Source organism: Cricetulus griseus, chromosome 8 (assembly GCF_003668045.3).
Source record: "Cricetulus griseus strain 17A/GY chromosome 8, alternate assembly CriGri-PICRH-1.0, whole genome shotgun sequence".
Taxonomy (NCBI): Eukaryota; Metazoa; Chordata; class Mammalia; order Rodentia; family Cricetidae; genus Cricetulus; species Cricetulus griseus.
Genome location: NC_048601.1, coordinates 27,118,651 through 27,190,739, shown reverse-complemented (window position 1 = coordinate 27,190,739; position 72,089 = coordinate 27,118,651). Strand labels below are relative to the sequence as shown.

The window sequence follows — 72,089 nt, the reverse complement described above, 5'->3', positions numbered from 1 at the left end:
GCGTGAAAATTTCTGTGGGACATTTCATTCAGTTTCTCCAAGTGAATTAACAAGACAAATTGTGGAGAGAGGACTGTGTGTGTAACAAATATGTGCACACCCTTTCACTGCCTATTATTAACCAGCTGTGAAAAGAACGAAGGAAATCTGATCGCTGACAAGCTATTAGGTGATATGAAGGAATGACTTCACATCTCCAGTGTGATAATTACAAAATGGCTATTTTTTTAAGGAGTCCATTTGTTTTAGAGATACACAGTTAAGCATTTATGGATAAGATAATACAATACCTGATTTTCTTTTACATTATTCATCGGGGGCATTACAGCAGAGATGAAGGTGATGTTCTGTAGGTAAAGCAAGAGAAAAATTGCATAAGTATAAATGCTTATACTCAGTTTTCCCAACCTAAATATTTCTTCTCAACAGATATTAATAAAATAAAAAATAAATTAGCTCTTAATTCTACCAGAAACTATGAATCACATGTGATTTTTTATAACTTAACCTTATACTTAAGACCATAAAATATATCCTAAAGTTGTCGTTTAACCCAACTGCAATAGCTTGGAAAGCCAGAAGCCCCTCCTCCACATTTGTGTCTCTTGCTGGGAAAATAACTCAGTGGTAGACACAATCATGGGCCTCCCTTGCCCCTCGCCCTTGGCCTGGGCCAGGAGCTGCAGTTTGCCCAGGCTTCTCTTGTGAGGATACAAATGTAATCACCAGCTGGGTTCCCAGCAATGTTTTCTGTTCCATTTCCTGCAATCTTACAGACTGTACTGTCTGCTCACGGTGGAGAGCTGATAGAGACACCATCCTGATAAGCCAACTCCTTCTCTCCTTAGAGAAAAGTCATCCACGGCCTTTTCTGGTACATCCCTGCCTTGATAGGCAGGTGGTTATGGTCTCTGGCCTTCTCAGCACACGGGACAATGCAGCTTTCATTAACATCTAACAAATGTGTTGATGCCCAGCGCCCACTGAGCGAGCTCAGCCACTTTGAGGTCAATGCAACCAAAGATGATGAGCTGCTGAGAGTAGAGACAAATGTGTCCAAGACACTTCATCTTTCCAGCACTGTGGGCCTGTGAAAGGCAATGAACTGGCTGCCTGTGACCAAGATACTCTGGACCCCGCATTCAAGGTGACCTGTCGTGTGAGGGACATAAGATGATGTAACCAGGTGGGCATGAATTTCGGAATCAGATAGATGTTGCCTGGAACCCAAACCAGCTTCTTACTGGATATTTTAATGTGGGAAATAACTTTCACTTTCCTGGTCCCAAGTTCTTCCTCTGTGCACTGGGTTGAAAAAAAAAAAAAAAAAAAAAACCACCACCAAGCCCACATGTAGAGCCCAAGGGAGGCTCCTTGTGAATTTCAAGAGGGTTACTTTGGCAGCAGAAGTGAACTTTTTGGAACATCATGTCCATGTAAATAGTCCATCCATCTCATCCTGTTCCAGAGGTCTTTGCATATATTTTGGGGTTTCTGGCTTGGCTCTCCAGCCCTGGGAACTTTTGACCCCAGCTCTTTCCAAGTTCAAGACTCTTACATGCATCCAGCACCCTGGTCACTTCTCTCAGTAAGACATCGTGGGAGGGACAACTCCAGAGGGGACAATTGCAGCTGTCACACTGGTGCAGAAGGAGGGAGGACAGCTTGGTGGCTCTACAATCTTTACTGATCTGAAAATGATGAATGACTTCCTGCTAATTAACAATCTCGTGTCGTCATCCGCAGTCTGCTGTCCAGCTCGTTTGTCTCTGTAGGATCATTAAATACTGGAGAGCCCGCTCAGTGCATGGGTTCCTTTCTGGCTGCTTCTTAGGGCTGGAGGCCTGGAAGGAATGTTAGTGGGGAGAGCCAGTGTGCTTCTCCGGCATTCCGGGGACATCTGGGGCACAGGAGTGGGGAGCAGTGACATTGCATGAGCGGTCAGAGAAAGATAAATGTACAAGGGGGAGTCTTGGGAGATGTTCCAGAAAAGAACATGCTGCTCTTGCAGAGGGTGAGTCCAGTCCCAGCCCCTACATGGTGGCTCACAGGAGGTCCAGCGTCCTCTGGTCTATGCAGGCAGCTGCATACATGTGGTGCCTATACATACACTCAGTAGGCATGCATATACATAAAATAAAATAATAAAATAAGTAAGTATTTTTTAAAAGAAATTACAAGGCCCTTACCATTTTCTTTTCCATTAAATCCTCAGTCACTGTAGGGGGTGGAGTGGCAGGGTTAATGCCATTTGGAGCTGAGCAAACTGATCTTCAGAAAGGGCAAATAATGTAGTCAGGGCCACATAACTAGTGGATGCTTCCTTTCATATTTCAGCACAACCGGTTTGAGTACAGAGCCACTGCGTGTGACAGCTCTGCTACACGCCTCAATACAACAGCACCTGTACACTTTAAGCAGGAAAAGTGTGGGTGCAATAAGTTCAAAAATCGGGATTTCATGGAAGGAGGGATAGAACCTGATAAGAGGACAGAAAGCTTCTCATATTGCATGGAAATTTCAAAGCTGTTCATTTGTGTTGGGCTTCAGTGTGTGTGTGTATGTGTGTGCTTGTGTGTGTGCATATGGACATGTGTACCCACCATGTGATAACGTGCACATGTGTACAAGTGTGTGAGCATGTGTGTGTGCATGTGTGTGTATCCGTACACGTATGTGTGTGTAAGGGCGTGTGAAACCTAAAAGATGCATTCACAGGCCAATAACGTTCACCAAAATAAGATAAAGTCAAATCCACTTGTCAAAACTACTGCACAGAGTTATACCTGATACTATTAAGACTTTGAAATAAACACTTAAAAACTGTGTGTTGCTGAAAAGTGTTGAGCGCACTCCAGCTCACAAGGAGATATTAGTCTGGCATCTCTCCACAGCCATCATTTTGTATCGGTGCTCTTGGGGTTGGTTGCCTACTTATTCTGTATGTGGGAATGCTAAGTCTATCTACAGCCTGGTGGCAACTGACCCCTCTCATCCCCCTGCAAGTCTGAGGCAAAAAGTAAGATAAACTGAGGCATCTTGGTGTCAGTTTTCAGAGTCCCCCTTCCAAACCTCCAGAGGCAATAGGAGATCCTCAGTCACTGTCCTAAGCCTGAAGTCACCTCAGATTCCAGAAACAGCAGAGGCTCTGGAGAGACCATCACTCCACCCTGAGACTGACACCATGAGACACAGAAGCAATCATCTAACAGGAACCAGCTTGCTGCCCTCAAGCAAGAAGGACTTCTCTGAAGCAGCTTGTAGACTCATGGCTGACACAATGATCAACTAGACCACACTCTGACTAGCACTGCTAAGTACACATACCTCTCGTGCCCTGCCCCAACTGCTCCATATTTAAACTTAAAGGTTGGATCAATCCTGGATAACGGGCTTGGGAATTATTAGACCCCTTAATCTTCATTTTCCGTATTGTTGGCCCATTCTTTGTATTTGTTTTACTGAGGATAGGTGACCCAGTCTGATCCTAACAGGCCCCTAAATGCCAATAACAACCTGAAATAAAAAGAAACAAAGTTCCTGTCAGTGGGATACAATGCCACAAGTCTAGTCTAGCATACATTAAAATTATAGACCAGTTCTGAGGACTCACGGGGGTCCTCTGACCCGAGGTCTGTTATGAGATTTTCCTGTAGGCTAAATACAGGACGCTTAGAAAAGGCTGCAATTCCAGCCTTACTCCTGGGCACTGCCCTTGGCAGGCCTGAGCTTTCAGTCTGCCTCCTCAAACCTGTGACTGCTCCTGGGGGACATCACTCTTATCTCCCTGGTGTCAGCAGCCAAGAGGCCTAAGGTGACCATGAAGTAAGGAGGAAGCTGTGTCCCTGGGTGCCTTTGCTAATAACCAGAAAGTCACTGTCTTATTTAGTGTTACTATGGCTGTGATGAAACACCATGACCAAAGCAACTTGGGGAGGAAAGGGTTTATTGAGCTCATGCTTCCACATCATCAAAGGATGTCAGGACAGGAACTCAAACAGGGCAGGAACCTGAAGGCAGTGGCTGGTGCAGAGACCGTGGAGGGATACTGCTTACTGGCTTGCTCTTCATGACTTTCATTCTGCTTTCTTATAGAACCCAGGACCACCAGCCCAGGGATGGCATCACTCCCAATGGGCTGGGCCCTCCCCAATCAATCACTAATTAAGAAAATGCCCTACAGGGTTACCTTCAGCCAGATCTTATTGAGGCATTTTCTCAATTGAGGTTCCTTGCTCTCAGATGACTACAGTCTGTATCAAGTTGACATAAAATTAGCAGTATAGCCACCTTCAAGATATTACATTTCCAACAGTAAATGAGCCAGCACCACCCATAGGCATATAACAGTTCACTGCTATGCTCGCCCATCTTGGTTGCTAGAAGAGTGTGTCCTTGTAGTCAGATATATCATCCCACATCCTGGAACTCACTCAGGCGCCAGTGCAAACAAGTGTGGCATTGGTGGATTGAGGGTTGTTGTTAGCCTCTCTGGGTCCTCTGGTCTAGAAGGTTCCATTGCCAACTGTCCTGGGCTGGGCCCCACAGATCAACCACCCTCAGGCTTTCTACCAACCCATCAGCCAGTGGAGGGTCACCTGTGTCTCTCAATCATTCCTTTGTCATCTGGATGTGGCCAACTCAGAGGACAGGGGGGGCTGTGTGGATACTTACTTAACTTGGTGCTTTCTGGACTATGAAAGCTGTCTGTCACCTAGATGCTCTTGTTGCTCCTTCTTGTAGCATGGAGGCCCCAGTAACTTGTCTTCTTCCTTGCCTCTCACTCTCCTCACTGGGCCTCTGAGGCCAGTGGGCTTTCATGGAACTAGAACTCCCAGACTCTCTGTAGAAGGACTCCCCTCTCCAACATAGTGTAGGTAACAGCCCAGACCAGAGAGAGAAATCATGTATGTGACTCCCAGCAGTGAGGAAGCCTGGGGAAGAGGTATACAGGATGACTGTCCTCAGCCAAGCTCACAGCCTCCACTCGGTTCCTCTGTCACCTGCATCTCCCCTGGTGGCTGGGGGCAAATGAAGGATGAGATGCAGCCTCAGGAGCTGAGATTTCTCTGTTTAGTAATTCTTGCTGTGGCCTCTCATTCAACCAGAAGTGAACCTGGTCAAGCTCACTCTCTGTGAAGTAGATTCTCCCTGGGAGCACTCCAGTGAGTCCTCCCAGGAGAGTACACCAGCATTCCCGCCAAGTCACTAATCTAACACATAAAAGATCGCTCTTTGATTCTTCACATGAAGTTGAAGCACAACTTCATGCTCTCTGCTATTTCCATCATGTATAACCAATGAGGCAAAAGAAGCCAGACATGATGAAGCATTGCATCTGCCAAAGCCTGGGCCCCTGGGTAGTTTCTCAAGTGACACTGGGGCTTGCTCTCAAGATTGCAAAAGTTCCAGAAGATGTTCACCGATTACAAAATCCACAAATCTGTGTGTGTGTGTGTGTGTGTGTGTGTGTGTCTGTCTGTCTGTCTGTCTGTCTGTCTGTCTGTGTGTGTATGTGTGTGTCTGTCTGTCTGTGTGTGTATGTGTGTGTCTGTCTGTCTGTGTGTGTGTGTATCTGTGTGTGTGTCTGTGTCTGTGTGTCTGTGTGTGTGCCTGTGTGTCTGTGTCTGTGTGTCTGTGTGTGTGTCTGTGTCTGTGTGTCTGTGTGTGTGTATGTGTCTGTGTCTGTGTGTGTTTTAATAATTCAGAGTAGATTGATCGAAAATCTGAGGTAACAATTTCATAGCAGCTTCATTGCTAAGCCCCAGGGATGACAACTTCCCAGAAGTCCTTATCAGTCCCAAGTCACTGTTATCTGCTCAAAATTATTGTTATCTGCACAAAATTACTGTTATCTGCCCAAAATTATTGTTATCTGGCCCCAAATTAAGGGAAGTTTAGATTGCAATAAGTTGGAGCAATTCACAAAGGGAAGAAAAAAAAAAAGCCCTGAGCCCTGGCATAGAAGCCAGGAGTTGACACTTGTCCATTTCTTCTGTTAGTGAAACTTACAAGGGCCACAGGCCAGGCCAGTCTTACCTAACCCCCATTCACAAGATCGATGGAGAAAACATCGGTCACAGGATGAGGAAAAGGTTACAGCCACCCCTTGCTTCTACTGAAGCACATGCAAAGGTCCATACAATCCAGTGACAAATGTCCCTGCAAGTGACACCTTCCCTGACAAATGTCTTTGACTAGCCACCTCACCCTGACTGTACATCGCCACACATAATTTTAGAACTACTTATATGACCTGCTTACTATCTGCCACACTGACTAGCTATGAGCCCACTGAGGGTAAGAATATTCTATGTGGTGCCCTCGCCTTCCTGCTCATAGTCTCAGTTGGTTCCTAGAAGGTGTTTATCACTGAAAAGCGGGTGACCTTGTTCCTAAAGATTCTGGATTCCTTTCTCTGTCCTCGACAATGACCTGGAAGGGAAAATTCGTTCACATTGCTTTGACTTACTTCCAAGTAATCTTGAGTAATTTCAGTCAGACAAATACAACTGCTCAAGTTCAAACCTAAGTTCATCATTACCAACAATCAAAATGACCAACATTCCAGAATCCAGGTCTTCTGGGGGAAAAAAAAAACAGAACTCATTTGGTTCCAAATAATAGTTGGTGTGGTAGAGCACACACGTACCTGAAGGAAGAGCATCCTAGGAATGCCAAGGGCCTAGGGTGGGAGCTCTCCTGGTATATTGAAGACCAAGGGCACCAATTGTCAGGGTAGTGCACGTGGGAGAGGAGGGTTACCCTGAGCTACCCTGGAGGGATTTGAACAAGGAACTGTCATGATCAGGCACATTCTAAAGTCCAACTGTAGTTACCAGAGAAGGAAGAAGGGAGTTAGAGAAGAAAGGGGAGACCAGCATCACTGATATTGGCCTGCTGCTGGTCTACGTCTATAGACGTCATTCTCTCGACTGAATCTGGAGAGAGTTTATGAACTGTCTGGGGAACTGAGAAGGGAGCAATTCTCTGTTTGACTCAAAAAGCAATTCCTGTATGGGACATAGCAGTGCTGTGTCTTACCCTAGGATTCTAAGCCCAGAGAGAACAAGGCATGTCTCCCTGGAATGGGCCTAGCATAGTTTTTCTGCCTCTGGCTGAAGGATCAGTCAATCATTGGAATCCACTTAGAGTCTCTAAGAATTAACTACAGCTCAGACATGGCTGCCTGAAGCTCTGCCAGCTGACTGACATGTATGGAGAAGTGACAATCACGCAGGCCCAGCTGCTGTCCCTCCAAACCCATCTTGGGCTCAGACTGCTACCAGGCTCTGCACAAACTTCTCAGTTCAGCTCCAGGGGCCTCATATTTGTGAAAATTCCTCCCCAATTCCCAAGACCAGTTTAGTGGCCATGCTAGGGACATCATAGCCAGAGTCCAGGAAAAGCTGGAAACAGCACTAACAGAGCTCCTTGCTGACTGGGACCTGGAAGTCGCCTGCTTCCTGGGGGGATCAGCATCATCCTCTATGAAATAGAACCAGTTCCTTTGCTGACCTCAGTGAGGTGTTGGGAATGCCTAGCAGTTACAACAGAGAACACACACACTTTGTGAGGACCTCTTGTTACCTGTACAAAGTATTCCCCAGAGATAATGTTATGGGAGGAAGGTAGGGCTATATCTTGAACTTTTACCAAGAACCATTTTTTAACAAAAGCTAACATTTTTCAATGCAGCATTATCCCATTCCTGCTCTCTGTGACCTCTGCCAACTTAGTAAGTGTTGCCCGAACATCACCATGATTTAAATACTTGGTAGAATTCATTTCCATTCTACGGGACTCAGAAACCACGACTACCTGTGATATAAATGAGCATGTCCTTTTGGTCACACACAGGATGGGTTAATGAGAACCCACCATCCTCAGGACCTTTTAATGCCCCTCAGTGGGAGGTAAGCATACAAGGCAGGTGTCTGGCCTGCCTTGCCCTATACTAGCACTTGCAAGTGTTCGGTAAATGTTTGATGACACTGATGAATGTCAACCTCTCAAGGTGGTCTCGATAACCAGCATGACAGATTGAAGGACCCTGTTGGCTATCTGTGACAATTATTGGTATCCACATAACATGTAGAAGAAGCAAAAGTCGAGTGCTTGGTGGAAAGGTCAAGGCATTAAACAGAGTTGCTGCAAATGTCCAGGGAAAACAACCCTGCTCACAGCATGACCAGCTGGCTCCCTGCTCTGGGGGACAGGACTAATTGGCATCTGGAGGGCATCAGGAAAGAGTCTTGGGCCAATTGAGGTCACAGTGGCCACATAACACCCCTCCTCCATTTCTCTGTTAATTGGGTTGACAAAATTATTTGTTTTACTTTTTAAACCCTCTGTGGACTCTGGCCTAGTTCAGGCCCACCTCGCTCTAGCTGACATTCCACCTTTGGGAAAGGGGTGCTGCCTCCAAGCCCCCACTCAAATCCCACCAACACCCCTGCCCACACAGCAGCCACCTGGCAGCACTCGGGTCACCTTCCTAAACAAAGATTGGCAGGGATTGCAATGTGACCTGCTGTTTTCTCAACTTTGTGGGTTGTTTCTTTCTTTTCTTTTTTTCTTCAGGTTTCCCAAGAGAGCTTTTTCACCACCTCACTAGATCCTTGGCTACAAGGGATTTACAGACTTAAAATGTATGATTTGGCTCACACATTTATAATCTCAGATATAATTTACTTCATAAACTGTACAGTAAAAACCTTGTAATCAAGGACCAGCTCAAAACAGTGAATCCCACTGCAAGCTAGGAACTGTAGTTAATAATAATTTATCAAGAAATAAATATGCAGCCGGGCAGTGGTGGTGCACCACCTTTAATCCTAGCACTCGGGAGGCAGAGGCAGGCGGATGTTCTAGACCAGCCTGGTCTATAGGAGCTAGTTCCAGGACAGCCTCCAAAGCCACAGAGAAACCCTGTCTCGAAAAAAAAAAAAATATGCAACACTGCCCGACATAACCACAGTGGGTGACAAAGGGTCACTGCAGTGGTTTCAATGAGCCATGTCCCATGTAGGCTCAGGCTCAGGTATTTGAATGCTTGTTCCCCGGTTGATGGTGCTGATTGTGAGGGTTGTGGATACTTGCTGGAAGAAGAGTGTCATTGGGTGCTGTGGAAGTCTATAGCCTCTCCCCATGTCCCATTTGTTCTCCCAGCCTTATGTGTGAAGGAGTCAGCTTCCTGCTCCTGCTACCATGTTTTCATCTTCATATAAACTCCTCAGTCTCTGTCTCTGTCTTTTGCTTCCTGTCTCTCTGTGTGTCTATGTATGTCTCTGTGTGTGTGTGTCTGTGTGTGTCTCTCTGTCTCCTCTCTCTCTGTCTCTGTCTGTCTGTCTGTCTATCTATCTATCTCTCTATCTCTGGAACCATAAGCCAAAACAAACTCTATTTTACCAGTTGGTTTGGGTCATAGTATTTTATCACAACAACAGAAAAGAAACTAATAAACTATATGGGAATTCTTCATATTACCTACTCAGTTTTTCCTAAATCAAGGCATATGTCTTTAATCCCTGCATACTACCGGTAGACACAAGGGGATCCCTGTGTGTTTGAGGCCAGTCTGGTCTACAAAGAGGGTTCTAAGCAGCTAAAGCCACATACTGATGCCCTGTCTCAATAAATAAATAAGTACTTCCTCTTTAAAAAAAAAAAAGTCTGCTAATTAAAAATAATTATATGGGCTTCAGATGAAGGGAGATGGTCCAGTAGTTGGGTTAATTTTCAAAGCTGAATGTTGGATCTGTGGTTGTATCCTTATTTTGTCTTCACAATAGATATTTTTATAAAACTAGCTTGATAATTCAACCATGTGCCTTCTCTTTATTTTAAAAAATAATTTAGTGCTGAAGAGATGGCTCAGTCAGCAAAGACTTAGTATACAAGCCTGAAGACTTAGGTTCAGATCTCCAGCTCCCATGTAAAACCCAGGTGTGCCAGCACATGTCTGTAATCCCCAGCCCTTGCAGGGATGGGGACAGATGCAGAAAGATGGCTGAAGCCTATTGGCCAGCTACAAATCAATGAGCTCCACATCTAGTGAAACAAATAGTCAAACACACACACTCACACAAAGAAAAAACAAACAAACTAGAGTGCCATGGAGGAAGATACCAAAGTCTGTCTTACACACACACACACACACACACACACACACACACACACACACACACACTAACTACATATGACCACACACAGCAATATTATCATTACGCTCATTGCAGACATTTGAAAGGTGATGATAAAGAATCACCAAAAACTTGCTATCATCAACATTTTCGCTGTATCTACAAACCACAAAACTGAGATCATCCTGAATAAGCAGCTTGGGGCTCTTGTCTTTGTCTAAACTTAGTGTTTCACTATGAACACCCCTCTATGTCTTAAAATAGCTCCCAAAGCATGCATTTCATGGTATAGCTAAAGCATAAAAATGAGAAGCTAAATCCCCCTGAAAGGCCTTTCCCCATCTGGTTAACATTGTCGGAGGTGTGAATCTGCAGTGTCTTCCAGTCCTGTGATGGAGATGCCTGACAACCAGGAAGCCCTTTGGACTCCAGCTGAGGGCGAATTCCTCACACTTCCCATTATAAAGAACCTCGTCGCTGCTTAGTCTTTAAAATGTACACCGGCTCTGGTGGACTTTCCTCTTACAGAAACAGAGGCAGCGTTTGCATATTCAGAGCCTGACTGTGATGGAATTGCTAGGTTCTGCCTGGACCCATGAGGGGACCTGGGGTGTCCAGATTCAATGGCCATGAGGTTAAGGTGAAAATACTGAGTTTCACTGACACCCCTTCCTATTCAATAACACTTCAGAGGGCAATGGAGTCTACATGATGCTGCTGCAGTGAGAAAATTTACTTGTAAACTGCAACAAAGCCAAATTCACTCCCACCCCACCCCCCATGGCTATCCACCATGGGGCTTAAGGAAAAACAAAAACAAAAAACATGTGAGCCTTGGCTGGGGAGTAACTGTCTGAAAACTCTCCATCCCTCCTGACACAGAAAATCCCTGCTGAAAGTGGATTGCAATGGGGCGGAACAGCCAACAAACAGAACACACGCTAGCCAAAAGGCATTGCATCTGACCATCCTCCTGCAACCAATGGGACTTCTAGGTCACTTCTAGCAGGAGCAGATTCTTCCTGCACCACCAGCTCCCCCTGAGACCAGCAGATACAGGCACAGGCCACCATGACCTTTACCAAAGGTACAAGCTTCCACAGAGCTGGACGGGAAGTGGGGCTTATAATTTTTAATTTGAGAAAACATGTTTTCTAAAATTTAAGTCTCTTGACAGTTTATCAGGAGCTTGCTCTTGGAAGGCTTCTCTAATCGGAGGGTCCTGGGAGAAGGGTTAGTGCTGCAGAAGATCCAGTGCTGTGAGGAAAGTGGCTGAGCTCCCAGAGTCGGAAGCATAAAGTCAGCTCAGTGTATGAGAAGCCATCTGTCAATTGATCGACAGAACTGAGAATCATTGGCTCTGTGAGCTGCTGGATGCACTTGCAGAGAGGCAGCCATCCTTGTACATGAGCTCCTTTGACCAGTTTACTCACGTAGTAGCAACAAAAGATGCAAGTCATTGGTGCAGAAGGACTGAAGGATGGCTAACATCAAAGGACACGGGCAGCCAAGAAGGGAAAGAGAGAACACATCTACCTTGGGACCAGGGTCCAGAGAGAACACTGGGACCATGGGACAGACAGTTCATCTACAGGTCGAGAACTATCACCGTGTTCTCGCCCCAGAGACTGTGATGCTCATCCAGAGTCAGACAAGTCCCTCCAGGCTTAGAAGTGGGTCCCTTCGGTGAGCTGCAGCAAGGCCAGGTCTCATCTAAGGGTCTGGGATCTGCATGGCACTGAGGACGATGGGAGTTGCCTCAGTTCTTCTTTAGACTGGGCCTGTGACACTCAAACTGTCGTTACCCTGTGCAATAGGAAACCATTAGTGTCTTAGTTTGTGTGACGGTTAATCTTTAGGGTCAACTTGACTGGATTTAGAATCACCAAGGAAACAGGTGTGTCTAGGAGAGACGTCTCCCAAAGGCTTGACAGGGAAGAAAAGACTCGCCCTGAATATGGGTGGCACCAACCCATGAGCTGGAGTCTTAAGCTAAATAAAATGAAGACTAGCTGATAGTCAATCTCTCCATGTGTGTCTCTGTGTCTGTGTCTGTGTCTGTGTCTGTGTCTGTGTCTGTCTGTCTGTCTGTCTGTCTGTCTGTCTCTCTCTCTCTCTCACTCTCTTCTCTTCTCTTCTCTTCTCTCTTCTCTCCTCTCCTCTCCTTTCTCCTCTCCTCTCCTCTCCATAGATCTGAATAGAAACAGTGATCAGTAGCACACCACAGACTGAACACTTCCTTGACATGGAACTTCCTCCACCAAACAAATCACTCTATTGCTTTTGAATTGAGTTTCACTCAAGTTCTCAGGCCATGAGCAGAAGAAAGCCAGATCCTCGGCCAGACTGTCACTCAAACGGCCTCTAGCCTGCTTCTCAATAGAGTCCCTCTTTCCCTCTGACACCTCATGAAACACTCCTCCATTGTCCACATTCCTCTCTGGATTCAGGTCTTCCAAATTTCCACAATAATGTTCCATCAACCCCTGCTTGGCACATTCGAAGGCTGCTCTCGTCCAAAATTCCAATCTCTTACATACTCCTCCCACAAACCAGTTCCAAAAAGACCTCAAACCATGTGGTCAGGTATATCACAACAGCTCCTCTTCCTCTTGTATCAATCTTACGTATCAGTTACTTTTCTCATCACTGTGAAAAAATAAGTAAATGACATAGCAACTTAGAGGAAGAATTTATTTGTGCTCACAGTCTGAGGCCACAAGCTGTCACTGCAAGGGAGTCATGCAGCAAGAGCTTGAGACAACTGGCCACACTGTGTCTGCAGTCAGGAAGCAGAGAGAAATGAAAGACATACTTGGGTTACTTTCTGCTTTTATTCAGTCGGGAACCCCAGCTCAAGGAATGGTGACCCCATATTAGATTAGCATCACCTCAATTAAACCAATCTAGAAACTCTCTCATAGACATGCCTAGAGGTATGTCTCTAAGGTGAGAGTCTAGACCCTGTCAAGTATGACATAGATACAGGCAAAGAATTAAGGGGAAACAGGATTAAAACTGAGAAGATAGAATTTTTAAATTTATGACAAAGTATTAAACTTTTAAGATAATTAATACAAGCAAAATAAAATAAACAGGTTATGATAAAAGCAAGCATTAATAAAGGCAAATAGATCAAACAGACAATGTCTAGTCACTGCTCTATTGCTGTGAAGAAACACTATGGTCAAGGCAACTTATAGAAGAAAACATTTAATTGGGGGCCTGCTTACAGTTTCCGAAGGTCAGCCCATGACCATAGTGGGAGGGAGTCTATGGCAGCAAGCAGGCAGGCATGGTTCTGAAGCAGTAACTGAGAGTTTATATCTGATCCACAATTATGAGACAGAGATAGGGGGCTAGGACTGACACAGGCTTTTTAAATCTCAAAGGCCACTCTCAGTGACACATCTCCTCCCAAGATCACACCACCTAATCCTTCCCAAACATTCCCATTAACTGGGGACCAAGTATTTAAATATATGAGCCTATGGGAGCCATTCTCATTCAAACCACCACAGATAATAAAATAGAAAAATGTTTTAAAATATTTACAATAGCAGATTAACTAAACAAATTATGGTACAATACTGAGATACCTCTGAATATAATGTTTCAGAAAGACGAGCAATGTCACACAGTGTGGCATAGTAAATGTTAAAAATTAAATATAGTATATTTTCAACTTGAACCAACACATGCGTCAATATCAGTAAGCATACCACTATGTAGTCACAGAGAAATGTAGGGATGTGAGCATGTACACATGTATGTGCTTAGTCTGGAAGGAAGTACACTGAAATGCCTCTAAAGCGTGCAGTAGCAAAAGGTGCTAAAAGCCAGAGAGGCAATAGCTCACTGTCGTTATAAGGTGGGCTGGTTAACATGACGGAGCCTCTCCATCCCAAAGGTACGTCATTGCTCTTCTTTCTTCAGTGCACACTGTGGTTAGATCTTCCATTAGGTCAAGTGAAACTCTCTACAAGTTGGGCCTGGTGACTTTCTCACAGTGATACACTCCAAGGAAGGACGCCATCTGCAACCCCAGGAGACCACGAGGACCACAGCTCTGGGAGGCAACCTTCCCTGTCACCCAAGACAGGACTCCTCTGGCCAGCCCAGCTACTGGATGCAGAAGACTACCAGAGGGATCTTTTAAATGTAACGTACCTGTGAGCTCAAGAACAGAATGATGATGCTCTTCAGGGAAAGGACCCAGGACCTGGAGAAATCTTCGTAATGTGACTTTTTTTAAGCCCCATGTTTTTCTATGATTATACTTTCACAGGCTCTAAATTCTTCTGTAATTTTTTCTCTTTAAATTTTTATTGGTTGGCATACAAAAGGATGGATTTCATTTGGCATTCCCATATGTATGCATCATTATACTTTGCTCATATTCAGCGCCTTCATCTTCCCTTGTCCTCCCGTCCCCACCCACCATTGTTCCCTTTCCTCCACTTAAATAATCCCTACTCCCCTTCTGCTTCCGTATCATATATACAAATATATGTATTTATTTGTATTGCTTATTTTTATTACAGTTTTATTGATAATTTCATATATATATATATAATGAAATACAATCACATGCACTCCATTTCTCCCCTCCAGACCTCCCATGTCTTCCCCAACACATCTTCCTGGCTCCATATCTTTTTTATAACTGAGTCCAATTTATAATAGCAATTGTTTTATCTCCATTACCAAAAGATTGCATATTCTCAAATCTCTCTCAAGCTGTTACTACTGATGGGAAGCCTGCTAAACCTTGATAGGTGTGGTAGTTTGAATCTACTGACCCCCATCATCTCATTGGGAGTGGCACTATTAGGAGGTGTGGCTTTGTCAGAGTGGTTATGGCCTTGTTGGAGGAAGTGTGTCATTGTGGGGGCAGGCTTCGAGGTTTCCTATGCTCAGGACACCATCCAACGAGTCAGTCGACTTCCTGTTGCCTGCAAGATGTAGCACTCTAGCTCCAGCACCAGGTCTGCCTGCACACAGCCGTGCTCCCCATCATGATAAAGGACTGAACCTCTGCAACTGTAAGTGAGCCACCCCAATTAAGTGGTTTCCTTCTAAGACTTAGTGTGGTCATGGTGTCTCTTCACCGCAATAAAAAAATAAAAATAAAAAATAAAAACCTAAGACAGTAGGATATGAGAGTCTTGGGACTTTAGATTGGCATGCCCCTCTTAACAAGGCATCTATTCTCCCAAGCTCTCTTTCAGCAAGTCCCAAGCTCAGCTTCTGAGGACAATTTTAGGGGAAATGTCTGCTTCAGTTCATGGAGTTCAACAACAGTATCCAAGGAGGCTGGGGCCACTTTAGTGCCTGGGTCAGCATCTGATTTGCTCTAACGGATGGGTATTTTATACTTGAGGTGGAAAAAAGGACCACCACAGTAAAATAGTGCAGACAGTCACACAGTAGTCCCCTGTCAGGTCTCAGCCTGTCCATCAACACTGCACAGCTTGGAATTTGCAGTGAAATATGGCATTTGGCACTTGACACTCTTCCTAGGAGCTCAGGATTTGAACCTAGACATTAAACTCAATTTTATTAGGCAATCACTAAGGGAAGGCTTCCCTTTTGCCCCCATCAGACACACTGGACATCATTGTTCCTTTCTCAGGAATAGTAACAGCCTTTACAGTTGCCTAGTTCTCTGCATTTCTACACTAATTATTCCCTTTGAGACAGAGACCAACCTGTGAGATTGTTAAACAAGGACCACACTGGGGGAGCTAAGTGGTTGCCCTCCAGCCATAAGATTTGAGGGGGGTGGTGTCTGAGCTTCTGACCCAGACTGAGCTCATATACAGAAGCAGACCCTTAACCCTAGACCACCCTACCCACAAGGTCTCACAGTATCAACCTGACCCACCAGTATCCATAATGCAGGTGCCTTCTTCCAGAGCTCACAGCTGATTACCTGAGCCTCCATTTCCTCCAAAACAAGATGTTGTCCCTGGCAAACTGAATCTTACCAGCAGAGGTAAGCTAGCCCCTCTTCTCCACCTGTACTTAAGAGACTGTGTGTGTGTGTGTGTGTGTGTGTGTGTGTGTGTGTGTGTGTGTGTGTGTGTGTTGTGTGTTGTGTGTTTGTGTGTGTGTGTGAGAGAGAGAGAGAGAGAGAGAGAGAGAGAGAGAGAGAATACCAGGCTGGACTCAAACTCATAGAGATTCCCGGCCTCTGCCTTCCAAGTGCTGGGATTGAAGGCGTGCACCACCATGCTTTGTCTCATTTTTTTTTCTGCCTTACTATTTTCTACTATAGTTGATTTATTTACAAGTGGAACTATTCATTTGTGATCTCCTTAGGGCAGTGGCTATCTGAAACAGATGAGGCATGCGACTGTGGTCTTTGGAGCCAGGCTACCTAGGACAGAATCCCAGATTTACCCTCTACTAACACTTAGGAGAGGGCCTACTTAAACTTTCGGTGCCCTTGTTTTCACATCTGGAAATGGGGGCATCATGAATATTGCCAAACTTATATGAAGATGAAAAGAGTAACTTTGCATGAATCGCTAACACCATAAGCATTATGAAATGACCTAGACGCGAATGGCGAATGGAACTGACCTCTCAGATATGAACACCCAGGCTGTCTTATGAAAGGAAAGACCTGAACAGCACCTTCAGTCCCTGTCATCTCTAGCTGCAGCCTCTCCTTCAAGGCATCCCTACACACTACTGTGACTGTCGCTTGGCAGGTGCTCAAGAAAGTTCTCTCAAAAGAATGAGCAAGCCAGTGTAAGAGAGTTAGGGACTGGGATGAAATGGAAACGTTACATACTCTAGGTTCAGAACAGTCACAACTCTCTGGACCACGTACCAAAAACTAAGGCCAGGCTGAAGGGTGCAGAGGACCCAAGTTCAGTTCCCAGAACCCAGGCCAGGACATTCACAGCAGGCATCCGCACTCACTGCACTAACATGCAAATACCAACATACAGACACATATGTATGTAATTAACTCAAAGAAGTCTAGAGAAAAGACATAGGGCTCTACGTTCTGAATGAAAATGGTCTCTGTAGGATCATATATTTGCATGCTTAGTCCTCAGTTGATGAACTGTTTGGAAAGGATTAGGAGGAGTGGCCTTGTTGGAGGACGTGTGTCATTGGGAGTGAGCTTTGAGGTTTCAAAAGCCCAAGCTAGGCCAACTATCTCTCTCTCTTCCTGCTGCCCATGGATCAGGATGTAAATCTCTCAGGTACCATTCCAGTACCAAGCCTGTCTGCTTCCCACCGTGATGATAGTGGACTAACCTCTGAAACTGTAAGCAAGCCCCCAATTAAATGTTTTCCTTTATAAGAGTTGCCTTGGCTCCCAGCACTTGGGAGGCAGAGACAGATGGATCCTGAGTTCAAGGCTAACCTGGTCTACAAAGTAAGTTCCAGGACAGCCAGGATTACAGAGAAACCCTGTCTTAGGGGGAAAAAAAAGAGTTGCCTTGGTCTTGGTATCTCTTCACAACAATAGAACTGTAGCCAAAACAGAATTGTGCATTTGAGTGTATATGAGAGTGTGTGCGTGCGTGCGTGCGTGCGTGCGTGCGTGCGTGCGTGCGTGCGTGTGTGTGTGTGTGTGTGTGTGTGTGTGTGTGTGCGCGTGCGCGCGCGCATGTGTGAGTGTGTGTCTGCGCGCATGTGTGAGTGTGTGTATAAGTGCATACGTGAGACGTGTGTGTGTGTGTGTGTGTGTATGTGTGTGTGTGTGTGTGTTTCCTTATCTTTCTGCTCTATTGAGTCACTAAAGAGAAAGTTAATAGATTCAAGTAGTTTATAAAGACAAAGGGAATTTTATTTGACACGCTAAAACTCTTAAATTGTTTTAGATTGATTTATTTTATGTGTTTGAGTGTTTCACATGTATGTCTGTGTATGTGTTTCACATGTATGTCTTCTGGCCCACGGGGGGCCAGAAGATAACACTGAATTCCTAGGAACTGGAGCTGCAGATAGTTGTGAAGTACCACACAGATGCTGGAAATTGAACCCTGATTCTCTGCAAGAGCAGCCAGCGCTCTAGCCCCAAGCTGTAAAAATAAATAAATAATGTTGGATATTTATGATCCAAAGGAGCAGCTATCAAAAGGAGAGCTTTTGGAAAGATCAGAAAGATCAGGACCTGCTATTTGTATATGACATTCCATTTACAGATTTATAAATAACTACTACACAAATCCATACAAGAACACCAGCTGAAATACTTCAGAATCTTTACTGAAGTCTTTTTGTTATGGTGAAAAATTCACCATAGCAAAAACACAATGGAACAGGTAAATTTAGAAACTGATTAAGGGTGAAATAGTATGCAGAAATTATAAAACAGTTCATGCATATATGCTTAAGGTATAAATTAGGATATGTTCCAAAACTAAATCTAACAGGAATTCCATAGCAATGTAGTGCTATTGATGGGATAACCCTTGTTAATTTTAAATTTAAAGCCAGGAGCCTTCAGTGACATGACAGAATACATCAGCTGAATACATTTACATCTCCCAGACTCTTTCAATTAAACAAGTGATCAGGAAGAGTGGAAAGGTAAACACCCTCAACAAATGAGGTGACAGCTAATCCTCCACACCCAAGTGAAGGCAGCGGTGTGCATGGCTGTGTTTGCAGCAAAGGACTCTCAGTAGAAGCCTCAGTGTAGCATGGCTGTGTTTACAGCACAGGATTCTCATTAGAAGTTGAGGTGTGCATGGCTATGTTTGCAACATAGGACTCTCATTAGAAGCTTCACAGGAAGACAGAGTACCCCAAAAGCTGTTAAAGAACAAAAAGAAAAACCAACAAAACTTGTATCTGAAATTGGTCAAGCCTAGTAAAAGGACTCTGTGAAAACACGTAGAGTGACCTGTGCATGGATGGGAATCCTTCCCAGGGTCCTCCCTTGTAGACAGAGCACCTAGAATAGGAAAACCCACAGACAGTGGTGTGTTTCATGAACCCAAACTATAAATACACAAGAACAAAGCACCTGTGCTACGGCCCAGCATGAGACACCAACACCAACACCTAACAAAGCAGTTCCAATTAAGAAGCAACAGCTGGCCAGGCATAGGTGGTGCACGCCTTTAATCCCAGCACTCAGGAGGCAGAGGCAGGCAGATCTCTGTGAGTTCGAGGCCAGCCTGGTCTCCAGAGTGAGTGCCAGGATAGGCTCCAGAAGCTACACAGAGAAACCCTGTCTCGAAAAACAAAAAAAGAAAAAAGAAAAGAAAAAGAAGCAACAGCTGGCTGAAATCAATAAAATGGAAACTAGGAGAACAATACAAAGAATCAATATAACAAAGAGTTGGTTCTTTGAGAAAATCAACAAGATAGACAAACCTTTATCCAAACTTACCAAACAGCAGAGAGTAAACATGCAAATTAATAAAATCAGGAATGAAAAGGGGGACATAACAACAGACACAGAGGAAATCCAGAGAATCATCAGGTCATACTTTGAAAACCTATATTCCTCAAAATTTGAAAATCTAAAGGAAATGGACAATTTTCTGGACAGATTTCACTTGCCGAAATTAAATCAAGAACAGAAAAGCAACTTAAATAGACCTATAACCCCTAATGAAATAGAAGCAGTCATCAGAAGTCTCCCAAAAAAAAGGCCAGGGCCAGATGGCTTCAGTGCAGAATTCTACCAGAAATTCAAGGAACAGCTAATACCAATTCTCCTCAAAGTATTCCACACAATAGAAGCAGAAGGGTCATTGCCAAACTCTTTTTATGAGGTTTCAATAACCTTGATGCCCAGTTCACACAAAGACACAACTAAGAAAGGGAACTACAGACCAATATCCCTCATGAACATTGATGCAAAAATTCTCAATGAAACACTGGCAAATCGAATCCAAGAACACATCAGAGAAATCATCCACCATGATCAAGTAGGCTTCATCCCAGGGATGCAAGGATGGTTCAACATATGAAAACCCATCAATGTAATCCACCATATAAACAGACTGAGGGGGAAAAAATCCCACATGATCATCTCACTAGAAGCCAAAAAAGCCTTTGACAAAATCCAACACCCCTTCATGATAAAGGTCTTGGAGAAATCGGGGATAACAGGAACATACCTCAACATAGTAAAAGCAATACACAGCAAGCTGACAGCCAACATCAAATTAAATGGAGAGAAACACAATGCAATTCCTCTAAAATCAGGAACAAGGCAAGGCTGTCCACTCTCTCCATACCTCTTCAATATTGTACTTGAAGTTCTAGCTAGAGAAATAAGACAACAAAGGGAGATCGAGGGAATACAAATCGGAAAGGAAGAAGTCAAACTCTCATTATTTGCAGATAGTCTACATAAGTGACATGAAAAACTCTACCAGGGAACTCCTACAGCTGATAAACACCTTCAGCAAAGTGGCAGGATACAAGATTAACTCAAAAAACTCTGTAGCCCTACTATGTACCAATGACACACTGGTGGAGAAAGAAATCAAAGAAACATCACCCTTTACAATTGCCACAAACAACATAAAATACCTTGGGGTAACACTAACCAAAAAAGTGAAAGACCTGTACCTTGAGTCCCTAAAGAAAGAAATTAAAGAGATAACAGAAAATGGAAAGATCTCCCATGCTCTTGGATAGGTAGGATCAACATAGTAAAAATGGCAATCTTGCCAAAAGCAATCTACAGATTCAATGTAATCCCCATCAAAATCCCAACACAGTTCTTCACAGACCTTGAAAGAACAATTCTCAACTTTATATGGAGAAACAAAAGACCCAGGATAGCCAAAACAACCCTGTACAATAAAGGAACTTCTGGAGGCATCACTATCCCTGACTTCAAGCTCTATTACAGAGCTATAGTCCTGAAAACAGCTTGGTATTGGCACAAAAATAGACAGGTAGACCAATGGAATACCCTGATATTAACCTACACACCTATGAACACCTGATTTTTGACAAACAATCCAAACTTATATGCTGGAACAAATGGTGCTGGCATAACTGGATGCAGACATGTAGAAGACTGCAGATAGACCCAAGCCTATCGCCATGCACAAAACTTAAGTCAAAATGGATCAAAGACCTCAACATAAATCCAGCCACACTGAACCTATTAGAAGACAAAGTGGGAAATACCCTTGAATTAATCGGTACAGGAGACTGCTTCCTGAACATTACACCAGTAGCACAGACACTGAGATCAACAATTGATAAATGGGACCTCCTGAAACTGAGAAGCTTCTGTAAGGCAAAGGACACAGTCAGCAAGACAAAAACAGCAGCCCACAGTTTGGGAAAAGATCTTCACCAACCCCACATCTGACAGAGGGATGATCTCCAAAATATATAAAGAACTCAAGAAGCTAGTCTCCAAAACACCAAACAATCCAATTAAAAAATGGGGTACAAAACTAAATAGACAATTCCCAATAGAGGAATCTAAAATGGCTGAAAGATACATAAAAAAGTGTTCAACATCCTTAGCCATCAGGGAAAATGCAAATCAAAACTACTCTGAGGTACCATCTTACTCCTGTCAGAATGGCCAAAATCAAAAACACCTATGACAGTTTATGCTGGAGAGGATGTGGAGAAAGGGAAACATTTCTCCACTGCTGGTGAGAGTGCCAACTTGTACAGCCACTTTGGAAATCAATATAGCGACTCCTCAAAAAAAAAAAATGGGAATCATTCTACCACAAGATCCAGCAATTCCACTCTTAGGCATATACCCAAAAGAAGCACATTCATACAACAAGGACATCTGTTCAACGATGTTTTTAGCATCACTATTTTTAATAGCCAGAAACTGGAAGCAGCCTAGATGCCCCTCAACCGAAGAATGGATAGAGAAAATGTGGTACATTTACACAATGGAGTACTACTCAGCGGAAAAAAAACAATGGAATCTTGAAATTTGCAGGAAAAACTAGAAGAAACCATTCTGAGCGAGGCAACCCAATCACAAAAAGACAAACATGGTATGTACTCACTCATATGTGGATTTTAAACATAGAGTAAAGGATTACCAGCCTACAATCCACACTGCCAGAGAAGCTAGTAAACAAGGAGGACCCTAAGAGAGACATACATGGTCCCCTGGAGAAGGGGAAAAAGTCAAGATCTCCTGAGCAAATTGGGAGCATGGGAAGAGATGGGAGGGAGCTAGGAGAAGGAGAAGGGGAGAAGAGGAGGGATGCAGAGGACATAAGGGAGCAGAAAGGTTGAGTCAGGGGAAGAATAGAAGATAACAAGAATGGAGATACCATAATAGAGGGAGACATTTTAGTTTTTCAGAGAAATCAGGCACTAGGGAAATGTCTGGAGATCTACAAGGATGACACCAGCTAACAATCTAAGCAGCAGAGGAGATGCTACCTTAAATGCCCTCCCCTGATGATGAGATTGATGATTGACTTATATGTCACCCGATAGCTCTCATCCAGCAGCTGGTGGAAGTAGAAGCAGACACCCACAACTAATCACTGAACTCAACTGGAATCCAGATGCAGAGAAGGACGAGTGATGAGCAAAGGGGTCCAGACAAGGCTGGTGAAACCCACAGAAACAGCTGACCTGAACATAGGGGAACTCTTGCTCCCCAGACTGATAGCTGGGATACCAGCATGGGACTGATCCAGACCCCAGGAACATGGGTTTCAGTGAGGAAATCTCAGAAATCTACAGGACCTCCTGTAGTAATTCAGTACTTATCCCTAGCATAGGTGTGAACTTTGGGAGCCCATTCCACATAGAGGAATACTCCCTGAGCCAAGACACACAGGGGTGGGCCTAGGCCCTATCCCAAAATATATGATAGACTCTGATGACACCCTATGGAAGGCCTCACCATCCAGGGGGAGCAGAAAGGATATGTGATAGGTAGGGTTTTAGTTGGGGGGGTGGTAGGGGAGGACGGGAGGGAGAAGGGAACTGGGATTGTCATGTAAAACAATCTTGTTTCTAATTCAAATAAAAAAAATCTGCAAAAAGAAGAAGAAGAAGAAGAAGAAGAAGAAGAAGAAGAAGAAGAAGAAGAAGAAGAAGAAGAAGAAGAAGAAGCCAATCCCAGAACAGTAGATGAAAATGGAAAAGGAGGTTTTTGGGTTTATTTTTCTTTTTCTTTTTCTTTTTTTTTTTTTTTTTAGTTATGTTTGTAGTTTTTCTAGACAGAATTTCTCTGTATCCTTGGCTGTCCTGAAACTCACTCTGTAGACCAAGCTGGCCTCAAACACACAGAGATTTGCCTGCCTCTGCCTCCCGAGTGCTGGGATTAAAAGTCTGTGCCACCACAGCCTGGCTACTTATGTTATATATAAGTAAAAACACCAAGTCGTTTAAAAGGAAAAAGAAAGACCAGATATCAGACATGTAGACAGCAGCACTCTGCCGAAGGACAACAGAACAAATGACTTAAGATGCCCAGAGGCAGGAAGGAAGCCAAGGACCTTATACATAGCAAAGTCAACCATTAAATATAAAGGCTGAAGGCAATTTTCATACAGAAATAAATGCAAAGACAGAGCAGCCAAAATAAATGGACCCGATTCACAAGTTACTATAATCAACACAGTGTTTAACTGGCATAAACACCCACAAAGAGCAACATAACTGAAGAGAGGGGCTAGAAAATGACCCGTGAGTGTGTGTAACCCTCTTTCAACCAAGGTACACAGAAGCTGCAATGGATAAAATAGTAGCAAAGAGTCCAGTGCAATGGGTCCCTGCATATAGGTGCTCGCCATGAAACTAACCTCTGGAGCTCAATCCCTGAGGCCCACATAGTGGAGAAAATGTACGCCACCTGTTCAATATTAAAGGAAAGTAAACTAATTTCAACAGATGCTTTTTTGGAGGAAAAGGAAGGTAGAGGCAGGATGAAGAGGAGACTTCTGGCTGCTTCTGGCTATTAGCTGAGAGTGCAAGGATGTCACTTGAGAGTGACAAGCATCTAATATAGTAATGACAACTGTACCGGACTTTTTCTTTTAGGCCACCAACCAGCTCTGCTCCCAAATCACGACATAGAGACTTATTAGTTATGAATGCTCAGCCTAACCTAGCTCATTTCTAGCTAGCTCTTTTAACTGAAATTAACCTGTTTCTCTTTATCTACCTTTTGCCTCAGGGCTTTTTACTTTTCTTTCCTTCTGTATATCTTATTTTCACTGCTTCTGTGTCTTGCTGGCTGACAGCTGCCTGGCTTCTTGCCCCAGGCATGTCTCTCTCTTTCTCCCTCGTTCTTTTCCCCGTCTTCTTTCTTCTCTTCCTTCTCTCCTATTTATTCTCTCCACCAGCCCAGCCTATCCCTCTTCTGCCTAGTTATTGGCTGTTTAGCTTTTTATTAGACCAATCAGGTACATTAGGCAGGCAAGGAGAAACAAATGTAACACGCCTTTACATAATTAAACACACGTCCTTACGTATTAAACAAATACAGCATAAACAAATATAATATACCTTTATACAGTTAAGGTAATATTTCACAGTATAAACAAATGTAATACATCTTTACATAGTTAAAAATAATTTCCACAATAAACAACAACAAAAGAAATCCAGGTCTATTGTATAAAAGACACAACTAAGCAAAAAGATTCAAAATTGGAGAGTATTAAAAAATGATAAAATCAAATGAGGCAAATTTTGATATCAAAGTAGAATTCTCATCAAAAGCAAGGATAAAAATTTTTCTATAATGCTAATAGCTATGATTTATGATAAAATGATATTATTATTTATGCTTCTGAAAATGTAGTTGCCAAGCAGTGATTATAGATGAAAAGAACACAGATAATCTGTTCTCAGAGGGAACGTGGTATTAAATATCTGTATCAAATGTAAATCAAGCGGGAAGCTGAAGCCTCACCTATGCAGTCACCTACACAAGGATTGGATAATGGTAATACCAATAGACTCTTTTTGTTTGTTTTATTGGTGGTGGTGGCAGTGGGCTTGTTTGCTGTTTTAGGGGTGAATTGGTTTTTTGAGACAGGGTCTCTCTATATAACCCTGGCTGTCCAGAAACTCACTATGTAGACCAGGCTGGTCTAAAACTCACAGAGCTCCACTTGCCTCTGCCTCCTGAGTGCTGGGTTATTGTCTTAGTCGTGCTCTATTGCTGTGAAGAGACACCATGGCCATGGCAAACTCTTATAAAGGAAAACATTTAATTGGGGCTGGCTTATGGTTCAGAGGTTTGGTCCAGAGGTTCCTCCTCATGGCGAGGAACATGGCAGCATTCAGGAAGACAAGGTAGCTGAGAGCTCTACACATCTGGATCCAAAGGTAGCAGGAAGATCAAAAGTCTCTGGGCCTTGCCTGGACGTCTGAAACCTCAAAGCCCACCCCCAGTGACTGCTTCCTCTGACAAGGCCACACACATTCTAATCCTTTCAAATAGTGCCACTCCTTATGAGCCTATGGAGGCCACTTCCATTGAAACCACCATAGTCAAAGTGTCCCACCATGCTGAACATTCAAATGTGGAAACAGGAAATCTCACTCATGGGGTCTACCTCCATATGAAGAACTACAGGTCATTAACTACTGTTGAGAGAGGGAGTTAGTCTTCCTCTAAGCCTCCTTGTTTTGGTTATCCAATACCAAGTGGTCAGCCTGAAAACATACACATCCAAGCAACACTAAATGGATTCAACAGGTTGTATTTATATATGTATGCATAGATATGCAACAATAGTAATTAAAGAAAAAGAAGCCGTGAATTTGAGAGGGAGCAGGTGGCATGGGAGGGGTTAGAGAGAGGAAAGAGAGGGGAAGTGATTTAACTATATTTTAATTTAAAAACTGCAAATAAAGGGGCTGAAGAGATGGCTCAGTGGTTAAGAGCTCTGACGGTTCTTCCAGAGGACCCGGGTTCAAATCCCAGCACCCACAACTGTAACTCCACTTCCAGCGGATTCACTGCATACACGAGGTACACAGACAGACAGACAGGCAAAAAAAAACAAAAAAAAAAAAAAAAAAAAACTCATACACATGAAAATAACAAAATATGCCCAGCTATGGTGGTGCACACCTTTATTCCCAGCACTTGGGGGGGGGGGGTGATGGGAAATCTCTGAGTTCTGAGTTCAAGGCCAACCTGATCTACAGGACAGCCAGGGCTACACAGAGAAATTCTATCTCAAAAAACAAAAACAAAAAAATGTAAATTAAAAACTTACATAAAAAACAATAAATGGGAAAGCCACTGAATAGCTAAATCAAAATAAAAGTCAAGTAGTTAGAAAACTAAAAAAGTAAAAAGTAATTTTTAAGAGTAGTTGTTTGGAGGAAAATATCTACAAAATGGGAGAAGTGGTGACAAGAAATGGATAGAACAAACGTGCAAAGGGAAGAAATACAGAGAGAGATCTGCAGCGCGGGACTCCCATGATACAAGTGAGTTCCATGGCCTTAGGGAAAGGCATAAACACGGATGGGGTGTACAAATTAGGTACATGCATATTGAGCAGTAATGACCACTTTCATATCCTTACAGGTGTTTTATATCTGCTCTCTCTGAATTCACCAACAGGCTGTGTTCTGTCTCCCTTTTGATGCTTTTTGCAAGAGCACCTGCAGCTACAGATTCCAAACCTCACCTGTGAAGGCAGTCCTCCCATTGCCAGGGATAGTGGCTCACACCTTCAATCCCAGCACTCCAGAGGCAGAGGCAGTCAGATCTTAAGTTCAAGGCCAGCCTGGTCTATAGAGCAAGTTCCAAAACAGCAAGGGCTACCCAGAGAAACCTTCTCTCAAAAAGAAAGAAAGAAAAAAAGACAGAGAGAGCGTGTGTGTGTGTGTGTGTGTGTGTGTGTGTGTGTGTGTATGTGTGTGTGTGTGTGTGTGTGTGTGTGTGTGTTCCTGAAGAGAGGTCCTTTTTCACAGCCTGAGGGAATTGAGTGTGTGGGCCTAAGACAGGCCACTCTGGAACTAGTTTGGTCACTGAACAGGGGATAAATCAGAAAATAAATAAATGAATCAGTAGAATGAAGGACCTGTGCAATTTTTGCCATATGTGAAAGAAAGAGATTTTTGAGACGGGAGTGGAAGGGGGAAAGAATATGTATTATGCACATCTCTTCAGCTTCCATCATTAGGAAAAGAAGCAGAGAAATAAGAGAAATTGTGCCTAAATCTAAATTCTTATCAAAGAAAGGAGGCAGGCAGGAGGGACCAAGAAAGTGGGGACCTCTCTCAGAACAGAGAGCTGAGAAACAGAATCACCGAAAGAGAATGTTCTAGGCTAAATCCAGGGCCTCATGCACAGCTCTGTGCTCTACCACTGAGCTATACCCTGAGCAAAATATTCAAATGCTTTTAAATACCAGGAAGTAGGGGCTGGAGGAATGGCTCAACAGTTAAAAGCACTGGCTGCTCTTCCAGGGCACTCAGGTTCAATTCTCAGCATTCACATGGCAACTCGCAACCATCAGTGACTCCAGTCCCATGGGATCTGATGCCATGTCCTGGTCTCCCTGGGCACTAGACACATGCATAGTACACAGACATATATATACAGGCACATACACGTATACACAGACGTGTGTGTGTGTGCGTGTGTGTGTGTGTGTGTGTGTGTGTGTGTGTGTGTGTGTGTGTGAAACACTCATACACATAAAATAGAAATAATTCTAAGTACCAGAAAGTATTTTTTTCTCCTGAAATCCCCAATGATGTCCCCAAAACATGGCAGCTTGTTTGATCAAAGCATGTCTTTTCACTGCAGTGTTGTCAGATGGCACGGCAGGATTGCAGTTAGGGTCTCCGGGTCTCAGCACTTGGATGGCAGTCTACTGTCACCACCAGCCAGGATACATGTTGAGGACCCTAAAGGCCCCTTCCACTGGCAAGGCCTTGCAGAGGGAGCAAGAGGCAGAGCATCTGGGGACAACATTCCATTCATTGTCCCACTCAGGTAAAGGTCTCCCCAGTAGATCTGAGTCAGAATGACAGGCTTGGAGCTATTCTGGCTGCATTCTTGACCTAAGACACTTTTCCTGTTGATAGTTTTGACTTGGCTTGTTTGGGTCTCTCCAGCGGGGGACCAGATGAAGATCAAACACACAAACCCCTCCAGCTGAAACAAGAACAGCCTGAAAGAGCCAAGGAAGCCAAAGCCCCTGCTGTTGGAGGGTGGGAAACGGGATGGAGCCTCTTTCTCTGTGGCCTAGGGAAACACTGGTAAAGAAAGCCTGGCCTGCCCTGAGCCATATAAAGCTAAGGTCACTGTAAAGCACCCTCTGAGGCCTGAGTCAGGATGACCAGGGACAGGCCACTGTGAAAGGCGCACCACCATCACACCAGGGTGTATAGGGTCTGTCACTATTTGTAGCCAACCTTCAGGAAGTCCAAGAATAAAGAAAAAGTGACTCAGAAGACAAGGCCTGCCCTGGCCCCTGACAGACTCTGTCTACTGGGACAATATCCTTATTCAAGTAAGGGGAGATGCTGAGGAGGGGCCTGGGTATCTCTAGGTCAAGGACATCTCATTCTCAAAGGGAAGAAAGGGCTCATGGTTGCTCATGCCTTGCCATGGGGCACTGGGGATGTCAAGACAAGAGGACCAGCCTGGGTTACATAACCAGGTCTGTCTCAGAAAAAAAGATGAGGGAGGAAGGAAGGAAGTAGGAAGGGGTGAAAGAATGAAAGAAGGAGGAGGGGAAAGGAAAAGGAGTCAGGAAGAGTGCCCCATTGCCTGCATCACTGAGACTGACTGGATCACTTGTCCAACCCAGGAGTGGAGAAGGCGATACCTGAACCACTCTGGAGGAACCACTCTGATTCCACTGGAGGAATCAAGAGACAGGCAAGAGAGTGCCAACATGGTAACAGATCCTTCTTGTCATTAACGGGGCCCAAGGTACACCTGATCTTTATTTATATTGGGGTCCTGTGCTCCCTCTGTGGGGCTGAGAGAGTGGTTATAATGTCTAAATTATGGCCTTGACATTTCCCAAAGAGCCAGTGGTGATACAGTCAAGGGGACTGAGGGGTCACAGGCCTGCCCATTCTGTATCTGAAGGAGCCAGGCCTTCATGTTCCATGCTGGAACACAGACCTGCAACCAGGCATCAACGCTATCTTTTTCAACAGGATTTGAACCATCCAAGCAGCCACAGAAAGGTGTCCATGGCATCCAGCCTGCGCTTTCCCAGAAGGGTTTTGGCTCCATGGCCCCAAAGTCAAGGCTTCAGGCCAGGGCAAGCAGCCTCTCCAAGGGCTGGAGTGCAATCCTTCTCAGAGGCTAGAGGCATCTAGCCAAGATGTCTTCACTCATGACAGATGAAAAACTGTGAATGAAAGTCTCAACATCTGGAAAATGGTGCCTTTGTTGTACAGTTAATAAGAGAAAGCCATGTGTTAAAACAAGATGGCCCTCTTCCGAACAATCCTGAACGAACTGCTCCAAGCCCTAGATGAGGCAGGAGACAAACACAGCAGGGAAGACAGGCTTCTGAATTCAAGGAAACAGTATTTCCATGCATGGGTCAATAAAAATGCCATGTCACCTGGGATTACTAAAGCCTAGAGTCTTGTGCCAGGTGGCCTCACAGAAACCCAGAAACACCTAGAGTCCTGATACCCAGATCCCATCCAAACCAACTAAACAAGATCAGGGGCAGGAGGCACCTGGGGTGGGTGGGAACAGGCACCTCTTCCTACAGCTACTGATACTCCACTAGGGTTCAAAGCCTTTTCCTCTGAGCTTACCTTGCCATAACAATCTCCCTGCCTGTGACTCCAGACACAGGGTCCTCTCCATGTCTGGGGTCCAGAAGGCTGACTCTGGCCACGGGAGCCCTGTTGTAAATGCATTTATCCTTTAGATCCCTGAAGTACAAGACCATTCTCCTCCTCCAAACTGTGCCATTTGCAAAAAAATGAGCATGCCCTGAAGGATCAAAACCCCAAACCAGCCAGCCCAACACAGTCAACACCCCAAACCAGCCAGCCCAACATGGTAAATACCCACAAACAGCCAGCCCTGCAGGATCAACACCCCCAAATCAGCCAGCCCAGCAGGAAGGCAGAGCCAAACCTGGCAGCAGACATCCTGGATGCTAGGCACAGGCTCCCTTCCTCCAGTGCCTGGACGTGCTCCAGCCTCATTGCTTGGTATACACGTGAGTGATGACCTGCCAGGCAGCTAGATGTCCTGGCCAGGATATTAGCCTGGTCAGTGTCGGACAGAGAACTACTGGGTTAACAGGGACAGAACTTGGGATGTGAGCCCCAACAGAGGAATGGAGCGGTCTCCATCCATCCACTGATGAAGAAAACTACCCCTGGCTGGAAGTCCAGAGCCACTTTTCACAGGATGGACTTCCTCCAGCACATCTCCCAGTGTGTAAACCGAGGGACAATCCTCTTGTAAGCGGATTGTAAGAGACAGAATGGGTGAGTAATAGGCAATGCCATGAAATAAATCCTAAAATAATACAGAACTGCAGGAGGAAATTACGAGCACACTTCAAGAAACAGTGACTCATACTTCAAACTGATGGTTAATCAAAATGGCTTCCCTAGTACTCTTGTCCATCAGAACTTAACAGATTGTACTTTAAATGTGGGCAGTCTGAGAAAGGATATGTGATAGGTAGGGTTTTAGTTGGGGGGAGGTAGTAGGGGAGGACGGGAGGGAAAAAGAGAACTGAGATTGTCATGTAAAACAATCTTGTTTCTAATTCAAATTTTAAAAATCTGAGAAAAAAAAGTGGGCAGTCTGTTATATCTCTGATATATCTTTTTGTTTTGTTTTGTTTTTCGAGACAGGGTTTCTCTGTGTAACTTTGGAGCCTATCCTGGCACTTGCTCTTTAGACCAGGCTGGCCTTGAACTCACAGATCCCCCTGTCTCTGCCTCCTGAGTGCTGGGATTAAATGAGTATGCCACCAACACCCAGACAAAAACATAAACTTTTTTTTAAGATTTATTTATCTATTATGTATACAGTGTTCTGCCTGCATGTGTGCCTGCATGCCAGAAGAGTGCACCAGATCTCATTACAGAGATTATGAGCCACCATGTGGTTGCTGGGAATTGAACTCAGGACCTCAATCTCCCAAAGAGCAGTCAGTGCTCTTAACCGCTGAGCCATCTCTCCAGCCCTATCTCTGATATATCTTAATAAGACATTTTTTTAAGCATTCCAATGCTCTGAGTGCAGGTTCAGGGCCACTAGTAGTCATGACCCTCTGAGTGCCCCCCCCAGACAATCCCTGCTTCATACAGCAATTGTACTTAATAGTGACAATGACCCAAGCCATAGGTAGCACCAAGGTGGCCAAGGTACGCTTTCACCCTCCTGACAAACTCAGCCACAGCCACTGACCAAGTGCGAGCCCCATGCTCACCAGCACTGGGAATGCTTAGAAGAATGTCCACTCACCTTCAGATGTCACAGTGTGGAGAGGGAAAGCCTGGGACATTGCAAAGAAGAAAGAAACTTCAGGACTGAGCCCACAAGTGGCAGGAACACTGTGGGGTAGGCACTGTGGGAAATGGGTGACATCTCCTGAAAAAGTTGAACTTGGTAGCAACACAGCCAGGTGTGTGGCAGTGCTCATCAGCAGATGGGTGGACAAACACGAGGCGGTGTGTGCATGTGCAGTGGGATGGCATTCAGACCTACCAAGATTTGCTGGCATGTGCTACATCATGGTGAACCCTGAGGACGGTGTGCTAAGTAACATAAGCCTGCCACAGTAGGACAAATGCTATATGATGATACTTATATGAGGTCTGTGAGAAGTCATGTCTGCCGGGATGGTGGTCCACAGGGGCTAGAGAAAAGGAGGGGAAAATTGTTTAGTGAGTTGAGTTGTGCATGATAACCAGAGTCCTGAAGAGCCAATATAAAAGAGAGCAGAAACAGACCTTAAGTCTCTTGATCAAACCAGCCCTGAGGCTGTGACCCTCACAAATGCCCATGCTTCCCAACTCAGTTTGTTTCACTTGCTGGTTTCTCTGGCTTACACCTGCCCTACTGTGTTGTACTTTAAGGAAAACATTGCTGTCTGGTTCAAGGAAACCACCCAGGGAACATATAGTCCAGTACCAAGAGATAACTTAAAATCCAGGAACAAGAAAGCCTGTCATGGGGCAGCAATGCCTAGATGAAGCAGAAGGGACATATAAAAAGATGGCTACAAACAACAAAGGCACTTAAACAGGTTAGTAACCCTTGTGGTACTCTTGGAGGCTGGATGGGAAGGAGGAGCCAAGAATTTGAATGACAGAATAAGTGTAAGGGAGTATGGGAAGCCAGAAGGATCAAAAGCCAGCAGATTATGGGACAGGAATGGGTTCGTGTGTGATGGCAGTCCTGCTTCTACAATGCTGCAACTTGACTTAGGTCGTTTCTAGTTTAAAGCCTTCAATGGCTCCCTGTGACCTAGAAGTTCCAACTCTTTCTTGGCACCAAGAATTTCCTACTACAGATCATTTTCTCCAGCTATCGGTATCTTGCATTCCCTTCTGGTCATCTGGCATTTTTATGCTTCCTGGCCTGGGTCCACGCTATTCCCTCTGCCCAGAATGCATGTCCCTGCCTTTGCTTTGGGCAAACACTGTTAACAATTCAGTCTAAGAAGTGTGTTAAATGACAGCGTCCTCTCTCAGAGGCATGTGAATTTGGTCCCTTCCACATAAAGTTTTATTGACAGTCTCATGATATTTTACTGCACTTATAAATTTGTCTGTCTATCTGTGCATTGTGATTTTTGAGAGACCTATATTCTCTAGGCTGAGATGACAGGGGGGCCTCAGTAAATCCCCAATGAAAGAATGAGGAAATGACACTGAACAGATGGCTTGTCAGTGCTGTGGATCTGATATTGGCTCCATCAGTCTTCCTGTGTATCATGAAAACAATGATACTAGCCACAACATAAGAACCTACCAAAGACGATAACACTGGAGACATTTTATGAAATACAGGCCATTCTACATAGCATCCAAAGAACTTAGCATGTCTGAAAGTCACATTCATAAGAACACTGCAAAGGCCTGGCATTGGTGGTGCATGCCTTTAATCCCACCACTCGGGAGGCAGAGGCAGATGGATCTCTGAGAGTTTGAGGCCAGTCTGGTCTACAGAATGACTTCCAGGATAGGCTCCAAAGCAATACAGAGAAACCCTGTCTCGAAAAAAATAAAATAAAAAGAACACTACAAAGATGAGTATTAGTGTCACCATCTTTAGTTGATAAAATTAAGGTTTAAGAATTCCCACAAAGGGGACTGGAGAAATGGCTCAGTAGTTAAGAGCACTGGCTTCTCTTCCAGAGGATCCAGGTTCAATTCCCAGTACCCACATGGCAGCTCACAGCTGTCTGTAACTCTAGTTCCAGGGGATCTGACACCCTCACACAGAAATGCATGCAGGCAAAACATCAATGTAAATAAAATACAAATAAATAAATTATTTAAAAAAAAAAGAATTCCCACGAAGCATGAGTCAGTTTTCTATGCCAGGGGTCTCAGTAGACACTTGGCTCCCTTCCCCACAACTGTCCTCTCACCTTTAAGAAGTCATGAGATACTTGGGAGGAAAGGAAGGAGTAACTTGTATAGAGGAGAACAGGAAACAGAGAGGCTGAATTCTCAACATTGTTCCACAGGTTTCAGAGAAAAACACCTTCCCAAACCAAAGCAGGAGTCATGACCACACAAACCAGTGATTCCCTGGTCAGTACTCACTTGGGTTGGAGGTGATTTTAGGCCAGTATTGTTAATTAGGCTGTGGCGTTATCCTTGCTTTAGTGATGCTAGACAAGTGTGGTGTCTCGGAACAGGGAGGGGAAAAGTAATGCTGACTGAGTACTCACTACTTGGAGGCCCAACTAAGCAGCTCACATTGGTTCACACAGTTCACCTCTGAGATGACGGCTAGCAGCAGGGGTGTGGCGGAGTGAAATATGTGGCCAGAGTAGTGGCAGCTGTGTTAATGGAGCATGCACTTTCTAACAGGCCCTAGACTGTGTGTTTTACAGCCATTAGTACACACCTGTCTCTATGAAATAATCTCCATCCTCATCTACTTATTGTAAGTGGGCTTTTGCTTCTAACCAAGTAGGAAGAGTCAGGGACCACCCTCTGGACCAAAAAATGTAGTGGACAAAACATCTTAAATAAGAGTTTTCAAAACAGTGATCCTTATAAGTGGGGTAACAAGTGGTTTCTGTGGTGCCTCTTCAGCCACAGAGAGTCTACACCTCTGTAGAGCCTCTCCAGCCACAGGCAATATATACCACCCACACTTAGGGGGAAAAGCAGCATATTCCAAAGACATCTGAATTTTTAAGACAGACAAACTGGTCAGAGCTCCAAAAATGGCCCCTTGAAGCTCCAGCATGCATTTGAGGATATAAGTGGTGTGCATCTCACATACCACCAAGAGCAGCAGTGTGCACTTGTGCCGGCCACTTATATGTCAACTCGACACAAGCTAGAGTCATCTGACCTCCACACACAAGCCATGGCACACGCACTCGTCCATACACACACATACATAAATGTGATAAAAATAAATGAAACTCTTTGGCAGAGCACTAAATCCAAATCCCAGAACCACTAAAAGTTAACAATGTAATAAAATAAAACTTGTAAAAAAAAATTGACAGAAATGCAAAGATACATAGCATCTAGTGGAGTGAAAATCACAATGCCTGGCACCCAGTTGAAAATTATCAACAGGCAAGGAAAAAGAAGGAAGGAAGGAAGGAAGGAAGGAAGGAAGGAAGGAAGGAAGGAAGGAAGGAAGGAAGGGAAAAGAAAATTACCAACAGGCAAAGAAGTGCACTCTAATAATAGAAAAATCCGCCAATCAACATGGACCCAGAATTGACAAAAACAGAGACATTGTAATGTACTTTCTATTGGTAAATTGTCACGTGCTGTTTGAGCTCACTAAGAAGTCAGACCCAAGCATATCTGTCTCAAAGTGTCTTCCAAGGCCCTTTGTCTGGCATGCTGGTCCAACTCTGTGATACAGAAGGCCAAAGAACCCAAGAATGAAACCATTGTGTCCTTAGAACAGCAGACAGTGGACCATTACGTTACTGTTGTTCATCACCTAGTGGAAAGAGAAGCAGGAAGATCAGCCATGAGGAACTTAGCCATGGAGAGAAAGCTCAGTCAGGAACTCTAGCTGTCTGCCTCAACTTCCCCAGCCATTTCCAACTGGGTGTTGTGAGCACCAATTAGATTATGATCTCTCTATCTGGTTGTTCTTTTGCCTCAGAGCCTCACCACAAGAGGCACACCCTCTATGTGGCTCTCTCTCTCTCTCTCTCTCTCTCTCTCTCTCTCTCTCTCTCTCTGTGTGTGTGTGTGTGTGTGTGTGTGTGTGTGTGTGTGTGTGTTGAGCTTCTCCAATACACAGATTTATATTCAAATTGGGAAATTTTCAGTCATTATTTCTTAAAAATATTTTTATTCCCTCGCCCTTCGTTCATTCCATATTTATATTTTCTTCTTGGGGGTGTGTTTTAGATTATTTCTATATATTCAGTGTCACCAGTCTTTCTACCTGTCATGTCCAGCCTGTTGTTAATTCTGCCAACTCTATTTTCCACATCGTCATCTCATCTCTGAACATCCGACCTTTCTCTCTGGAACTCATCTCCCCTCCCTCTGGGAGGCACTAAGGGAATTCATAAGGCAGAAAAAAAAAAAAAAAAAACACAGAAATCTGGATCCACTCAAATGGATGAAGAGGATCCAAAATTGTAACAGTGCATAAGATTTTATTAGTATTAATAAAAAATGACAATGTGATGTGTCACTTACAGCACAGGTAGCATAATGAATGACAGTAAAGCAAGGGACCAGCAGGGGAGCTGGGACACTGTCTGAGGCTAATAGGAAGGGAGCAGAAACACTCTGGGGAGACTTGCTGGCCGATCTGTTCCTTCAGCATCTTCTGGGTGCCAGGAACTGTTCTAAATCTTTAGATTTTACCAGTGAACAACAAAAATACTGCCATGCACAGCACAGTCATGTTGCCTCAGCAATACCCTGCACACACAGTGGTCCCAGAAGACTACAAGATGGTGAAGAGAATTCCTGTGCACTGTCACTGGGATGGAAGCATCTCAGTCTACCACATGACACTGAGCTTCCAGCCAAACATGGTGATACAGATCACATAGGACTTGGCAATGATAAAAACTACTCCATCGCTGGTTGTATGTTGACTATATTGCACATTTTGTCATCTTAGAGCACACTCGTACTCATTTTAAAAACAGGTGTGGCTCAGCTTTATAGCACTGTGTAAGCATGCACAAGGCTCCGGTCTCAAATCCAGGGAACCTAATTAATTAATTAATTAATTAATTAAGGATAAACTTAACTGTAAAACAGCCTCTAGAAGATGCTTCAGGAGAATTCCAAAAGAAAGTCCTGTAAGCAAAGAAAGGGAAGCTGCACATTATTGCCCTGGAAAACCTTCCAGTGAAATAAGAATAGAAAAGGAAGACAGCTGGTGAAAATCCTGACCTTTGCCTCAGGGGCAGAGCAGCCCCGCAGTTCTGGAAAACTGAGCCCACTGGTGTGGGTGTAGGAGACCTGGCCCCAACCCTCTCTAGCCTTGGGAGAACTCCCCTCTTCCTGCTGCAGGCTGCGCTGCAACTAAGTGGAGAGCTGGCCCCACCCCTCACCATGCACTCAGGAGATCTGCCTCTGATGCCCTGGGCTCAGGAGACCCTTGCCTGAGGGGCAGTCACAGTGAAGGCTCAGACTGACCTTCTTAGCTACCACCCAGGCCCACATCCAGGATTTTGAGATGGCCCACCCCAACATCCACCCCATCTATGACCTCCTGGAGTTCACGAATCGAGTGGGCCTGTGGAACTATGTCTGCAATGTCTCCAAGACTGCGGGCAACAGCAGGATTTCGGAGATAAGTGAAGGTCCAGTATTGATGGCGTGCCAGAGGCCTTGAACCAGGCCAACAACTCATCGAAAGGAAAATTTGCAAGTAAAGCTGTTTGGCAGACCAGTATAGCATGTGACACACTGCAGCTCCAAGGCCACTACAACTAATGACTATGTGATGGACAGGCGGCAAAGGTGGAGGAGCAAAGTGTTGTTTTGTTGCCATTTTGTTTGGTTGGTTGGTTTTGGTTTTATTTTTTATTTTATTTTAGGGGTAAGGCTACAAGGGTAGAGGGCAGACATGGAAGGATTGGGAGATGAGTGGGATTGAGATGCATAATGTAAAATCCCCAAAGAATCAATAAAAGAATTGTGCTGATTAAATAGGAAGGAAGGGAGGGAGGAAAGGAGGGAAGAAGGGAGGGAGGGACAGAGGGAGGGAGGGACGAATGGAGGGAGAGACGGAGGAATGGAGGGAGGGAGGGAAGGAGGGAGGGAGGGAGGGAGGAAGGAAGGGAGGGACAAAGAGAAAAGAAAATTCTGACCCTTGTTGGCTAAAACAGACATGAATTTGCACTTTACTCTTTAAAAAAAAAAAAAACTGAAAAAAAAATGCAATCACCTACGCCATGTAGCATAAGTACGAGGTCTGCGGTACCATCTAGGTTTGAATAAGTGTGCTCCATGAGGTCAGCAGGTCAGAACTACTCAATGGCACCTTTCTCAGAAGGTTTGACTATTGTTAACGGATGCACAAATGAATCCCTCCACAGGTGTCAGAGAATTGGATAAATTATAAACAATGAATGAGCATAGAGCTAGAACGAGGTGAAACAATGGGAAACGGAAACTGGAGAGACCATGACTTTAACAGACTGCTTAGGGCATGGCCTTGGGCAACCTGTCCTCTGACATAAGGGCTCGAAGTGAAGAGGCGGACAGGATGACTCTAGAAAGGGAGATTGATGGAGGAACAAGAAGGGGTTAGAACAGACTTCTAGAGGTGGGAATGGGCTAGGAGGGCGGTAGAGCACTTGGCCAGCATGAGCCAAGGCCTGGGTTCTAGTCGCAGCACTAGCTCATGCTCAAGCCCACATACACAACTCTAGACTCAGTAGGGGCTGGGGTGTGAAAGAATTTTGTCAGACTGCTCTCCCAAGAGACTGCAATTGTACACACCAAGAGACATTTTGGGGGGTGAGGAAATGCGGCAGGAGTGTGCCTAGCACAATGGAAAACACAAGGAAGTCATTCTGAAAGGAGTGTGGTTGAGGAAAGGGCTGAGGTCAGAGAAGGGGTGGGGGGCATCAGACAGCACAGGGCTTTGATGCACTTGTAAGGACCTTAGGGCTTCCTGTGATTATGTGGGGAAACTACAGAAAGCAGCGCTGTATAGTGACATCATACGACCTGTATTTCAAAGTTTAGTCTGACTGCTGCGTTAACCAACAGTGGCTGTAAAGGGCTAAGATAGAAGTGGTGTGGTCACCATTCACTGCCTTATAGAGGAAGACATGATGCACACTGGAGATGCTGAGGGAAAGCAGCAGAGATGATGAGAAGGTCTGGAAATTTAAATCCAGTCACAGGCTGATTCGATAAAGAGTGTGAGAGAAAGCCAGTCAGTCATCTAATGTAGCTCAACCATTTGTGGCCACACCAGAGGAGAAATGGGTGCAGAGAGGAGAAAAGAAAGGGAATGATACAGGTCCAGCTGGATGTAGTGAAGGAACACTCATTTGGCAAACATCAAGTGTGCAAAATCATCCAAGTGGAAACATGAGTACAGTGCATATAGATAGGTAAATCTTGGTTTAGAGGGGGGGTTTGCTGAAGACACACACCCGAGCTCTATCGGATGCAGATGCAGTTGCCAAGTCTGTGGCTTTATAAAAATCAATAAAATAAAAAAGAACTAAGTTCTGAGCCATTATTAAGAAAACACAGAGAAGCTTGGAGTTAGCCCAGTGGAAGAGTATTGAAATAGCGTGTGTGATACTGTAAAAGTTAATTTCCAGTGCTCAGAGCTGGCTGGGAGTGGGGAGCTAAACAGTGCTAAGGGAAGTCAGAGAAGATCTATAAGAATGTGACATCCTGAGAGCCGCAGAAGGAAAACCCGGCAGGAAGCTCCCATCAGAAGCAGCAGAGGGTCAGTGAAGAAAAGCACGGAGAGCTGCTGGTTATGGGTGGGGAGAGGACTAAGCACGGGAGGAGACAGGGAAAGGCTTGCAGAGAGAATGGGGGAGGCTTCTAGACCTACAGATGCCCGGCGGTCATCAGCGACTGCAGGATAAGACAGAAGCATCCTGAGTTCCCAGCAGACCTGAGCCATATACTAAGACCCTGTCAGACAATCCTAAAAGAAAAACAATTGGTTAGCTGGGTGTCATCAAAATAAAACCTTTGCTCTTCAAAATCCACTGTGAAGATTAAGGCTAGCTGGCCACTGTCTTAGTTAGATTTTTTACTGCTCTGAAGAGACACCATGACCACAGCAACTCTTATAAATGGAGACTTTCAATTGAGGGGGCTCACTTACAGGTTTGGAGGTTCAGTTCATTGTCATGATGATAGGGAGCATGGCAGCTTGCAGGCAGATGTGGTGCTGGAGCTGAGAATGCTACATCATGCAGGCGACAGGAAGTCCACTGACTGTCACACTGAGGGAAGCTTGAGCATATGAGACCTCAAAGCCCACCCCCACAGTGACACACTTCCTCCAACACAGCCACACCCACTTCAACAAGGCCACACCTCCTAATAGTGTCACTCCCCTTGGGGGCCATTTTCTTTCAAACTACCAGAACCACCAAGAACGAATAGCCTCAAAGCATATTCTTTTGTCTTCTTTTATTATTGTGTATATTTGTATTGGGGGGACACAATGCCACAGGGCATAAGTGGATGTCAGAGGACACATTTGTAGAGTTGGTCCTCTCCTTCCACCTGTAGGTGGGTCCCAGGAATCCGGCTCAGGTCGTTAGGGTTACAAGCATACTTCTCTGCTGAAAAATCTAGCCAGCCCTCAAATCCCACTTCTCACCAAGAGTTCAAGTGTCTAAAGAACCCCTGCAACTCAATATAAAGCGTAGAAATCCAATTTTTATGTGTAGAGGTGTTTTGCCTGAATGTATGTCTGTGTACCATATTTGCAGTGTCCAAGGAGACAAGAAGAGGGCTACAGATCTCTTGGAACTGCATTTAGAGAGGGTTGTGAGCCACCATATGGGTGCTGGAAATCGAACCTAGGTCCTCTGGAAGAGCAGCCACTGCTCTTAACTGCTGAACCATCTCTCCTGTATCCAAAATCCAACAGTTATAGCACAGCAAATGTACCTGTGAAGCAGACCTCAAAGTGTTAATCACTGGGGAGATGCAAGCCGAGCCCACAGTGGGATACTACAGAGAAGCTGGGATGGCTAAGCCTGAGGATGAACGCCAGAAGCCTTGGCAAGGACTGTGCTGCACCTGCAACTCTCACACATTGCTGGCTGGAAAGAAAACAGCAGGCAAACTCTAGAAATCCGTGTGGAGGTGTCTTAAATATTAAACCTAACTACTGCCATATAACCAAGAAATCCCACGATGTATTTACCTGAGAAACTCTGATTCTACACGTGGCATGTCACTGCTTTCCAGTCTAAGCCCTAATCTTGATGTGGTGGACTGACCAGTGCAAAAAGGCAAGGTTCCTCCCAGCTCCAGTACTGCTTGGTGCTCACACATTTAAATCAAAGTCACTTTTCGATGCCAGAGGTCCTCTGGGTTTCTCACTGCCTGCCTCACATTGGTGATCCATCATCCTCCAGACTTCATTGTTTATCTCCTCTCCAAGGCGTTGATGTCCCCAGCAGCGGTCGCCTGATGCCAAAGACCTCATGCTGACCATCTCTGGCCCCAGGACCCTGAACTGCTTGCTGCACCTGCCAGCATGCCTCCTTCCAGCACACGCCATGCCATGGTTCCTCGAGGCCTCGGCTTCACACCAAGTCTGTCGATGGCCATGTGCCTAGTGATGTGGTCTTCATCACCTATCTGCATGACCTATCTTTAACATCCAGCTCTAGACGGAGTTTCCAGGAACCTTGCTGGTACTAAGTATCACGGTGCCTTGCTGATGGGATTCACAGAAATCTCTGAGATCTGCGCACAGAGTCTCGGGAGTGGCAGGTTGGCAATCACATTTCAAGGGGAGAGTCTCAAGTGGCCGTCTGGTAGTCATCCATCTTCAGAACAGAGGTCTGGGCCTTTCTACCTCTTTCTTCATCAAGACGTTAGATGCTGGCTTCTCAGAAAAAGACAGCAACCCAGAGCAAGGTGGGGAAAATTCCCAGAGAAATATTTAACTGAGAACTCAGCCCTAAGTGTGGACTATTACAGTCTTGATGGGAGTCTACATGGATGCAGCATCATCCACTAAGCTTGTTTTGTTCTACAGCAAAGCTGGGAGCACGGAAAAGCAAGTAATTTTGCAATCATTTTACAAGCAGAAGAAAATAAACACTAGTCAGTAGTTTCTTTCCCAGACTAAGCCTCTTTCCACTGAGGGTAGGGAGAGACTCTAAAACAAAGAAAGATAAAGTGGCAGGAGGCTCTAGTCACCATCCAGTACAAATATGGGTTTCAGTTTATCACAGGCCACAAAACAGCCCATGACTTTGACCAAAAGGAATTAGCTATTAAGTAGTTGTGTGTGTGTCAGAGGTTATTCCAAGCATCATGTGTTTATATGTGCATGAGCATACATATATGCAAATATAGATATATATGTATGCAAAAGTGTGCTCATGTAACCCTCAGAGTAACTTTCTGAGAAAGCACTTACTATTATACCCTTGCAGATAAGGACACGGAATATATTGGGGTGAGATTAACTTGCCCAGCATTTTTACAGGTTGGGAAACAATCTCAGTTCATTATCCTTACTGTACATCTTTTTTAGATCAGTTTTTGAGTACCTCCTAAATGGGTTGACTTTTCTATGTGTGTGACATACGAGTTATTGCTCTGGGTAGACAATTGTCACTGGTTTCAGTGTGACTCAATCTCACAGATCCTAGCACCAACAACATGACCTGTAGCAACCATGGATGTCACACCCACATCTATAGAAAGTGGGCCAGCACAGAGCAGCTTCTCCCCAAGAGAACTGGTAGGACAGAGCTAATTATATGGGCTCTTCTCTGAATGGAGAGAGACCCACACAAATGGGGAGGGAGCTAGCTGTTTATACGCACTGCTTACGACCGTCCTTGTCTGCAGCATTCACAGTCCTGACTCCTGTATCAGCCACACAGATCATGGTCCCAAATACCAGACCTAAAACTCAGTGAGCTGGCAGATTACTCCACACTGGATGTATGTGTCCAAAGGGATGTATTAATGACTCAAACAAAATGATCTTACTATGTTTGTCTTCCCCCAAATCCTCTGATCTGATTCCAGTACTACCAGCAGCACCATCGTCTACCCAGCCTCAGGGAGAACACGGGATAAAACTGCATGTCACCTTTCTGCCGTTGTTCCCTTCTGCAAGCCAGTAATCTCACTGACATCCCATTCAGCAGGAGCAGGATCACACAGAGCAGTCTCATTACAGCCATCCGGCATCCTGGGTCTATATTGTTCATAGTCTTATAAGCTTCCAGGATGAACTCAATAACGTGGAATGTCAAACCAGTCCTTAGGTAATTCTGGTCGTCAGCTGGGGCTAAGGCTTCTGGCAAGGTGACAGCAGTCATAATCCAGACTCGCTGCCCTCAGACTCTGAACTTGGCACCTCATACCAGTGACATCAGGGGCACCAGCGCCAAACCTCTGCATGGGGCCGGGATGTCAGGCAAAGCTGGCTCTTGACTTGTGGCTTTGAAGAGTACTGTGGCACATCAGAAATTAAAAATAAACAAAGTTAAAGTAAAAAAAAAAAACTCAGTTCATCTGCCGCTTTCTCTGCTCATCAGCTGTGCAAACTTGGAAAGCCACACGTAAGCTCATGGTCCCCCTGCACTGATTTTCCTTGCTCAGAGAATGTTTACTGGGGCTTGGGAGATGGCTCCGTGCCTGCTGTACCTACTGGCAGAAGAAACTGGGTTCAGATCTGAAGAATTCACCTAAGAGCCAAAGGTGAGGGCCACATATGTAACCTCAGCACTGTGGAAGTGAAACAGTTGCATCCCGAAACTTGGTAGATAGCCAGTCTATCCAATCAGTGAGCTCTGGTGAGTAAGTCTCTAGTGACAGACTCTCGGAAAATACGGATTAGCAAAGGCACCTGACAATGGAGCCTGTGGCCTGGGTCCAACCCTTAGAACCCACCATGGAAGTGGAAAACAACTGAATCCTGAAAGTGTACTCTAATCTCCACATGCCCGTGCTCTCATTAGGACAAAGAAACATGTACTCATGTGCACACACACAGAGATACACACAGACACACCCAGAGATACACAGACACACACATACTTAGGAACACACACACACATATACACAGACACAGAAACACCCAGAGATACACACACACACACACACACACACACACACACAGATACACACAGACACACACACAGCTACACACATACTCGCACATGCACACACACACACACACACACACACACACACACACACAAAAGCACACACATGCACACATACCACAAAAATATAAATAAATGTTTAAAAATTAAACAATGTGGAGAGTTATAGAGGAAGATGCCAGACATTGACCTCTGGCCTCTGCAAAAATATCCACATATTTGCACTTGCACACACATGCACACAGACTACACATACATAAACAGTAAAATTTTAAATTTTAAATAAAGAGAGATGATAAGATGACTCAGTAGTTAATAGCACTGGCTGCCCCTCCAGAGGCCCTGGGTTCAAATCCCAGCGCCCACACAGTGGCTCACAACTATGTACCTCCAGTTGCAGGGGATCTGAGCCCTCTTCTATCCTCCACAGGCACTGGGCACATACATACACATACATACATATTTGCAGATAAAATATTCATATGTACAACATAAAATGAAAAACAATGAAAGAGTTTGGTTGATTGTTTAGCTGCTTGGTTTACATGCCCTTTATTAGTGAGTTCTCTTGTCAAATCCTGTGATAATAGCAATAGACCAAGCAAGTGTGAGCCTGCTGTCATGGAAGACACAAAGGTGCTATCACCCCTCCATATCCACAGGTTCTGCCACAGATTCCAATGCAAATTGAAACTTCAAGGCAAAAAGTATCTGTGCTGAAAATGTCCTGGCTTTTTTGTCTTTGAAGGTATCACTAAAAAAAGTCACTGCTGTGCTTAGCCATGCTAGATGAAGAGAAGCCAAGGGAGCCTGCAGTAAAAGCCACTCTAGACATCAGAACCATCATGAGTCATGAGCCCAAGAATATTAATCATATCTTTTACGTTCTGTGTTTTGATGCTTGGCCATCTGGAATCTTGCTCACCCCAGAGGACTATCCATCCCAGGGTTAGCCAATTCCTGTGGATACCAAATATCTGAGCTGTATGTGGCCTTCATGGGCAAATCAACCAATGCAGAAGCCATTCCCAAAAGACTCCACTATTGGGCTCTTACATCACTGAACTCACTGCACATTCCCAGGAGGAACCTTGTTTTCAAACCACTTAGGTTCTTTTTATTTTTTTTTTCCTTTCAGATCCATGTATCTTTCTTATCGTTTGTTGTTGTTTGTTTGCTGTTTCTTTGTGCTAGAACTTCTAGCATGGAGTTGAATAGGAGTGATAAAAAGATACGTCCTTGCCTTTAGAAAGGAGCATTTACATGTCACTGTAGTATACTTGTTCGTGCTTGCCCCAGGCTCACCGTTGCTCTCACCTCTCTCTGCCAAACTAAGGATGTTACCCTTCTAGGTCTGCTTTTCTGACAGTTTGGTCATGAAGAGATAATAGATTGGGCAAGGTTTTCTTTCTGTTTCACTTGATGTAATGATGTAATTTTTAACTTTAGTCTGTTACCAAGAAGAGTAACAATTGATTTTGAATACTGAATTAGCATTCATGGGGGAGTAGGGAGTGTATGACATCTGGCATAGAGTGTTAGCCAAATACCTGATACGCTCTACAAGAAGCAGCTTAAGGGAGGAAGGGTTAATTTTGGCTCCCAGATGGAGGACATGATAGCTCATCCCACTAGAAGGTGTCACATGGCATATCAGGATGCTGAGAGCAGACAGGAAATGGAGTCGGACTACAAAAACTCAAAGTCCATCCCTAGTTGTTGTAATTTTTTTTAAGTGGCACAAAAGATAAGGAGGCCATGTGACAGAGTTCAAACAGAGGGGTTTTTTATTAAGGGAAAGGAATTGTAAAAGGGGAAAGGGAAGGGAAGAGACTGGCCTTTGGGAATAGGAGCAGTGGAAGAGAGGAAAGAGAGGAAAGAGAGGCAGAGAGGCAGAGGCAGAGGGAGAGAGAGAGAGAGAGAGAGAGAGAGAGAGAGAGAGAGAGAGGAAGGGAGGGAGGAAGGGAGGGAGGGAGGAGGGAGGGAGGGAGGGAGGGAGGGAGGGAGGGAGGGAGGGAGGAGGGAGGGATGGGGAAGGGCCCTTTTAAAAGGGAACATAGTGAATGTGCACAGGTGGTGCTCTTAGTGGCTGCAGCTGAGGGTGTGCCCTGTCAGAACTCCAAGGGCAGGCCAGTACAGATGCCTAAATACTAACACTAGTTACCCACTTCTGCCAGAAGACCCCACCTCCTAAAGGTTTATAGCCTTCCAAAACAGTTCTACCAGCTGGGGACCAAGTATTCAAATGCATGTACCTTTGACTTTCACATTCAAACTGCAACAAATCACTTATAATGTTTCTTCAAACTGCTGAGCTCATTTGCAAATATTTTATACCATGTCTAGTTTGGCTATCAGGCCAGTGTGGTTTTCTGCAACTGGCTTCACAAAAGGCATTGCCAAGTGACTTGTAGAATTGATGTTGAGTCATTTTTAAGCATTTGGAAGAAGTACCCAATGAAACTATTATGGCTTGAGGGTTTCTTTTAAGAGTGGTTCAATTACAAGTTCAATTTTCTTTGAGTTACAAGGCAAATCAAATTATTTTATGTTTAATGAGCTGTGGAAGTTTTGATTTTGAAGAATTTGTCATGTTTATATGTGTAGAGATGTTTGGATCAAATTGGGGTCTGAAAGCCTAAAGTGATGTACCAACTTCACTCCAGATATTGGTAATAATTGTATTCGTTCATTATTTTCTCTTACCAGGACTTCAGTTAACTTTATGGTATCAAAGCTCTATCTAGCTCCTTGTTGTTGTTGTTATTGTTTGCTTGTTTGCTTGCTTGCTTTTTGAGACAGGGTTTCTCCATGTAGCCTTCACTGTCTTGGCACTCACACTGTAGACCAGGCTGGTCTCAAACTCACAGAAATCTGCCTGCCTCTGCCTTCCTTCTTTCATAGATAGATCTTTATTGTTTTTATTTTCAGTTGCATGGCATCCACTCTTACTTCCTTTCCTTGATTAAGGCTTGCTTTCTGAAGTTGCCAAAGTCCCAGGGCTAGAAGCTTTGGTTCCTGGTGTCTGATCTCCCCTTTTCTGGCCTGTGCGTGGGAAGGTATGGAATTCCTATCGCTGTGCTGCAGTGGGTGTGCCCCACAAATTCCAGTACGCTCCATTTTCACTCTGTTCAATGTATGCCTGAATCCCTTTGAGAGTCCTCTTTGATCCATAGATTTTTTCCAAACATTTCTGTGAGTTTCTCATATTTGGAATCTTTCCTGCTGCTTATCTGAATTGATTTCTAATTTGATTCTGTTATATAGGAGAATAGGACATACGTTTTTAAATTCTTTTAAATTTGTTGAGATTTCTTTGTAGCATGGGTTATGGTCTATCTAGCTACATAATGTGGGGCCTGAAAATCACGTGATCTGTAGGTGTAGAGATGTCTCTAACTATCCACTCACTGGTGTTGATCGACGACCTTATTCTTTTACATACTGGCTGACTCTTTGGCTACTCATCGCATTGACTGTTAAGATGGGAGCACTGGGCAATGGTGGCGCACACCTTTAATATCAGCACTTGGGAGGCAGAGGCAGGCAGATCTCCAAGTTCGAGGGTAGCCTGATCTACAAAGTGAGTTCCAGGACAGTCAGGACTACACAGGGAAACTCTGTCTCGAAACATCTTTTCAGGTAACTTTGTTTTCATAATGTATAATGTCCCTCTCTGACTCTGGTTACTCTCTTTTCTCTGAAATGCACTGTATCTCTTGGCCATGCAGCCACTCCTGCTTTCTTTTGATAAATACTTGTGTAGCACAGCATTTTCCCTTTTGGGCTACAATGTGTTTGAAGAGAATTTCTTATAGATGGCACAAAGTTAAGTACTATTTTTAAGCCACTCTGCCGGTTGAATTCTGTTTTGTATTTACTTCATTAAAATCACACTGGCTTAATGTCATTCATTAGTGGTGTGTCAGGGTTTCCAGCTGCCACTCCATTTATTGCTTTCTGCTTTCCATTTCCCTCTCTTCTCTTAGCCTTGCTGTGAGTTGCTGGAGCTCTCTCATTCTCTGTCGCTTTCTACTGGTTTTGAATGCCTACCTGTATAGCTTGTCTAGAAACAGCCATTCTTGTGTTAGATCACAGATCTACAGTACCACAGTCCCACTGGCACCATTAGTTTACCAGTTCAGCTGAAGTGTAAGCATCTTCCCTTACAAGACATTTGTCAACACAGTTGACTTAACCGCTTACGGACAGCCCACGTGAAAGACTAAAGCTCATCAAAATCACAATCAGCGGCCTGCACTGAGGGCTCCAAGAATCCTCCAAGATCAAGTGCAAAGTCATGACACACAGTGAGCTTTCCCAGAAACCTAACAGCAGTCAAAAGCGCCTCAAGAAAGCTGAAAAAGGATCAGCTCAGGCCAGAGCAAGGCTTCCCGCCTCGAGCTTGACCTTATGGTTGAGAACACAGGCTTCCTGGCCAGCTTACCCAGAAGTGGGGAGGAAAAAAAACAAAACTGGATTTGGTTCTGTTGTCATGATTTCCACCACACATGTAAAAAGCTTGCCCTAGGCCTTCTGCTACATTAAATAGATGTTTTCCCATGAACCATTTAACTTTCTTGTTGTTTCCTAATTGTTTTGCTTACAACTGTTTTCTTAGCAGATGGGGGGGATGACAGTGACCAACACTGTAAGGTAAGAATGTAGTTTAGACTAATACCAACTTAAGGGTAATACTACATAGAACTTTGCTTCAATACTGCCCCACTGTTTCCATCTTATTTTTGGTATGTCTTTGTTGTCATAGAAATCATATCTGTATTTTCGAATGCCTGTTGACCTACTTCTATAGTTACTGCTTTATGCTGTGTTTTAAATGAGAAAAAAAAAAAAGCCACAAAATACCTCATTGGCTTTTTTACTTGTATGTTTCTGTGCTTTCGTATTTGTATGTGTTTGTATGTTTGTATATTCATGTATTTGTGCATGTGTGTTTGTGTATGTATGTGATTTGTGGTCTTGTATGTTGCATGTCTGTATATTTTTTCTATGTTTTATATGTGAAGTTGTGAGAAACCACCTTCGTTCTTAATGAAAAGCAGGCTGCTGTGCAGTGCCTCATTTGGACGTGTCTGGAGTCTTGCAAGCTTGCCACCCTATGCTGTCCTCTGAATGGGTCAGAAGGGATTTGATCTAGAGGTTGTCACTCAGAAACACAGCTCTGCCACCCCCTGGACCAATGGGCAAGCCTCTGCTATTTAGAAACTTGTGTCCTTTGAGCTCAGAAGGGACGAGCACAGAGCAGTGCAAGCAAGAAGACAGAGACTCCACCCACTAGACCAGAGGAGTCGTCAGAGGGTGACAAATGCCAACAGCCAGGCCACCCTAACACCCAAGGCATTCTTTACCTCCCTGAGGATTTGAGCTGCCACGTACAGGTCTTTCATTTCAGCCTAAAGACTCCCTTGACATGTCAGGGCAAATCTGTTTCTGCCGAGTCCCTGCAGCTTCTGCTTGGCCTAAGACCACCTCCATTTTTAAGTGCAAGTCTTCTGCATGTGAAATGCTTGACTGGGGTTCTTTTCTTTCTACAATAGGAATATGCCACATCACAGCCCCTGCCCCTTCTCATAGGACAGCAGCTGCTAGCCTGACTGTGGAGGTGTGGGATCAGCCGTTTCCTCTTGCTGCTCTTAAATTGTCTCTATTTTTGACAGTGGTATTCGTGCAGGGCTCTTCCACAGTTATCACACTTGCAGCTCATCACATTTCCTTGACATGGACAAATGTCTTTCATCAAACTTGGAAAGTGGTCAACTGTTATTTCAATTACTCCTTCTGGTCCTTCTGTGCTCTCCTCCAGGGACTCCCTTTATGCATATTTGTATGCTCAGTGGTATCTCCTGGGGCTCTTGAGCTCAGTTCATCTTTCTTTCTTCTTTTTTCTCCACCCCTTAGATGACACACTCTCAGGTGACATCTGCCTGTCACTCCCCGGTGCTGGTGCTGAGTCTCTCCTGTGGACATTTCATTTCAGTTTTATTTCACTTTCAACTCAAGAATTTCTATAGAATATTTTCCAATAAGGCATCTTTTACTTAGTGAGAGATCCTCATGTTCTCCTCTTAGATGTGTATGTGGTCTTCTAAGGTTTATGAACATATTTTAAATAGTCGGTTTGTCTTATTAATAGGTATATTTATGACCATCCTCAAGAATGGTTTCCATTGGCTGCTTACTACAAAATGACAATTTGCTGTTTCTTCATGCTGAAGTTGGATGTCTTTTTAAATAATACCAAAAAGAAGTCTTCGTTGTGTCATTTGTTGAAGAGGGTGCTACTGTTTGCTTTTTTAGTGACCACAGAATGCTGTCTGGTGAACTTGATGAGCAGTAACCAATGGTTATAAACCAGTTTCCTTTTTTTTTTTTTTCTTTTTTTTTTTTTTTTTTTTGGTTTTGGTTTTTTGAGACAGAGTTTCTCTGTATTGCTTTGGAACCTATCCTGGCACTCTCGTAGACCAGGCTGGCCTCGAACTCACAGAGATCCACCTGCCTCTGCCTCCCGAGTGCTGGGATTAAAGGCATGCGCCACCAATGCCCAGCTTATAAATCAATTTCTTTAACTGCCTGTTACAGTTCTGCGTACATTTTGAAAGGAGTCTTCAAATCTTAAGTGGTTCACAACTTTGCCTTAGCCTTCCCTGGTTGGGTCTCCAGACTCTCAAGGTCAACCAGAAGGAAAAGGTTAGAATTTCCCCAGGTCTGTCTCAAAGGCATACACAGCCTTGAGCATATGCACAGTCTTGTACACACAAGTGGCCGTGTAGGTTCCAAAGAATGTCAGAGCTTCACAAAGCCCCCTGTGTGTAGCTTATTCCTCGTTTTCCTTTTTGGTTTTTCATCAGCTTGTTTCCCACAGCTATTCCTGCCACCTCAAGCAGGTGTGTTACTAAGCCATCCTGATGGATGGCTTTTAACACATCCCACTAAGGAAAAGACAAAATAATTTCTAAAAGAAGGCATGAAGTTCTGAGGGAGGTGAGTCAATGGATCCCAGACAAAGCTGTCAGGAGGTAGTAGGGAGTAGATAAGATCAAATATTTTGCTTACATGTATGAAATTTCCAAAGAATTTTTTTTTCATTTTAATTGCTGCTTTGAACATCATTTTCTTGAGATTTTTCAAGAAGGAAGGCAGCCATCCATCACTTGTCCCTAAGACTGTGGTGAGAATGACATGAGAAGGATGTGCTGGGAATATGCTGCTGCTATAGGAACCCAAACAAAATGCAATGACCTGATATTCAGGTTAAAAGGGCAATTATGTCCTTATGCATGGAACTCCATTTGCTAGTCCCAAGCTCCACAAGTGACTTGCTCCCCTCCTATTGTGTGACCCATTCTGTCAGTTATGCAGGACACTGGGCAGACTGGGAAGGACCTATGGCCACCAACAGGACTGAGCTATGGTCTAACTCATACTTCAGCTCCACTACCACAAGACTGACTTCAGCATAAGCAAAGGACTTCCTGGAGGGGAGGGCAGCTTCCCAGGACAAGCAGCACCCATGGTGACTGTGCCATCTTAGATGGCCTGTTTCAAAAATACAGCATGCACCATGTACGAGTATGTTTTGTAAGACCCCCGAAGCTCAGGCCTCCAGGATCTCAGCCCAGGACCGTAGTCACCCCAATCACCACGCAGAGTCAAAAGCTTGCTGCAAACTGCACGAGGCTTTATTATAGCTGTTTAACGAGCTAACCCTATGTTAGCTCGGGTCTTTCATCTACCCACCATGGCGGATGGTTAGAAAGACAGCTCAAAGTGTCTGCATAGAGATCTTGTAGGGCAGCGTAAGGGGAGTGTCTAGGGGTACGCACAGGCTCAGGATTGGTGTGGCTCCAGGCTTGGAGGGCTTGCCCTGTGTTGATTGGTCAACTGGTTGTTATGGCCCATAGGCCCTCCCAGGGTGGTTGCTATGCTCTGTGCGTCATTGCTGTGCACTTGTCCATAAAGCACACCAAGAGCCATAAAGCATAGCACCACCAGCTAACTTCTGATTGGTTCCTTGTCATGAGGCAGGCATCTAACCTTCTAGTGACTAAGACAAGGTCAGTCAAGTGCATGTTTGGCTGTTATGGCTGTTGAAATGGGGAGCTGGTCCCTTCAGTATCACAGGAATTCATAAATACCATTTTGCTTGACTCCCACCACAGCACTTTGTGATACTTTCTCCTATCTGAGAAACAGAGTGGAACCCACATCTGCTTACCTAGGAAGCGTAGGCTTTCCCCCTCTGAGCTGCAGTCCTCAGATGTATGTGATGCTCGCACTGGGAGACGAATGGCACACCGCACGCATCATTTAGAGCTCATGGCTGCATGTTCTCACTAAATTTTGCTGTGAGTTCTGAGGAAAATCTTAAAAAAAAAAAAAAAAAAGAAAAGAAAAGATGGGGAGAGATCATCGCAGGAAAAGGAGAATGCAGGAGAATGTGGCAGGCCCTCACAGGATCCCTCTGGTGAGAGGGAACACCCCACCCTACAGGTATTGCACAGCAGCCCGAGAGACTGCAACCAGTCACACAGTGATGGTGAGGAAGCAGAGGGCACCTGGCCATCTAGCCTGCAAGGTGAGTGCAGGCTCTGGCTGTTGAAGGCTGAAAGGTTCAGGCTTTGACGCTGACCGGCACTACCTCTTTAAGAGACAGATCTTGCCCCCTGACAACAGTCAGGGCACGCACAAGAAAACGTGCTACGTCATCACCACATCACTGGCCACGCATGAGGACTCTGGGCATGCGTGGAACCTCAGTGGGCATACGCAGTCTTCCCTTTAAAAGCTCCAACTTTCCTGCTTCACTCTCTCTCTCTGCTTCCTCTCTACTCTCTCTCTGTTTCTTCTTGGCTCTCTCTCACCTACGTGCTCTCTCTGCCTCTCTATGGTGACCGGCCATGGCGGTCAGCCATTACCCCTGTTCCTCTTTTTCTCTCTTAGTCTCCCTATTCTGCCGGGTCATGTAATAAACTAGTTAACATGTCTCATCTTGCAGCTTTCTCTTTTCCTCTTTTTAAATAAAAACATAACAAAGGCTGTGGTGCCCTTCCATAGGCAAGTAAGGAAAGTGGTTCCTCTTGTGACAGGCTGCAAAGCAGGCATGGAGCCATCCCCAGCTGCCCAGCTGAGTGACATCAGCTTCAGAAAACTGGGTATGTGCACAGCAGTACCCCAGGCTTGTGCTCTGGAAGGGACTTTGCTGAGGGGATGATTTCATTCACTGCCTCATAAGGAAAGAGGAGACAGTTTCCCTGAGCTCTGGGGAAGCCGCACTCAGAAGCCAGGCCTTGTTAAGAGTTCTGGATGAATATAACACTGATCTCAACCGTAGCTGAAGTCAACAACCAGGACAATGGTCATTGTGCCCTCAAGAATCAGGCCATACGCTACCTCTAGGTAAAAACTATTTTTAAGGTACTTCATAAATCAGTGCTGAGGTCAGCCACACTAAGTGGTCCAAAACATTCAGGGGAAGTCTCTGTGGGTGTGCCTCCAGCTCCCGGCTGCAGCCACCCATTGTTTGATGGTTTCCTGCACCAGCTGTCCCCGCCAGCCAGTCTGCAGGGTCTGCAGAGACCGGCCAGGAGGACCTCACAGCTGGCCACCACCCTGCCACACAGGTGTGGAGGGCGCCAGTCTGCCTGGCCACAGCAGCACTACCGTCTCTAGGATTCCACCATGCAGGCTGTGGTCTCCAAACCCACACTGGATCACTGCCACTCCTGGTGCAATGAGCGTGATGAAGCAGACAGGGGTTTTGCATCCTGCTTCTCACAGCACCTGGGCTGAGTGGCAGGTGGGGATGGGGTTATTTCCTTCCTAGCCTGGCCACTCTGGCTGCCATGCCTGGTCGCCATGCCTTGGTGCACTAAGCTGTGTGTGCAGTCCGGGCATACTACTTTTATGCATGTTTGCTTGATATGGTTCATGGATAAGTGAACACATGTGAGTCATGAACTGTGAGTGGATGTGTCCGCCTGTATATTTTGGAAGTCTATTCCACCCTACCACGAGTTCAGGAGAGCCCAGAATTTCTATTGTCTTTTAGATGTCAGCTAATAGCTGCTGGATGTCCTGGAGAACAGCTCCTATCTAAATAACAATAGACTTGGGCCAAGGGTGAGTCTACACCCACCCTGAAGGCTAGTGAGACATGACGGGGTGGAGGTGCCTGAAGGCTTGAGTACGTGATGCAAAGGAGAATCTTCAGGATTAAGGGAAATAATTGCTATCAGCCCTTTATAGATAATAATAGATGTCTTCTGCTATTGCCCCCATCTCTGGATGGTTACTTAAGACACTGGATCAATAAACTGGGCACCTTCAGTATTAACTGAGCGCCCTCCTGTTATTAGCAGATGTCTCTGTCGTTTCTTTAATGTTATTGAATAGCATTCAATTCATCCATACTCCCCTACTCAGGATTGGACCTGGGGTTGTTCCGCTGGTTCCGATCGCAGCCCCCAAGACATCAGTCAGCAACAAATGGCTCCCGAATGTGGGGCTAACACAGACAGCGGCAAATGGTGCAGCAATGTGGAGCTAATACAGATGGTGCTGACATGGATGAACCCCTATTTTTGCAGAAACAGAAGTCAGAATCAGAAAATCTGCCCAAGGCAACCCCCTTTTCTACAGCGACTGGTGGCCAAGGAGACATGGAAAGTCTAAGTGGAATGCAAACTGAGGGAGGCTGAAAGCGCCAGGAGCCTTTGCTGTTTCTCTGTCCTTCCTTTCTCAAAGGTGAGAGGATGGTTGGAGCTCCAGCAGCCATCACAAACTCTGAGTTGATAATGAAGATGGGAGTCACAGGCTAAAGGGTAGAAAATGCAAAAAGAGAAGCTGGCTCTCCACAGCGTCTGTGTCCACCATGTTGTCCCAGAGCATACCTCTTATTTTTCCATGCTGAGTTGGAAGGGTGGCATTTCCATCTGATTCCAGCTACTGCTGTCTGTCCTCTATTGCTAGAAGCTGTTTTCCCCATTCTAACTGGAATAAATCTACCTCGCCCCCGCACCTAGCCTTGCCCAGCTTGCTTGCGCTACTCTCCCCTGCTCTCACTGAAGTGACACCAGCATCAGGCTTGCACCTGCCTCAGATCCACAGCCTAAAGTGACATGACAGCTCAGACCTCTTTCCCAGGCTCCACACCCATCTCTCTTCCCCAGCAGGACCCTCACCCTTTCCGAGCCTGCTTTTCTTGGTTTCCTACTTCAGAACATGGCTCTACTGTTGCTAGAGCCTCGGGGCTTCAAATCTTTGTGACTCCTCTCTTCCTGCTAGCCATCAGCAGGTTCTCTCTGTCTGTCTGTCTGAGCATAGCCCCTCAACCCTCATGTTTTCCCACACCTGTACTGAAGGGACCAGCTTCCCTTTCGGCAGCCATAACAGCTGAACACGTGCTTGCCATAAACCTGCCTTGGTCACTTAGAGGTCAGATGCCTGTCTCGTGACAAGGAACCCATCAGAAGTTAGCTGGTGGCGCTATGCTTTACGACTCTGGGTGTGCTTTACGGACAAATGCACAGCAATGACGTAGAGAGCATAGCAACCACCCTGGGAGGGCCTATGGGCCATAACAACCAGTTGACCAATCAACACAGGGCAAGCCCTCCAAGCCTCGAGGCACACCAGTCCTGAGCCTGTGTGTACCCCTAGACACTCCCCTTATAAAGATCTGTGTGCAGCGGCTTCAAACTGTCTTTTCTAGCCATCCGCCATGGCGGGTGGGTGAAAGACCTGAGCTAACATGGGGTTAGCTCGTTAAATTACAATAAAGCCTCATGCAGTTTGCAGCAAGCTCTCGAATCCTCCTGGTGATTGGGGTGACCGCGAACGTGGCCTGGGACCCCGGATACTTGAGTTTTCGGGGGTCTAACAGTACCAGACTTTTTCTTTTAGGCCACCACCCAGCTCCCAAATCATGACAAGTCTTATTATTATTTTTGAGTACTCAGCCTAGCTTAGCTCTTTTCTGGCTAGCTCTTTTAACTTAACCTGTTTCTCTTTATCTACCTTTTGCCCCTGACTTATTACGTCTGTATATCTTACTTTCACTGTTTCTGTACATCTGGCTAGCTGGTGACTACCTGGCTTCTGGTCCCAGTGTGTCCCATGTTCTCTCCTCCTTCTCTTGTTCTTCTCCCCTCTTCTCTCAAGTTTCTCCTCCTACTTATTCTTTCTGCCTGGCAGCTCTGCCTACCCCTCTCCTACCTAGCTATTGGCCATTCAGCCTTTTATTAGACCATCAGGTGCCTTAGGCAGGCAAGATGAAACAAACGCAGCATAAACAAATGTAACACATCTTTGCCCAATTAAAATATTCCTCAGCACTCCAAACAATGGTGTCACTGCTTCTGTGCCTGCACACAGCTCACACGGTCTTCGCTCTAACTCTCCAGTCATGTGTGACTAAGAAGAAAAGCCAAATGCCTCACCCAAGGTGCACAAGGTGACCACCTCAACACTGTGACCGCCTCTCCTCAGTGACCACTGCTCCTCAGTGACCACCCCTCCATGGTGACCACCTCACCACTGTGACCACCTCTCCATGGTGACAGCCTCTCCTCTCCACTGTGGTCACCTCTCCTCAGTTACCACCTTTCCCTGGGGACCACCTCTCCTCAGTTACCATCTCTCCACCGTGACCACCTCTCCACAGTGACAGCCTCACCACAGTGACCTCCTCTCTTGCTCACAGACACACTAGCCTCAGACCCTACTCACTCTCCACTCCCAGAATGCCTCTCTAACATCATCACCTGCAAGACACTTCAGCTGAACAGCCCAGAGGCATCTCAACAGGTGGGCTTAGCAGTCTCCGCCCTCTCCTGCACCAGCCACCTTTGGCTATCATCTGGGACTTCACCCTCTGAACCATCTCCTTCATTTACTCATTTTCTAGTCTCTTTGGAACATCATCCCCCACCTAGCAGGAAGTCTGTCTGTCTTCATTCCCTTGGCTCCAAAGTCAGTGTCTCAGTCTGTAACCCTCCATCAGGTTGGGTTGTCACAGCAGCACACCACGGTCCTTGTTTATTCTGTGACTTCAGCCTTCATTCTGATATCAGCTTCTTCACTCTGTGGAGATGCTAAGAGTTGGCATATCTGGTCCTGGGTACTTGTATTTGATTCTTCCCTCATCTACAGTGCTGTGACACTTGGTATACTTCCAGAGTCCTTACACACCAGAAAGGCTTTGTTGTCACGTAAAAGAAATTAAAAATAAATAAATAAAAAAAAACTGATCTTTCTGAAAGCTTTGAACTTGCGCCATTGTCTTCTGAGTTTGCTGCCATGATGGTCTTAGCTGCACACTAGCTCTCAGACTGGACTGCATTTGCAGACAGGATGGTCCAACTCCACACTAAGTCTCAGACTGGCTGCTTCTCTGTGCATCTGAATCACTGGCTGAATTAACCACTGAAGGTTGAGTCCCTCAGCTTAAATGACACATCTTTACTGAAGTTACTCTCTGGACCAAGCTCTTTACCCTCAGTCTGGGAGTTTTCAAATCCTTTGTCTTTGCCAGGCAGTGGTGGCACATATCTTTAATCCCAGTGCTCAGGAAGCAGAGGCAGATGAATCTCTGTGAGTTCCAGACCAGCCTGGTCTACAGAGTGAGTTCCAGGACAGGCTCCAAAGATAGAAGCCCTGTCTCAAAAGATAGAAACCCTGTCTCGAAAACACTGTATCTTTGATTATTGCTTCTTCCCACTTGCACTTTCTTCCTCACACTAGCCTGAGCCTCCAAACGTCACTTCCTCTCTCCAGCCTCCATAACATTACAGCCCTCACCCTTTACTCTTTCTTGGGGCTTCCAGCAAGTCTAGATTGCCTCTCCTTCAGCAGCTCTGTTCTCCCTCACTGCCAAATGGAGAACCAAGCTCTGTGGGCAGTGAACAACTGGATAGCCTTCCCCTCTACCAGAGATGGCCTTTCCAGTTGGGCTTGTCCCTCACCCTATTGTCCTTCTTGTCACCCTTAGCAAACCTAATAATTACATATATCCTTATAGCTCATGGAAAGCATGAAATGCCAATCCTTAGATCATTGTTTATTTCTTCCTAAAAATAACATTTTCAAAAATTGTATTTTCAGCTGTAATCAGTGTGTGCAGTTCAGACCACATTCATTGGTTCAGTGTTTCTATTCAAATGACTCCATAAAGAAGACCTTTGCGGGTGAGAGCATGGGATGGGGTCACTTTCTTTGCCTGTCCCCTGACCCCTGGTCCCCTAAAGTACCCCCTGGGGACCTAAAGCTAAAAGCAAAGCCAGCTCTCTCCAGGCCCAATGCCATGGCCAGTGTCAGGCACTTGCTTTTGTGTGACCTTCCATTTGAGAGAACCAGTTTTTTCTGACATTCCTGGGGAAAGTGAATTCCTGTGAATTAGGGGATCATTCTTTCACCCAGAGTTCTACCTGGAAGGCAAAGCCAGGCTTGTCTGGGCTCTGCCAGCAGCAGTGTACTTACTATTGTCCTACACCTTTTACCATGCAGTGTCACCTGCCTGAGCTTTTGTCTGTCTGTCTCTATAGCAAGCAGGATGGGAGACAAGAGTCCAGACTGACAGGCACCCAGAAGAAAGGGACTGCTCAGCTGGGCTCAGTGACTTCTTTAAACCTTGACTAGAGTCAAGGCTTCTTCCACCTCTGGCCAACTGAGCCACTAACAATGAAAATGTCCCCAATTGTACTTCTGGATCCCTCATTGTTGCTGAAGATAATGGGAGCCCTGGTCAAAGCTAGCCATTGTTGACCCTGTTCCTGGGCATTCTTGCATTGGTTTTTGGCCATTTTCAGTACTTCCGTGTGTATTTTAAGTACAAGTTTGAAGAGAGATCACTCTGGGCTAAATGTTTTCAATGACCAGCCATCCATATTTTCTGAATTCCCCTAACCAAGTCCAAAACCCTGGCACCTCATAGGTTCTTAAATATTTGGGACCAGAGCTGACCTGGAGCCAGACTAGGATGGCCCTGGACAACAGTGTTGAAAACACACAGGTCTCAAGCAAAGAAGAGCAATCCAAAGTCACCATGTGCAAAGGCAAGCAAGCTGGCCGGGAGGGAATTACTGAGACCTGGGGAGGTCAGCTGCAGCAGATGGGGCGTTCCAGCTCCATATGAGCTAACATGCATCAGGAAGGGCTAGGATTCCCTTGCAGTGTCAGTGTGTCTCCAGGGTCCACGTGCTGTGAGCTTGGTCCCTAGGGTGGCAATGTCAGGGAAGTAGTGTGTGCTTTAAGAGGCAGGGCTCAGTGTCAAATAATTGGGTTGTGGGGAGTTGCCCTTGGGAGGAATTGGTAAAGTTCTCATGAGACCCTCACTTGTTTTCAGGAGAGGTTGTTATGAAAGAGCAGGTCTGGCCCTCACTGGTTACCCTCCAGCTTCTAGTCTCGCCATGTGACTTTCACATGCTATTATTCATCCACTATAAAGTCTCACCAGAACTGAGTCGATGCCGGTGAACAGCCGTGCCCCTTGAACCTCCTGAACTGTGAGCTAAATGAGCCTTTTTGTTTGGATAGTTGGTTTTTGGTCTGGGGTTTGTTTGTTTTTTGGTGGTGGTGGTGGTAATTTGGTTTAGTTTTTGGTTTTTTGAGACAGGGTTTCTTTGTGTACCCTTGGCTATCCTGGAACTAACTCTGTAGACCAGGACAGCCTGGGACTCACAGATATTGCCTGCCTCTGCCTCCCACATGCTGGGGTTAAAGGTGTGCCCACCACTGCCTAGCCAACCCTCTTTCTTTAGAAAGGGCCAAGCCTTGGATATTTTGTTACAACAATAGAAAACTTGCTGGCTCTACCACAAGATCCAGCAATTCGACTCTTAGGCATATACCCAAAAGAAGCACATTCATACAACAAGGACACCTGTTCAACGATGTTCATAGCAGCACTATTTGTAATAGCCAGAAACTGGAAGCAGTCTAGATGCCCCTCAACCGAAGAATGGATCGAGAAAAAGTACACAATGGAGAACTACTCAGGGGGGGGGGACAAAAAAAAAAAACAATGGAATCTTGAAATTTGCAGGAAAATGGATAGAACTAGAAGAAACCATTCTGAGCAAGGTAACCGAATCACAAAAAGACAAACATAATATATACTCACTCATTTGTGGATTTTAGACATAAAGATTACCAGCCTACAATCCACACTGCCAGAGAAGCTAGGAAACAAGGAGGACCCTAAGAGAGACATACATGGTCCCTTGGAGAAGAGGAAAGGGTCAAGATCCCCTGAGCAAATTGAGAGCACGGGAAGAGGGGGGAGGGAGCTACATGAATGATAAGGGAAGAAGAGGAAGGATGCAGAGGTCATGAGGGAGCAGAAAGGTTGAGTCAGGGGAAGAACAGAAGAAAGGATATGTGATAGGTAGGGTTTTAGTTGGGGGGGTAGTAGGGGAGGACGGGAGGGAGAAGGGAACTGGGATTGTCATGTAAAACAATATTGTTTTTAATTCAAATTAAAAAATGATAATAAAAAAAAAAGAAAACTTGCTGGCACAGGAAGTTGGGGTCTTCCTTCAGATCTCCCTGAAGATAAAGGCTGATGAGAACTAAACTCAGCATGGAGAGCCACTCATGCTGGTAGGCTTGAAGCTATAGGATAGGAAGGCCGAGTTCAATAGCCAAGCCTAGGGCATCTCAGAATGTTTCCTGCAGGGTAAAAGGGGCAGCCAAAGAAATACACCCTGACCCTGAAACCAGAGCAAAAGAACACAGTTTGGCCCTGAAACCAGAGCCAAAGAAACACACCCTGACCCTGAGACCAGAACCAATTCACTGGCCCTGAGACCAGAGCCAAAAGGTTAAAAGGGGAGGAGAAGGGTTGACCAGTGAAAAAAGCACATCATGACCATGAAATCAGAGTCAAAGAAACACCCTCTACACCAACCAACTCAGCACAAAAACCAACCAATCCCTGAGCATAAAACCAACAATAATGGCCAGCAATGGCATAACCCTAAGGGTGCATCAGTGGCACTCCTATCTTGGCAGTAACCACCAGCTCTCTCATCGGACTTAAGGCCTACTCAACAAGACAAAAATCACACCTAGTACAGGAAACCTAGCCAACCAATGGGAAACCTGTGAGGTCATGGACCTAGGAGAAGAGCCTACAGCTAGCACTTTACCAAACAAAACTAATCCCTCACCACATTCTAAATATTTATCCTTATTCCCACAAGTAACTATAATTCTCACCCTTCAACAAAGAAACTTCTCTTTGCAATAGACAGAGACTATTACAGAAAACCACAATTGTTCAAAATTCAGAGAATAAATAATACCAGAGACATTATGTGCTTCTCTCTGAGTAGCCCCTGAACCTAGACACACCGCACTTCTTGGGGTGACGGGAGGAGGAAGTGTATGCTAGCTCTCCACCCACATGATCCTGATCCCATAAACACAGCCTGAGGAATGAGCACCAACATTTTTGTGAGACGGAAGAGGAGGGGAAGAACAGAAAGTGAGCCTCTGGGATTGCAGGTGATATTGAATTTCTCACTCACTGCCTGTCCGCAGAGCCATGGAAATCCCCAGGGGACCACTCTTTCCCTTAAGAGACAAACATGGAACAAAGCCAGCTTGAAACTGACCTATCTGACTCTAAACTTTGCACTGGTAGAGTCAGAACAGTAGTGCTCCTCAAATTCCTCCCTGCTCCCACAGAAAGAACTTCCAGGTAGACCCACAGAGGCTAGCATCAGAGTGTTGGGGGGATGGAAAACAAAGGGGTGACTCTGCCAGGACACAGAGGGGTAGCCATGCCAGCTGGGTGTGAGAGGGGGAATAAGAGACCCTCTATGCTGTCCATCCACACTTTGCTGCCCATAGATAGTTGAGCACAGAACATGGCTACAGTTCCCAGCAGGCCTCAGAGCTTACAGGTGCTACATGGGACAGTCACCTCCACTTTCTAAAGGATGATGGCAATGGTCTTTGCTTCTATTCACTTACACAACACACACAATGTGTGCACACACCTGCACGAACGTGGATGCACACAGCTTAGCGTGACTACTGCAGCCAAGCAGGAGCATCACCTGTTCATTTGGATCACTGAGTAGACAAGAATTAACAGCAGGAAGCAATCCAGATTGGGTCTGAACCTGGGTCCCCTCAGAGCCTCCTTTCCTTGGGGCTTGGTGAGCTTTCTCACAGGTCCTGTGTGTATCACACACAGAAAGGGCCCCATGCCTGCCCATCTGGACCTTGGGAGTCCATTTGCAGGATGATTACAAGGGAGAGGAAAGAACAACAGGCTGAATACTGGAGAAAATGGAGTCTTGTTTACTTTTAAAAGGGAAAAATGTTGCCAGTACCTCAGAGCCCCCATCTCCCTGAAGAATTCTTACTACAAATAATCTGTGATGAACTTCCAATGCCTCTCTTACAAGGCCTTCCAAATGCTTTTTTTTTTTAAATGTTCCAAAAGAGCATTCCAGCAAGGCAGCTGGGCCAAAGTGCTTGCTGCTGGATGTGGGGAGGGAAGGGGGTAGGAGGGACAGCAGCTGGTAGAGTCTACAAAAGTGTGTGGTTTTTGCATTCTTCAAGACATGCCATAGACTGGTCTAGGCAGACACAAATTCAACACTTGCCTTCACTAGCGCTCGTGCACCTAGGCACACAAGAATGCAAGCAGATTTGTGCATGACCACATCCCGGTGTGATGTTCAAAGACACCGCAGACATAAGGGAGCGAGCACATCCATGCTTTTCCATGGTTGGATTGCAGGTGTCAGCTGCTGAGCTTCCTGCCATGGCATGGGGAGTGTGGATCACACCCTCTACCTCTCACAGAGACCTACCCTCTAGCTTGAAGCAGAGAGACGATGGTGGCTCATCCTCTGAGCCCTCAGGGTGGGAAGCCACCTCTTTTTTTTTTTTTGGCTGTCATTTTTTTCAGATTTTTTTACTTAAATTAGAAACAAGCTTGTTTTACATGTTAATCCCAGTTCCCTCTCCCTCCCCTCCTCCCATGCCCCCCCTCCACCAACCCCCTATCCCATCCTCTTTCTGCTCCCCAGGGAGGGTGAGGTCTTCCATGGGGAGTCATTAAAGTCTGTCATATCATTTGGAGCAGGGCTTAAGCCCTCCCCCGTGTGTCTAGGCTGAGAGAGTATCCCTCTATGTGGAGTGGGCTCCCAAAGTCCATTCATATACTAGGGATAAACACTGATCCACTGCCAGAGGCCCCATAGATTGTCCAGGCCTCCTAACTGACACCATGATCAGGGGGTCAGGGTGGGTTCTCAGTTATCAATCTGGGGTCCATGAGCTCCCCCTTGTTCAGGTCATCTGTTTCTGTGGGTTTCTCCAGCCTGGTCTTGACCCCTTTGCTCATCACTCCTCCCTCTGCAACTGGATTTCAGGAGTTCTGTGCAGTGTTTAGTTGTGGGTGTCTGCTTCTGCTTCCATCAGCTACTGGATAAAGGCTCTAGAATGGCATATAAAGTAATCATGCTTAGATTGTTAGTTGGTGTCATCCTTGTAGATCTCTGGACATTTCCCTAGTGCCAGATTTCTCTTTAAACCTATAATGGCTCCCTCTATTATGGTATCTCTTTTCTTGCTCTCCTCTATTCTTCCCCTGACTCAAATTTCCTGATCCCTCATGTCCTCCTCTCCCCTTCTCTTCTCCCCTTCTCTTTCTCATAACTCCTTCTCTCCTCCCCACAACTCAAAAGACTCTTAGGACTCCATCGAGTATATGCCCCATGGGTCCCATCCCTGGAAAGCATACATTATTCAATGCCCCTAGACAGCCTTCAGAAACCCAAGCCTGTCAAAATGAAGAAAGCAGAAATTTTTGGAATCTCCAATATCCCTCATTGTAAGGTCAATAATTTTACAAGAGTTAAATTTAAAGTTTGAATGTCTCTCTGTTGGCACAAGCGGCAGGAGATGGCAACCGCAGATGCTGGGTCTCTCATTTTCATAGCATAGACACCTCCACTGCAAAGACTGTCAGTCAATATACCTAATAACCGAAGGACTTTCTGTAAGAAATGTGGCAAGCAGCTAGGCAGTGGTGGCGCACACGCCTTTAATCCCAGCACTCAGGAGGCAGAGGCAGGTGGATCTCTGAGGGTTGAAGGCCAGTGTGGTCGAGTTCCAGGATAGCCAGGACTATTACACAAAGAAACACTATCTCAAAGGGAAAAAAAAAAAACCTTGAATGTTATAGCAAGTGTGGAGTTGTGTGCCACTGATCCCAACACCTGGAAGGCTGAGGTAGGAGGACCCTGAATTCCAGACCAATCAGAGCTACCTAGTGAGACTGTCTCAAATAAATAAATAAATAAATAAATAAATAAATAAATAAATAACTTGGATGTATGACTTTGTGGAGTAAAATACTTTGTGTAGGGCATAATGGCAACTGCCATCCTCTGTTCCATGTTCCCTCTCTCTCTCCTGCAAGAAGGGAAGTCTGTGTCTCCTAGGGCCACCCCAGAAAGTCACAGCCTGTACAAGGAAAGGGCAGAGCATGAAGCAGAGGGGGACAGAGATGGTGGTGGCTGCTGGAATCCTTGCAGGCAGCCATTTGTCTTGGCCACTGCTGAATGTCAATACAGTCAAGTACAGAAAACTAAGGTATTCATTCAAATTTTTATGTCATGTCTCTGTGCTGGAAAATCAGGGATTTTCATGCACTGGAAGGTTCTTTTGACAGAAGAAAGGATGGGTACGAGTGAAAAAGCAGATGGACAAGGTGGGGCTGTCTCCCAAGAGCCCGGCATGTGCCATGCTGCAGCATGGCTCTGGCGATATGGCACAAATTCCTGCAGAAGGTGGCTCACAACCTCGAGGAGGGCCTACCTCCAGCCTGTGCTATGTCACAGAGCCTGCAGAGATGGCCTATTGCCATCCAGGAAGACACAGCAAGCCAGGCAGAGGTACCTCCCACCACCATACGCATCCTGCTCTATTTTAGGATGTGGGACCTAATATGGTCCATAGCCTAAAAGATGCCTCTCAAAACTAAATAGCAGAAAAATGAAACTGGAAGAGACGCATTCCATAATGCAGAATGAGCATGAAGCTTCTCAAATGTGTTTATCCTACAAGCTTAAATCCCAAATAAATCAAAGCAAAACTAGCCTTACAGATTCAAGATGTTCCTTTTCTCAAGATAATCACCATTAAACCTTAGAAAACCTTCCTGTGTTGTTACAAGTGGAAAGAGCAGGGATAAATGGTCCTAGTTTTCTTTGGGAAATATTTGCCGGATTTTAGGAAAGCACACTGAGCATCTCTCAATTATAGAGAATAACTCAATGAGACAGGAATCCATTTTCTTCAAAGCCTTAAAGACCAGCCTGAACCTTGTAAAGCCACCAGCAGAAAGCTCAGGGCAAGCAGTTCAAGATGTTGGTTTGGGAACAGATTTTCTGGTTAACAACCCAAAAGCAAACATGGACAGATGGTGTCACGCGAGGAGCTGCTGAGCTGCAAAGAGATGAAGCAGTGGAGAGTGGGCCCAGGGGCTGTGGAAAGGCTCATTGGATAGAGAGAGAACTGGGTGTGTGGTTCAGGGGTAGAGCACTTGCCTAGCAAGGCCCTGGATCTGATATCAAGGGCTCCAAGAAAAGAAGAAAAAATATAAAAGTAACTTTAAGTCAGTGGACCAAAAAAAGGTATATAATATAACCTCAAAATAGACCAAGGACATAGACAATTGTGAAGAGAAGAAATTCAAATGGTTAGTAAATTTATGGAAAATGTTCAGTTTTATTAGATGTCTGGGAAGTGCACATCCAAATGACAATGAGCTATCTAACTATAGTTTAAGGATAGGTAGCCATGGGGTCCCAACCACAGGGTGGTGCCTGGGCCATGGAGGAGTCCCGCAGCACTGGCAGCGACAGCAGCACAGGGAGTTAGAGGGCATGGCAGCCGTGCACGTCACTGGTGTGCAGCTATGACTCCAGAATCACAGGGAAATAGTCCCACCTCACGACCTATCCCAACCTTTCTACCATACAGGGACAGATTTGTCAGCTGACTGGACACAAGCAGGCTAAAAGCTAGCAACTAAACTCGTGCATGAGGCAGCGGGATTAATATCATTCACCATGTGTGTTATGAACACAGGAGCTTCAAATTCTTCTACCAATTAAGAAAGGACAATGAACCCAGCGGTGGTGGCCCACACCTTTAATCCCACCAGAGACAGGCTGTCTCTGTGAGTTTGAGGCCAAATTGGTCTACAGAGTGAGTTCTAGGGCATCCAGGGCTACATAGAGAAACCATGTCTCAGGAAAAAAGAAAGAAAGAAAGAAAGAAAGAAAGAAAGAAAGAAAGAAAGAAAGAAAGAGAAAGAGGGAGGGGAGGGAGAGGGAGGGAGGGAGGGAGGAGGGAGGGGAGGGAGAAAGAAAGAAAGAAAGAAAGAAAGAAAGAAAGAAAGAAAGAAAGAAAGAGAAAGAGGGAGGGGAGGGAGAGGAGGGAGGGGAAGGAGGGGAGGGAGAAAGAAAGAAAGAAAGAAAGAAAGAAAGAAAGAAAGAAAGAAAGAAAGAAAGAAAGAAAGAAAGAGAGAAATAAAAAGACAGAGGCACCAGCACCCTCCTACTGGCAGGAGTGTCCACCTTGTTGACTCTGTGACAAGTGCTGTTATTTATGAATGAATTGAACCACATTCACAGCTCTCCTGGGATGCAGGCAGCCCATAGACCACGGATTAGACATACTTGCAACTAGACTTTGAAGTGAAAGTTTCATTAAATGATAGAGGGTGTATGAGAAGCTGATGAGCCCTAAAAACAAACACCTGAAGCTCAGGGAAGAGGAAGGGGCCAAATGTCAGCAGAGTTTGTGGCATCAGAATTCATGGATTCAGGAATGAATTGAGGCAGTTTTGCCACCAGCTTACAGAGTACACCACACACTGACCAACTTTGTTGGTCAGCAGCTGTCTCCACCAGTTCAGAATGAATTTCCAGTGTAGACAAACTCGGGAGTTGCTGAATAAAAAGTTCCTTCCTCCCCTGAATGCAGGTGACAGTGGGTGACTTGGGCAGTGGGACCAAATCTATCCCTAAGGCATAAACTGGCTTTTTGGAGCCCATTTCCTATGGAGAGATACCTTGCTCAGCCTGGACAAGGGGGATGGGGGTTGGTCCTACCTCAACAAGGTGATACACAGACTTCATTGACTCTCCATGGGAGACCTTACCCTCTCTGAGGAACAAAGCGGGGGTGATCAGAAAGTAGGGGGAGCAGGAGGACAGGAGGGAGGAGAACTGGGATTAGTATGTAAAAATAAATAAAAAATAAAAAGCCCCCTCCTCCACGGATGTTGGTAGTGCACGCCTTTAATCCCAGCACTCGGGAGACAGAGGCAGGCAAATCTCTGTGAGTTCGAGGCCAGCCTGGTCTCCAGAGTGAGTGCCAGGATAGGCTCCAAAGCTACACAGAGAAACCCTGTCTCAAAAAACAAAACAAAACAAAAAAAAAAAAAAGTCCCCTCCTCTCAGGAAATTCATAACAGTCCCTTCTGCCTGGAAAAGCAGAGCTGTGACAGTTGGGAAGCTACTGGTTTTGTGTCAGCCAGAAACAGTGAGGAGATTAAGTCCATGGTGTAAAAGAGCAGCATGAACAGCTGCCACAACAGTGGCTATTTCAGCTGGAACCAGATGTTCAAGAAGGTCCCATCAGCCCTATGCAAAGCAACCCCATATTCAAGCCCATTAGCCCTGTGCAGAGAACTCCTGTGTTCAAGCCAATGAGTCCCATCAGACTGTGTAGAGCAACACTGCATTCAAACAACAAGACCCATCAGCCCTGTGCAGAGCAACCCCGAGTTCAAGCCAATGGGACCCATCGCCTGCCTCTGGGAACTCCTGACCCCAGGAATTCCTTACACAAGAAAGACATGCATGAGTGACGATGATGTGGTTGGTTGGGAAATTGCGGTGTGAAGAAGGAAGCCATGCCGCATCCAGGCCTTGGGCCCCAGAGACCCTACAGCCACAGTGGAATGAAAGTCTGCCTGCTTCTCAATGGATAGACTTAAAATGCTTCCTGGAAACTAATTGACCTTGGGCAATCTCATTCTGGCTAATTCACAGACAGCTGGCAACAAAATGACTCAGCCAGCCACGACTTCCATGTAAATAAGTGACACGGACATAGCAATCTTTTCTCCTTCCATACACATCTTGAGTTTCCCTCACTTTTTGAATGGGAAAGAATTGGTCTCACAGACACAGATAGAAGGGAAAGAGAGAGAGAAGGAAAGGGAGAGGGGGAGGGGAGAGGGGGGAAGAGACAGACAGTAGAAAAGCAGGGGTTTCCTGCTTGATGGAATTGGTTTCTAGTTGTAGTTCTCATTCATTGTTTTCTTACTTTGAAGAAAGTCATTGAAACTAGCCTCCAGCCAAAATAGCAGCATGCTTACATGCTTAAAATGTCCTTTTTAGGAGTTGTTAAGTTGTTACACTTCATACTTTCAAGTCAGGAAGAGTGGTGTGCACCTGTTTGTCCCAGCTACTCTGGAGGCTGAGGCAGGAGGACCACTGGAGCTCTAGTGTTTGGGGACAGACTAGACAGAGAGGTTAGACTCCATCTCAAGAGAGAAGAGAGAGAGAGAGAGAGAGAGAGAGAGAGAGAGAGAGAGAGAGAGAGAGAGAGAGAGAAACTTTCAAGAAATTAGCATGAAACTATTTGATAGAAAGTCTAGATTTCTCTAGTCTAGATTTCAAATTAAGTTAGTATCCATAGGAATGTGGCTTGCTACCCCCATTTCTAAAAGGCTCTAAAGTGTTCAGTGCCGCTGAAACATGACCAGCATTGACTTGTAAGCTGACATGTTTTAATTGTTGCATTGGGAAAAAAATAAAAACAAAAAACCAAAGCATCATGTGCAGTGGGCAGGGCCATGGGCAGGGCCATGGGCAGGGATATAGTATCTCTAACTGTTTGCCCCATTTCATCACAGTCTTCCAAGACAGATGTCATAACCCTCACTTTCCAGATGTAGGAAACAAGTCCAAGCAAGATTAAAAGTGTTCTGGAAATTCAAACACCTGTGGGAACTATTATGGAATACATCACACATTTGTTTCATTCTAAAGTCTACAATTTTTGCCTCTGTCCCCAACAGTTTCCCCATGAAGAGACTTTATACTGAGGACTGGAAACCCTGGGAGGGCACTTTGGAACCTGAGCCCTATGTGGCCCAGATGTGAATTGTTTTACTTCACAATGTGCTCTTGCCAAGACCTATGATCATTGAGTGGAACAGGAGTGTCCAGCCCACAGGCTGCTTGCCTCCCAGGACAGCTGTGGGTGAGACCCAACACATTTGTAGATGAAATCATACGGCAATGTCAAAGGTTGGATACTGTTGACTAGAAGCCCCAAACTGTGAGGCACTTAACCCTTTTCTATTTATGGGCTTATTATCTCTAGCATTTCATTGCAGAAATGAAAAGTGTTTAGCACAGGTGGCCTCATGCGTATGTTCTGAAGTTGGCCAAGGCTTTGGACTGAATTGCCATAGGTCTAGCTAACATAAATTCAAACAGGATAAAACTGAAAGTACAAGATGTTTATACTTTTCCTTTTTGTTTATTTTGTTTGGTTGGTTGGTTGGGTTGGTTTGGTTTGGTTTGGGGTTTCTGGTTTTAGGGTTTGGGATTTTGGTTTTATTCAAGGCAAGGTTTCATTGTGTAGCTCTAGATGTCCTGGAACTCACTGTGCAGAGCAAGCTGACCTTGAGCGCACAGAGATCCACCTGCCTCTGCCTCCCAAGTACTAGAAATAAATGTGTCACCTTTTTCCTTTTACTTGGAGGTTTCACCCCTTTTTGCATCACTTTGTGACACACAGTACATTATAAAGCAAGCACAGAATCCAGGAGAAGAGAAACAGATGCCACCTCTCAAATGGCACGAATTTCAAAGCAGTGTGGCCATTTTTAGCCCACACAAAGTAGGGAGCCATCGTCTATTGAGCACAGGCCCAGAGGGTTACCTAGTTATTAAAAGCTTTGGGCTGTGCAGATACTGAGTAGCCACTGGGTAGAACTGTATTAATGATTTATAAATAAACCTGTTTCTAATAAAAACCTCCAAGTCAGAGGATACTAAGATGACATTGCTACAAGGAGTCATGTGGAAGACAGTTTAATCACTTCATCGGAATAATGAGGAGTCTGAGGTGTGGAATGACCGTGTGTCATGTCCAAACTCATGAAGCTTGTTGGGTAAGAACTTGAGGCAAATGCAATCTCCTGCCTTCCAGCCGTATGGCTTTGATGATCAGCTTCCTGCAGCAGAAGTCAAGAAGCCAAAACAGACCCTTGATTATGGGATACCCACAAAATGAATGAGGTTCCATATACCCTTATGAAGATGAGAGAATGGAGTCTCAATTAAATCCAATCTTGAGTCGTTAAATAATAACATGAAAACAGTTAAGTGTTAAACATAGTTTCATAGTTGTCCTGGTTCAAAATTAAAAAAAAAAAACTTGGCTCCCTTGTACATTCTTGCACGGACTTGTACAAGGCTGCCCTATTCACTAGGAAATGGGAGCAATCTAGATGCCCATCAACAGATGAATGGATAAGAAAAACATGGTACTTGTGCACAATGGAATATTACTGGGCAGTAAAGAAAAATGAAATCACAAAATTTGCAGGTGAAAGGATAGAACTGGAAAAAAGTTAAACTAGATGAGTTTTTTTACTTAGATCCAGAAAAATAAACGCCGTATGCTTGCTATTGTATGCAGATCTCAACTTCTAACCTTTATTTTGTGTTTAATTTGAAGCTGGAAAACTAGAAAGGGGCCTTCAGTGGGGGACACATTAAGCAGATTGCAGGTCAACCAAAAGTATGGAGGAAGAATACTAGGGGCAGAAAGGCTTAAGCAGGAAGGAGGTTAAGTATGAGGGAAATCATGGGAGGAAGTGTAGAGCTAACCCAAAGGAAGCGTGTTACAATAAATCTTTCCGCCAAAAGCCGCCCGAGCCCTACCGCCACGTGGGTACTTTCCACCAGCCTCCTGAGTTCTGCCCGCCGAGTTAGGGCCCCAAATAATACACAGAGACTTATATTAGGTACAAATGCTGCTTGGCCAATGACTAGGATTCTCATCTGTTAGCTCATTCTTAATTATCATAAATCTATATATTTTATAAGACTTATCTTATCAGACACCTGCCATTGGCGTCCTCATCCCGGGATCACATGGTGACTCTGGAGGAAGAGAGAAGGGGCCCACTTCCTTCTTCCCTTGTTTATGTATGAGTCTCCCTGCTATGTCATTTCCTGCCTGGATCATCACTTCTTTACTACATTTCCCAGAATCCTCCTTGACTCCTAGTCCCGCCTAACTTGCTGCCTCATTGGCCAAACAGTACTTTACTCACCAATCAATAAGATGAACATACACAGAAGTACATTCCCCATCAGAAGGGGATATGAAAAACCATGTGGACGTATTCTCTCAAAGCTGAACTTTAAAAAGTAGCTGGAGGGATAGGAAGCACACATAAAATGAAAGAAGATGGGGATACTGAGGATTCAGAGAAGAAATGGGGATCAGGCAGAAGGATGGGAAAAGGAGGAGTAGTGGGTAGGTTATCCCAAAACTGGGGATTATGTAAAAGTCCTATGGAAACCCACCAGTCAGTGAGCTAGTTTCAAAATATAACATTAAATAAGAGCATTACTGCCCAGCGTGGGTGGATAACTGCTTCCAGAATTCATAATAATTAAATGAACATTGCAATACAGAGCACGGGAGATCTCCCTACAAAGTTTTGCTCATGGAAGCAATGGGGTCTCCAGAGCTATCACCATTGTCCTTAGTTAATCACCGTAACTATGCCATAAGACTCTATTGCTGGGGCTGGAGAGATGGCTCAGCAGTTAAGAGCCCTGGTTCAATTCCCAGCCTCTACATTAGGCAGCTCACAGCTGCCTGTCAACTCCACCAGTTCCAGAGGATTCAACGCCCCCTTCTGGCTCTTATGGGCATTGCACACATGTGGTGCACATACAAGGAGGTACACAAATACACACAAATAATCACCATTAAGAATAAAGAGGTCATCTGGGCATTGGTGGCTCACACCTTTAATCCCAGCACTCGGAGGCAGATCTCTGTGAGTCCAAGACCAGCCTGGTCTACAAGAGCTAGTTCCAGGACAGCCTCCAAAGCCAGAGGGAAACCCTGTCTCAGGAAAAAAAAAGAATAGAGAGGTCAGGCAGTGGTAGCACACACCTTTCATCCCAGCACTTGGGAAGCAGGGCTAGGTGAATCTCTGTGAGTTGGAGGCCAGCCTGGTCTACAGAGCAAGTTCCAGGACAGCCTCTAAAGATGCACAGAGAAACCCTGTCTCAAAACAAACAAACAAACAAAAAGAATGGAGAGAGAAAAAGAATGACTGTCCCCTAAGAAATTAGTTCTAGAGAACAAGCAGACAGCCTCTGGCTTGGAGAGAAGGTTCCACCCATAGTAATAATTTAGAACTTCAGGTCTC

At 45.1% G+C, this 72,089-nt stretch overlaps 1 long non-coding RNA gene across 3 annotated transcripts; it reads right to left on the bottom strand.

Annotated features, from left to right (window-relative positions):
- Window positions 1-39,861: 39,861 nt before the first annotated feature.
- On the bottom strand, window positions 39,862-70,818 carry LOC113837038. Of its 3 annotated transcripts, none has more exons than XR_003487634.1 (3): window positions 70,762-70,818; window positions 51,795-51,942; window positions 39,862-42,903 (listed from the first exon to the last, which is right to left on the bottom strand). It is a non-coding gene; the product is annotated as an uncharacterized LOC113837038 (long non-coding RNA). The 3 variants fall into 3 exon arrangements; XR_003487636.2 differs by lacking the exon at window positions 70,762-70,818 and adding an exon at window positions 66,721-66,898; XR_003487637.2 differs by lacking the exon at window positions 70,762-70,818 and adding an exon at window positions 56,508-59,177.
- Window positions 70,819-72,089: the final 1,271 nt, after the last annotated feature.